The sequence below is a fragment of the Papaver somniferum genome, chromosome 7 (assembly GCF_003573695.1).
Source record: "Papaver somniferum cultivar HN1 chromosome 7, ASM357369v1, whole genome shotgun sequence".
NCBI lineage: Eukaryota > Viridiplantae > Streptophyta > Magnoliopsida > Ranunculales > Papaveraceae > Papaver > Papaver somniferum.
Window position 1 is genome coordinate 101,763,157 of NC_039364.1, and position 72,089 is coordinate 101,835,245.

Genomic DNA, 72,089 nt, shown 5'->3' on the forward strand with positions numbered 1-72,089 from the left:
ATAATTTAATCACAACTAATGTATCTCTCCAAAGCATTAACAGTCTGGTTTATCATGAGTTGCAGAACAATCAACAGTGGTATTCTAACTACAATGAATACGTGGCATACACTGTGAGAGAAAAATGTTGAAGTACTAAGATTAATTCTATCCTAAACAATTTAAGCATTCAAGAACAACACTACTATAATGAGTAACATGGTAGTAGGCTAGGGCTTCATCTAAAACCTATCAGATGAATTTAGAACATGATGAAGATGATTAAAACACTTTGATATTATGAAAACTAGTTGATCCAGATAGAATTGGATGATTTTGTTACACAATAGTAGTTTCTATTTATACACCAATTTCCTCTCAATCACTATAATTCGAAAATTAGAGAACACCCACTCACCCATAACAAGTTTTATGACAAACCCCTTCCGCAATTCAACTCTACAACTCCTTGATTTGAATTTTCCAGCTGTGAAGATAACTCTAGTCTTACCTCTCTCAATCCCAGCTTCTAGGTTTACTTTTTGGGGGAAGAAGCTAAGATGGAGATAGATAGATACTAGGAGGTTGACTGATGGCTATTGAGAAGGTGCATGATAGGGTGGCTGTGCTCAGAGCTGGTCGGGATGGAAGTGATGAAGGGAGGTGAACTGTAAGTTTTGCAGATCTTGAGGAGAAGATGAAAATGACATGAAGGAGTTGTTTGGTTTCTACTCGAGTAAGGGAAGAATGGTAAGTGCTAGGGTGTTGGGCAAGTGGAGCAGAATTTGATGCACAGTGTGGAGATGTCGTTGGATACTTAACAACTTCATCAAATTTGATGGTTCAAATGGAAACGGATTTGGGTTTTATCTCTTGGAAGATCTTCTTCTAGGCCCAAATTTTCTTCAAAGCTAGTATCTCAAGCCCACTTCTAGTTTTGATTCTTGCAAACAACATTCTTCACTTGCGGATGAGGTGCAAAGAATATTCTTCACTGCTTTCTAGTGAGAGCTTTGTTGTCTCTCTTCCGTTGTCTCCAATTTTCTTCTCTTTTGGCTTCTCTATTCATCCAAGCTTTGTTTAATACCTAAAAACACAAAGTTAATCATTAAAATTATTTATTCTTGAAAACAATGAAAATACAACATTTTGGGTAATATATGACTTTAAAGCGCAAAATATGAGATAATTGCCAATAAAAAGGTACAAAAATATGCAATATTTGACACTCATCAACGGTTGCATTTGCTTTAGAATGTTCGAAGCATCTGGTACCCGTGTAAGTGCCATGTTGTGGTTAAAAAACTTTTTTTTCCTATTGTGAAAGAAACTATAAACAATCAGTGGAAACCAAAGGAGAATTATCAATAACTATTCATGGAGAGAAGACATTCTTGTTTAACTTTACTTAAGAAGAAGATATAATGATGGTTCTATAATAGTGCATGTTCACTTTGCAAATAAACTCTTCCTGATTCGTCCATGGACGCCATTCATCGAGCAACAAACTGACCCTAACAAATATGTTCATACTTAGATGATAATTAGGGATGTGCCTCTTCACTTACGGAATACAATTAGTTTTCTAGGATTGCAAGTCTTGTTGGATTACCAATAATGACTGATTATCGAACCACATTAAAAACTAACATGGCATATGCAAGAGTATGTGTGGAAATTGATGCCATTGTACATTTTTTGACGATCTCCGTTCCAGGTTTATAATGAGAAGTATAAGGTAAGGGTAAAATATCCTTCGGAAGCCCACCTTTTTCTCCCGCTGTGAGAGTTCTAGACATTCTAATGCTAAGTGCATCTCAAACCTGTTAGAGCAATGCTCGGTTAAACCCACAAGTTTTGTTATCTCAAGCTTGTTGTTAATGTTAGATGAACAAAAGTCTATCTTGATTTTTAGTCTACTAAGTCAAGTCTGAGACTAGGTTAGAATTTGGTAGTTGAGTATCATGCATCACCTTCAAAGGTTGACGATCGACGAAGACTTTAGGATAATTTCATCGACAAGTTATGTGAAGATTGAACCATTCTATTTTACTCACTATCTTACCATTATATCTTATGAGACTATGTCGTATAACTTCTAGTAGATTAATTGCAAAGAAGAAATTTCATATCAAGCTTGTCTTGTTAAACATCTCGAAATATGATTCAAGCATTGGGTTTTCAAAGGTCCTTAACAATATTAGTTCAAAACAATTTATTTTTCAAGAATTAATTTGTGGATCAATTGAAAATTTCCCAAGCAATGGTTTTATCATTTGGGAATGTTTCAAAAATCAAAAGAAAGAGATTCAGAACTTCTGTAATTTCGACTTAGGGTAGGTAAGAGAACTACCTGTCAAACCATAGATATCTGAATATCTGAAATACAGGGAAGATTGCTGAACTAGTTCTCAAATTGCAAATTCATAACGGGACAGCTCACGAACCCGGTTCACGAGCCTTGGTGATTTGCATTTTTAAGATTGGTGTAAAAGGTCAACAGTTGGCGAACCCGGTTCACGAACCGTGTCCATATGAGTTCCCGAGCCGAGTAGGGTTGGCGAACCCGGTTCACGAACCGTAGCACCCTGACTCATGAACTTGCCTTACGATTCACGAACCGTTTCACCAATGGTCCCAGTAAAATTTTAAAATATGCTTAAAGACTTATTCTTTAAATATTTTAGCATTGTTATGACTATCATCGATCACTAAAACACTTGTGTATATGCATCATGATTAAATTCTTAAGTGTTTAAATGATCAAATTGCTTATAGTTCATAAGGCATATTTGCCAGAATAATCACCACTGTATATATTCTTCTATGTGATTTCAAGAATAATTCTCACATGCTTACTTGAAACCCTAATTAGAGTTTTATCTAAACAGAGAAACTGTTAGCTTGATTCTCAAGTTATCTTAGCTTGAATTGTAACCGACCCTCAGTCTTGAACATCTAAAAATAGAGATGCTCTTTCAACTGGGAAATTCAATCCATGATATTTTGTATCATATTTGATAGCTAGAGTCGTCCTTCTTTTTACCTAGGTTTTCTCTGAGAAACATACTTAGGTCTACGACTAAAATACTTTGATTTGGGGATTCGTGAAATCAGGTACGACTATCTTTTTCCTTGATAGTTCGTGTATCCTGATCTTGTTTTTCTGTTATCGAGTTTCTCGTAATCTCTTTCGGTCATTGGTATTTTAGTTTTCAATTATTGATTTGATTGACTAACGCTTTATTAACTCTTGATTGCACCTAGTTTGATTATTCTTAAGAGCCTTCTCTTCTGACATAAGGTCACTCAAACTAGATCAAGATATTAGTGGTAGTTCATATATGATTTTAGATATGACATTGACTTGTGATCATCCATTGTTAACAGACTCTGTTCTATATGTGATAGATCATAAGTCGGATATAGTTTATTATTGTGCAGGCATAAAAGACTATGGAAGATTTGAAGATTTTTCTTACTGGTTTCGTATCTTTGTTATTTGCTTCGTGGACAAACTTGATCAGTTGGTATCCGACTAGATCTGGTTTATCTTTGAGATACTTATTAATGCTATTCGTATATTGGATATGTATCACTTTATAGTTTCTGTTTGAGATCTATTCAGATTGATTACCAATATCTATCTGATTATTTTGGTAATCTAGATCTTGATTGATCTAAGCCGACAAAGGAGTTTCACTGAAGCAACTTAAGATAATGGACTCTATCTTAGGATTCACATGCGTTGGACAGATTGGTTGTAGGCGCATCAATACCGAGGAAACTAGATAACTGGGGGTAGTTTACTAGGTCTCAACTATACGAAGTTGGTAGTGTCTTTGTATAACGGCTTAATTCTGTGAGTATTCAAAACTTGACTAGGTCCCATGGCTTTTTTGCATTTGCGCTCATTAACAAAATATTGCCGTGTATTTAATTTTACTTTCCGCAATTATAATTATTGTTGTTATTATAATTAAAAGTAAATACATTGTATGTTAATCCCAAACACTTGGATTGATCCCTATTGTTTAAGGTTCGGTTTTGAACTTAAAACTATATATGTACCAAGTGTATGCTTAATAGTTGCTAACTTCTTGACATTCCTTATCTATATTAGATCACGTGGGGTATCGTACTTATAGGTTGATATCGAAAAGTTTTTGGTGTACTTGGCACCCTCGTAATTTCGTTACCTTTTTAGAGGAAAATTGGTATCAAAAGTCTTTACTAACTCTTAGGATGTAAAGGACGTCATCTAAGCGAATCAATTGCGGAGAGCCTTGCGAGGTTCAAGAGACATAAGAGAGCGACATGTAACTGGACCGCTTGGAGGATGGATTCAGTCTCAACTAATTTTCTTCTGAAGTCTGATAGTAGGCTAGTGTCTGTAGCGGATTAATAAAGTTTGGTGTTCAAATCTGGACGAGGTCCCGGGGTTTTTCTGCTATTGCGGTTTCCTTGTTAGCAAAAATTCTGGTGTCTTGTGTTTTTCCTTTTCCTTATTATATTGTTTATATTCATAATAGGGTTGACACAAGTCTAGTGTGTATTCAACTCTGGTAGATAAGTCCATTTAAGCAAGATCGATTACTAAACTTGTTTCTTGTAGAAATTATATCTTAAAGTATAGATAATAAGTTTCATACTTGGAAGAATTTGGATCTGAATATTTGGATGGAACTAGATTGATCTTGGATATTGATTTTTGAGATCTTCCAAGTACTCTTATTAACAATCAGGTTCACGGACTCCATTCTCTAGACTTTATGATTAAGAAGAGATAGAGATATAAACCCTATATACATATTGTCAAGGATCATTAAGTTGGACTACTTGTAGTTGTATTAGGTTTTTTACATACAGGTTTCCGAACAAAAAAATTGGTGAGTGACTTGGTACCCTCTCCCTTTCAAATTTGTAAAACGACATAATTATGAGAGTATTCAAAATTGGACCAGGTCCGAGGATTTTTCTTCCAGATGGTTTTCCTCGTTAACAAAATCTTGTGTGTTGTATAATTTACTTTGCTTTTGTATTATGTTGTTTGTTTTTATAATTATGGTAAATATATTTTTACATTGATCAACTTGGTTATGATCTCATAGTTAGTTCGTCTCGAACTTTGAATATTATGAAGTACATCTTGGTGAAATTATCTTTTGGCTGTTATTATTTCGGTAAGGTTATACAAGGTGTGTCTGCATAGGTTCATATCGAAAAGATTATTGTGTACTTGGTACCCTCTTTATTTCAGCTATAAACGTATTTTATCGATAATGGGTGGAATCTAATTTTATTTTATCGTGAACAATTTATTTTTTTTGGATATTTGGAAAATGACGATTGTATTACCACTTTCTCCCAGGATTACACGGTTGGACATAAATTTTTAAAACTTTTTAAAGTTAAGGAATATGTGACTACAAATTAGAAAAAAATGTATTTGATAAAAATCCACATAAGAAATACGTTGAGGATCCGTTAGATATCCTCTAAGGTATTCAGTACAAACAACCAAAAATTGAAAAAAATAAAATGAAAACATATGGAAGTATAATAAAGTGATTAAACGACTGAAACTGGTGGATTCACAACACTATAAAAACATTGAGAGCGTGCTTCATGGTGGTTCAGACGGATAGAAACTGGTGACTCAGCGTACGTTATGACCAGTGTTATAAAAAATTTTGGGGATAGCTAAGTGTATATGTTATTCTATGGTTGGTGATATTCTATGGTTAAAAAAATAATACAAGTATAATAACGTGATGAAGTTTTAGTAACGAAAAAGGATTTCTCGATCGTTTATCTCCCTATTGCTACAACTTAACTTTCATTTGCTTTCTTTAAAATATATATATACTACAAGGCCCCTCTTTGTGATATTTTTGACAACTAAAAGTTTTTGCTCATCATGTGAACGAACGAACTTAGCTTCTACTATATTACTTGTTATTTTAGCAGAAATAAGATAATTAATTTATTGCACCTGCGACATGCAACAAAAACTAATACTTGTCTTTCTTCCATATTCTAATTTTTACTTTCTTCTTAGCATTCTCTGATATATCAGTTCAAATCGTAATGGTAAATGAGTAGAATTTCTCAGCTTCAATCTATGAGTTAAGAAGAATAATCAACTTGGTTTCCCGTAAGAAATCCTCAAGAGTTATTCGTACTCAAGTTTCGTCTGATAAAGATATTGAGTTAGGTGTTAACTCTTAATAATTGTATGGAAATTTCTAGATACCTTTTTTTGTCTGTTTAGACGAGATGGAAATAGATGTTTCTCGTTCCTGGAGAAGTGCTAACGAAGTTGAGACAAAACAAATGGATAAAAAATATTTTTCTTCAAGTTTCAGAATGTCATAGACAAAAAAAATTTATCTTCAATCATGCTTCATGGAAGATTCATGGTTTATTAATGAAGACTCTTCATTATAATCTGAGAATTGAACTCCACGAATTTGATTTCACTCAAATCTTTATGGTTTCTATGTTTATTCTCCAACCTGACCACTTGAACCGTACATATTTTTAAAAAGATTGCGAAATACTTAGGAAGATTTATTAAGCTAGCTACAAATAATGCTAACCGGAAAAGCGAAAAGAATGGTTAAAGTTGATCCTCATCATTCTCTAAGGTTTGAGATATGGGTTAACATATCAACTAAAGATATTATCTAGGTGAGGCTTATTTTTGATAGAATGCCTGCAAGATACTGCAGAAATTCTTGTGTTTTTGATCATTCAAGAGAGTTATGTGAAGAAGTGATACTTTAATTAGAATTGATAGGTTTACTGAGGAAAAAAATGGAAAAAAAATCAATGCGGTGAAGATGGTGATCTACATGTGGATCAAGAAGAATATAATCCTGACATCACGCCATGATGAAAAAAAACCTAAAGAAGATCGTAATAGGATCTAAGCCGGGAATAACTTATAATATTAATATTGAATTCCTAGAAATAGAAATTTGGTAGAACCGGATATTCCAAGAGGAATTAAAAAGTGTCTGATAAGTGCATTATTTGCACCAGTTTGAGATCTTAATTCATGGATTTATTGTTATTATGCTTTGATTTTTGTTTATTTTTGAGTTTCTTTGGTATTTGGGGTTATCTTAACCAAAAATAAGTGGAACTCATTCAAATCAAGGATTTTTTTTCATTGTATTGAAGAGGACTAAAAAACGAAGCCAATGGCGAAAGAATCAGGTCATTTCAACTCCCTATGAAGAAGTTGTGAGTTAGATAATAGACTAAGCTTATGATAAAAACATTTTTGTGTCTGGTTTGTCTCAATTCTCCGTATTGTTAGTGTTCAATTTTGTACTTATTATGGTATTTTATGTGTTTTTAGGTGTTTTTTGGAAATAAACTTTTGCGGAAAAATCGGCTCGAAAAAAGTATTAAAGGCACCCCAGGACATTTGCTAAAAGGACCCCTACTCTGGATAGGGACACTCCACCTTCATATTTGAAAGAATTTTTTTGGCAGGGAAATTTTTTCTTCACTTGGGTAACTTGTTGTATAAATTTTGGGAGAGTTTTATTCGGATTTGGTTGTAGACTTGGATTGGGATTGAGTTGTTGGAATTAAACAGGAAAAGTAAGTGAGGTGGATTTAAAAAAAATTAGTTTATCATCAATTCTCGACAATACAGAGAGAGAGGATATTTCGAGAGTAGTTGATTTATTTTTGGAAGTTGTGTGGGAGAAAAGGAGAAAATATCTCATGGTATATCTAATTTCATCTTTGAGAGAGTTTGGGAAGTTGTGACAACTCAGAAGACGCGTGAATAAAAGTATAAGAAAAAATCCCGAGAGTTGATTTTCCGTGAAGAAGAAGAAAAAAATATTTGGAAAGATACTCGATCTGGAAGGATATATTTTGGGTATGTGGTGTATATATAAGTTGTTGGGGAGTCAGGGAAATTTTATGGAGACTTTTGGGGAATTTACAGAGCAAACAAAAGAAATTGCAGAGCGAATCATCACCAGAAGGAAGAAGAGGAAGAACATGAAGGAATACACCAAAATACAATCGTTTATCAATTGTTTCCTTTCCTTTCAAAGTGGAACTGTCGTTCTTGACAGTTATTTTATCCATTCTCTGTAACACTAATCTGCAACAGTCTTTGCAAGCTCTGTGTCATTATATTTTCCTTTTTTCAAACACTTTTGAGCTATGAGCACATATTTTAAGCAAATGATTAATATGAGGAGTTAAATCCCACTGATGAGGCGACGGAGGAAGCCATTTTTCGAATACTTGTGTGGTAATTTCTATTTAATTAATTTTTGCAATTCTTTTTATGATTATTTGCATTGAATCAAAAATTGACATAATGATTTTACTCACTATTTATATTTTCTCTTGATGGTGCATGCTTAGCTTAGGGCTCTTGATGTTCCATACTTGTGATTTACAACTGATATTTTGAAAATCTATCTATTCGCAATATTTTAGAATCAAATTGAATATATGAGTTGCATGATAATTGTTAAATTGAATGCCTTAATAATTGATAAATGGTGGAATTTTTAGCCTCAGTGTTCTTCAAAACTGATATCATCTTTTTCAATTAAGTTTGTTATTTTTAGTGTTAGAATTTAAGTCTAAAATAATTCAATCTTCATAAGTCTGAGTGAACGTATATTATTATCACTTTCTACAATTACATCACCTTACATGAAAGGGTCATCAAGGAATTTCCAGAGTTTTTTATTTAAGCTTACTAAAGACTAATGGCATGACTTAATCCATAAAAATGATGTTAATGTTATTAGTCTATATGAGACTAAGATTTCATAAGTGAATATTAAAAAATTTCTTAAGCTTTAAAATTTTTTCAATAATACTTTTGATAAGAGTGATTTACGCTTTGGTTAAGAATAATACCTTTAAGTCATAAAGGTTACTATTTTGTCTGTTATAGTACACCAAATAACAAAAGAAATAAAAATTAAGCATAATTATATCAAGGACTTAGGAGTTGTTGTAATACAACTATGGTTTGTTATTGGTGATTGGATATCACCCTTGACTCTGAAGATACTACTTCTAATATTAATCCTCCAAGAGCTTCTGATATATTTATTCAACGCAATAAGTTGGCTTGTCAGAACTGCAGTTTATGGGTCAAATATTTACTTGGTCTAGCAACAAAGTGGGAACTGGAAAATTAATATCACGATTGGATTGATTATGCAATTTTGTAATTCTAAGGTTATTCATCCACCTCATATAGGGCCAGATATATTCCAATTCTTATATACTTCTTATAATGGTGTGTATAGGTGTAGAGGATTCTCGAAATATTACTTCCGTAGCCTAAATGGTAAGGTATATAAAGAACACGTTACTAATTCATGGCAATCTGAGTGACAAAGTCTTCTACCTATAAAATGATTAAAAAAAGTCTAAAGAATACAAAATCTAAGTTGGCTACTGAAACAAAAAAAAAAGTTTGGTAACATCCACCAGAATATAAATGATTTGCAAGATCAGTTAAGCTTCATTCAACCGAATGATCATAGTGGTATTCAGGTAAAACAAATTTTGACTTATATTGAGGACATGACACAGAATTAAGGAAGATTTTTATAAACAGAAATAATTTTACTTTAAGGAGGGGACAAAAATATCGGTGATGCCATGAGTAAGCAGACAAAATGAAATAAAGAAAGAAGATTGATGTTTTATAGAAACCAAATAGAGAATGTCATAGAAGTCGAGTTGTATTGGAAGCTTTGCTGACTTATCATTATAACAACATCAGTGTATAACAAATTAAGATAATGGGAAATTGCTTCTGCCTCCATATATAAATGAGATATGAGACACTTTCAAAAAAAGTATGAATCCATAGAAGGCTCTTGGCTGATGGATTTTCACCTGAATTGTATCAAGCCCATTGAAGCATAGTTGGAGATGATGTAGTCTGTACGGTTCTCTCTTTCCTTTTTGAAGGCTTTATGCTTAAGCAACTTACTAATTTACTTTTAAAAGGTTAAAAATCCTCAAACTCCTTCCAAATTTGGGCTTATTGCTTTATGCAATACTACTTACAAGATGATTTCCAAGCTAATAGCTACTAGGACGAATACTCTAATGGAAAGGTTATTTCCTCTATCCAAGCAGCTTATTTGAAAACATAATTTTGGTGCATGAGATAATGCACAAAATGAAATCAAAAAAGGGAATGATGGTTTGTTGGCTTTGTAGTTTGGCATGTCTAGAACCTTTGACAAGCTAGAATGGACTTTCATCACTGATGTTATAGAATAATGCACTTTAGTTATGCAATGCTTGAATATTTCTATAATTTTTGTCCTTCTTAATGGATCTCGCTTTGTATTTCTTTTTTACCTTCTAGAGGTATAAGGCAAGGAGTTCCAATATCTCAATACTATTTATTATAGCTATGAAGGTTTTCTCAAGAACTCCCTTACGTGCAGATAATGTAAATTTAATTTTTTTGAGCTAAAATTGCATGAAATGCTCCCAAAGTCTCTCATTTATTCTTTGCACAGTTTTGTCAGTTTTTTACTAAAGTAGACCTGCATAATACCAACAAATTACTTCAGATTGTTAAGGAATTCGGTGAAGCTTGAGGGAAAATTGTGAATTTTCAAAAACCAGGTGTGGTATTTAGTTTTTAGAATTATTACTAGAAGATTAAGAGCGAGAAAAATGGACTCTAGAAATTAGGTATTTGGGAATTCTCTTCTTTTTGGGTAAGTCAAAAACTACTTATTTTTTTAGTATCCTTGAAAACATGTAGACAAAACTCTCAACATAGAGCAGAAAAAATATTTCTCAATATGGAAGGATTTGTGGTGAAGATTGTCATAATTTTTTTACCTATGCATGATATGAGTTGTTTATAAATACCCGACACCACAATTGGTAAGTTGAATACTTCCCAGAGAAAATTTTTGTATCGGAAATGATGCCAGACGTTTAAACCTGATCACTTGGTCTAGAATTTGTATACCAAAATTTTTGTGTGCCTTAGCTTTTGGAGACTTGAATTGCCCGAATCAAGCACTTTTAATAAGAGATACATGGAGTGTTCTAAATAAACTGGAAAATAGGGTATGTGCTCTGCAAGAAAAATATTTCAAGAGTAGGTAATATGCTTCAAGTTCGTAAAAAATCTAATGTTTCGTGGTCTTGAAAGAGGGTGAATAATAATATTTCTTTTCTGACAGAGTATACTGTTTGAAGAAGATTGGATATGACACTTCAAAAAAATTGTAACATAAATGAGTGATGTGTTTTTCTAAGCCACCTATTCATTATGTTTAAGCTGATGATTAGGATGATTATGTGGTTGTTAAGGATCATTTGCAGACGAATGTTAGAACTTAGAATAACCAACTAATTATAAGGTTATTTGACAGTGCTACTATGGGTAGGGATGCACATGGTTCGGTTTGGTATGGTTATTGAGGAAAAAAAAACAAAACCGAAGTACTCGATATTTCAGCTTTGAAAACCGATGAAACTATTTAGCTTATTTGGTTCGGTGCGGTTTCATACCAACTCGGTTCGGTTCTGAACCAAACGCTTTTTGGTTTTCTCCTTTTTGACAGGCAATATTTAAAAAAGTGAGGGTACAACAACCACACCCAATATTTCGCTTAGCAATCTGTATGGACAAACTCCAATATACTTTCTAGACAATCAACTAGACAGTCAGACTCAATCTAGATAAAAAGTATATCAAAGAGTTTATATCTCAATCTCTCGATTTGATATATACTCAAGCAAATAGAAATCTGCGAGTCTTTATCAAATACTAGAGAGATAACTTGGATGGTACCAAAGAACAATATCCAAGTATCAATCAATTTAAATCAACAACCAAAAGGTCAGATATTCTAATTGATTGAACAACGCACAACCTGTGATATTTCAATTATATACAAAATATAATGCGGAAAAGAAATAACACAGACACCAGAATTTTGATAACGAGTAAACCGAAAATGCAGAAAACCCCGGGACCTAGTCCAGATTGAATATACACTGTGTTAAGCCGCTACAGACACTAGCCTACTCCAAACTAACTTCGGTCTGGACTGTAGTTGAACCCCAATCAATCTCACACTGATCCAAGGTACAGTTATGCTCCTACGCCTCTGATCCCAGCAGGATGCTACATACTTGATCCCTTAGCTGATCTCACCCACAACTAAGAGTTGTTACAACCCAAAATCGAAGACTTTAATAAACAAATCTGTATCACACATAAAAGTCTACGGTGATAGATAAATCCGTCTCCCACGAATATACCTATGAGTTTTGTTTCGTCTTTTGATAAATCAAGGTGAACAGGAACCAATTGATAAACCGGACTTATATTCCCGAAGAACAGCCTAGTATTATCAATCACCTCACAATAATTCTAATCGACGCAGCGAAAAAAGATATTGTGGAATCACAAACGATGAGATGAAGTGTTTGTGATTACTTTTCTATCTTGCCTATCAGAGATATAAATCTCGAGCCAATTATTACAATTGTACTCGTAACGATAGAAGATGCAAGATCAGATCACACAACTACAAGAAAAGTAGTATCGGTCTGGCTTCACAATCCCAATGAAGTCTTTAAGTCGTTAACCTGGTTTTAGAAGAAGAAACCAAAGGTTAAAGGAGAATCGACTCTAGCTATGCAACTAGTATCACATGTAAGGTGTGGGTATTAGGTTTCCCAGTTGCTAGAGTTCTCCTTTATATAGTCTTTCAAATCAGGGTATGCAATCAATGTTAGCTTGGTAACAAAGCATTCAATATTCACCGTTAGATGAAAACCTGATTAGATTCAAGCTAATATTTCTCAATCGTTGGATCGAAAACTTAGCTTGTTACACACAAATGAAATGTCCAATCTTGGGTTTACGAACCGTTCCCAAACATTAACATTTGTTGGTTCAACAATAGTTAACCAAATGGTTAGCCATATGATCACTTTCATATCCACCATATTCTTCTTCACCATAACTAGTTCAAATGACTCAAATGAACTAGTTAGAGAGTTTTTCAATTGCTTAGATCTTGTGTAACTACACAAGACACAATCGAAGCAAAAACGGTTTAATTCACTCGAATCGGTTCATGAACTTTATAGCCATGGTTTGCAAAAGCATTCCTTAGTTTAAATAAACATGAGCTCAAGAACAACCGATTTTAGATATAACCTGCTCAAGTTCACGGACTGGGTTCGCAGACTTAAGCTCACGGAAGGAGTTCACAAAATCAAGCAGAAATTCTCGGGTCGAGAACTTCCGCCAGTTCGCGGACTTGGCTCACGCCACATTTTGTTTCTCTTGATCAACAAAGTTCGCAAACTTTGGTTCAAGAAATAAGGACTTATACATATATGTGTTTCCACAACAATGCTTATATCCTACCAATGGTTATATAATCTAAACTCTCATTTCAATCATTGAAACATTCTCAGAGGACGTTATATAGCCGTTATTCACAGACTATTTTTCGTCAGAGCAATTTCCAAAGTGATTGAAACATAACATGACATTCTTCACTAGGTAAAGATGAATTTGGCTAAAGAGAAACCTTACCAACACATATTTCGACAAATAGACAGGCGAGTTAAACTCGGCTCGAAATAGTAAATATGTATAATGAAAGTCTATACGTCGGCACGACTTTTGTCTCAAGAGTAGGAGATAGAATAGATAGACTTTTGAGTGACAGATAAGTTCAAGTCTCCATATAACTTTTGGTCGATGAAGATCCACCAGTTCCTTGAGTAGTCCTTCGTCTTGTATGATGATTTCCATGAAGTCTTGAGCTCAACTATACTTTCTATCCTAGTCCGAGACCTTTATCTATGTAGGTTAGAAATCAAGACTTATAGTTTTGATCACTAACATTGACAAACATGCTTGAGATAGCAATACATGCGAGTTCGACAGAGCAATGCTCTAACAATATTTTTTACAATGAAATAAGTTGTCAGTCCCATATAACTGACATTAGAAAACTTGTTAGAAAACCAATTTATGCTTAATATTTCAAATACATCTTCTAATATACACGGAGTAGTTTCCGCCTAATTATAAAAATGAAATTCAAACCTGCACTTCCGACAAAATCATCAATCAAAACCCCATAATCCAAAATAGATCCAATTACTTATTTCTCCAAAATTGTTATCTGATCACTATCTAAAATTTAAAATATAAATAAATAAATTTGTCTTCTTCTCTTTGTTCTTCTAAGCTTCTTCAAGCTCAGCAATTTCTACTCAAATCAATCAGAGCTCTTTTAACATTCAATAATCAAAAACAAAATAATCAATTAAAATCCCTAAAAAATCAGACACACCCATGTCCCAATACTCATATATTTGAGATTTCTAACATTATTAAAAAAAACAATTTAATATGAACCCTAATTTCAATTTCGTTACATCAACGTAAGGAATCATGAAATCTTGGAATTACAACATACACATGTTATGAGTTGAAGTAAGAAGATCATAAAAAACAACTTAAATCACATCAATAAGCTATTGAATATGGCAGAATCAAGTTTGCAACTAAAACCCATAAGGAAAATCTCCTAACTCTTGTTGTCGCTCCAGCGATGATTCATAGCACACATATTGATAAATTTTCAAGCTCTTAGAGAATCCAAGGAAGTAAAGAAGAGAACAAGAAAGAAAAAAAAAAGAAAAAAAACAATAAGGAGGTAGTGCAGAAGTGCGTTGCTGCTCAACGAAGAGAAAATGAAAAGAAACTATACGTATATACCTAAAATCAACGGCTAACATTTAACCTAACTAATCAACGATTGAAATTTATTTGCACTCGGTTTCTCGGTTAATTTGGTTCGGTTAGGTGTGGGAACTGAAACCAAACCTAAGTGAATACGCAGGGTACCAAGTACACACCCAACTTTTTCGTTCTGCAACATGTATGGACAAAACATAATACAATTGTAAGTAGACCAACTGAATTATCCTTGACAGTATGTATACAAAGATTATATCTCTAACCTCTACTCAATCAGTATGTATATAGACACAAAGTCTGTGAACCTGATTGTTAAGCAGAGTACTTGGACGATCTCAGAAATCAATATCCAAGATCAATCTAGTCGTATCCAAATAATCCAATCGGAACTCTTCCAAGTAATTAAACTTGTTATCTATCTTTCAAGATACGAATTCTACAAGAAACTAGTCTCGTATCAATTACAATCAAGCAGACCTATCTATTTAGATTGAATACGTACAAACCTGTGTAAATCCAATTATAAATATAAATAATATGATGCGGAAAAGGAAAAACACAAGACACCAGAACTTTTGTTAACGAGGAAACCGCAATAGCAGAAAAACCTCGGGACCTCGTCCAGATTTGAATACCAAACTGTATTAAGCCGCTACAGACAATAGAGTACTATCATATTTCGGACTGGAATGTAGTTAAGACCACATCCACCCTCCAGGCGATTCAGTTACAGTCGCGCTCCTTACATCTCTTGAACCTCGCAAGGCTCTACGCAATTGATTACCTTAGCTGACATCCTTTACATCCTAAAAGTTGCTTCAACCTAAGTGAAGACTTTTGATACCAATCTTCCTCTAACAAATAAGCCTATTTTATTTCCGTTTAGATCAAAGATCAAGGTGAGGAAATCTGTTTGTAATAAGCGAAACTAGAAAACCTCAAAAATCCGGAACTTACGACTCCCGAAGAGCATCCTAGATTCTTAACCACCTCTCAAGAACAATCTTCAAAAGATCAATTAAGTTCAGTTTTCAAATATCTATCTTGAAGAATCACAAAGTCGGAGAGGAATAGAACTTTGCGATTACTATCTATCTTGCCTGAAAGAGATTACGAAAACCTCGATAACAAAAAACCAAGATCAGGATACACGAGCTATCAAGGTAAAGATAGTCGAACCTGGATTCCCCCAAAGCTAAGTCTTTCAGTCGTGGACGTAATTATGTTTCTCAGAGGAAACCTAGTTTGTAGAGGACGACTCTAGAATCAACTAGGACCAAAGTGGCATGGAGTGAATTTCCCAGTTGAAAAATCATCTTTATTTATAGATTTTCAAGGACCAGGGGTTGCTTAGATTTGAGGATAAGATAACTTGAAAATCAAGCAAACACTTTAGGTCTTGAAAGTACAATAGAAGAATACACATTCGGAACCGGTTCTGGAATCGTGTATAATGATTGTTCGGTTTGGAAAGTATGCCAAAGAACTAAAGAAATTTAATGTACATTTAAACACCTAAGAATTTAATCATGACACGAGATCAATGAAGTCTTATAAGTGTTTGAGAGAGTTCTAGTAATACTAAACATTTTTTTTTAAAATAAGTCTTTGAGCATATACTAAAAACTTAAACTGGGAAGTTAGTACACGAGTCAGGGTGCAACGGTTCGTGAATCGGGTTCGCCAACCCTACAAGACTACCGAACTCATTTGACCACGGTTCGTGAACCGGGTTCATAAACTGCTAGCTTTTAATTCCAACTTTCAAATTTTATTTCACAACGGTTCTTGAACAGCCCCCAACTGAATTTGCGGTTTGCGAACTAGTTCGCCAACCCTCCTGTATTTCTGAAACTCAGATATCGATGGCTTGCAAACTGGTTCGCCAATCTACACTGAGTAGAAATATCAAAAAGTTCAATATTTCTCTCTTGTGATGTTTGAAATATTCCCCCATGATGAAATCATGTGCATGGGAATTTTTCAATTGATCTAGAAATGGATTCACATAATAAATTGTTTAGAACTAATATTGTTAAGGATCCATGAACATCTTTACTTAAAATCATATTTCGAGATTTTTAACAAGACAAGCTTGACTCAAAATTTCTTGTTTGTAAATCTACTAGAAATCATACGACATCATCTCAAAAAGATAAAATGGTAAGATAGTGAGTAAAATAGAACGGTTCAGTCTTCACATACCTGATACAGAAGTTTTCCAAATATCTTCGTCGATCTTCAGTCTTCAAGGGTTATGTCTGATACTCAACAATCAAATTCTAACCTAGTCTGAGACTTGACTTAGTAGACTAGAAATCAAGATATAGTTTTGATCATCTAACATTGATGACAAGCTTGAGATAGCAAAACTTGTGGGTTCAACCGAGCAATGCTCTAAGTATGTCATTTTCCAAAATTGACAATCGTAGTTACACTTCGCTTCGCTTGGGTTCGCTTTGCTTCGGTTTTAAGAAGCTCGGTTCCTGTTCACGGTTTAGGTTCGATTTTGTACATCCCTAACTATGCGCTTATTTTATCAATGATAATGTACCATATCTGTAATGCTATGATTGTGTGGACCTCTTCTATAAATTGAGAATAATACGTATAACAAGCTTTGTGGAATCAAAACAAGAGTTTCATCTATTACTAGTAGTAATAAAATTTGGAAAACCTTGTCTGGAATAGATACTTGGTCTGCAATTAAACTTTTTTTTTCTTTTTCTGAAGCACAATTAATTAAACTTTTTATATGGATGTGTATGCATAATATTGTTCCTAAAAGGAAGAGACTGGTTGGGTTCATTAAAGGAAATTTCGCATGGTATTGCAAGGGGAAGCGGAGTCTTAAACTCAGCTCAATGGATTGAACGAGATAATCAAAAAGATGATGTTGAATGTCAATTGATGAAGTCTTCCTTTAACAACCATTTGGTCCATATGGAGAGGGAGATGTGACATAATTTTTCAACAAAGGAAACCTTCGCATTTTATTTACATAATTATCAGTTAAGCTTTGAGTAATAATTATACGTACTCATAACACAAACCACATTGGGTTTTGTAGTGGCATAAAACCACACACTACATCCAACGGTATAGAAGATGAATTAAAACTAAGTAAAGATGCGAAACAAACATAGACACAAAGATATACGTGGTTCGGTATGATTACCTACGTCCACAGGGTGAAAGGATGAATGTTATTATTTCTTTTCTTTGATTACAAGGTGTTCTCTCCTTCTCAAATGGTGTAACTCTCAAACTCTCAAATGTAGTGTCTTGTTTCTCTCTCTTTCAACCTGCCTCTCTCTCTCGACCAGCCCTTGTATTTATAGGCCAAGGTCGACATACAACAGAATTACAATGTTGGTCACATTACATCAATTTTAGCTGTTCCCTATCGGACCTGCACTGCTCGCCCGACTTTCTGGTTTGACCGATAGAGTCTTGGTTTTTGATAGTTCTTCACCCGAGGCCGAGTCTTGATCGTCTGGTTAACACGATGTCGCCCTTCTTTCTTCTTGTTCCTTTGTTTGACCATCTTCCTTCGTCTGACCGAGTGCTTTCTGATCGTTCGCCCGACCTGTCAGGAGATAAAGGTCACGTCACATCCGACAACTGTTGGGCCATCACGTCCGACCCACGTGATACCTCGTTCTTTGCGTTGTTCGGTTCTATCATGTGCTTCGCCGCTCTTTTTTCTTTGGTGTATCGTAGCTTAGGATCTTGCCACCTATCCCTGTGGATTATCTACACCTACATTTATGCCCCTTCTTTCGCTCGTGTGCTTGGCACGAAGGAAAGAAAATCGTTCCACCTTCTCATGTCCTCGAGCATGCCGAGAATTCCGTCATGCAGTCTCCCACTAATTCTCCCTTTATGACTTGTAACCATTGCTATTGGTAGAGGCGCTGCATCCTATAAATATCTTCCTTTATGTCCTCTTTCCTTCGTTCGCCATTTTCAGAGAAACCAAGCGTTATATCCGTCGGATATTTGGATATCCGATATCCGATAATGTTCTCCCTTCTTCTTTTCCTTCCTTCTTTGCCGACACCATTAATTCCGGTGACCCTTTTATCTTCTCAGTCTTCCTCTTTGCTGTTTCTGTTGGTGAGGTTTGCGATAGTCGTGGTTGGTTCTTCTTTTTACTTCTCTCCATCAAAGTTCATATCTCTCCGTTCGCTTTCTGACATGGCTACTTCTTCTCCGTCAATGACTGAAAAAAGGTGCGTGAGTGATACCTTCTCCAAGGGCGATGTTGTTTCTCTTGATTCCTTGTTTTGGCTTGAGAGTCCTTCCAATCACGATTATCGTGCTATAAATTCCCCTTTCCCTGATGATTCTCCTTCTTTTTTATGTAGGGCTGATAAGAGGATCTCCAAAGACTTGTCTGATGATGAGTTCATTGAACAGTTGAAGGAAGAATTTGGTCTTTAAAACTATGAAGTGACCCTAGTCTCGGGCCAAACGGATGTGTTGAAGAAGTCCGATGTCGATAGGTATGAGCAGTCATCCGAGGCAGTCATCGTTACTTGTGGGCAATTAGAACTTGGTCTTCGCTTTCCTTTATACAACCCTGCTAGCCCTTTCTACTACGAGGTGCGCTTCGGGCCTTGACCCAGTGGAATGAAAACACTTTCCGCCTGATGAATGAGTGGAGGGACCAAGGCGAGGGTCATGGATCTACGACCGATTGGTCGACCTATAAGCCTGAAGATGCTCTTAATTATACTTATGCCAATTTCGTCGTGAACTATCTGAGCGGGACAACTACCAATGGCGACCTTGCTGGTTTTGCTGCTAGCCCTCATCGTCTGAAGTCTATGCCTGAGGGTGTTGAACGATTGATGTTAGATGTTGATCCCCTTGGTAAAGGCTCCAACAAGCGTGCTCGCCACACCAATGACCCATATTGGGACCGGGTTCCACTACTTGTTCGCGGCCAAATTTTGCATGGTAGCTTCCCTCCTCCTCAATTTCCTACGGAGCCTTATCCATTCTGGGTGATTAACGATGATAGGGTATGTTGCTTTCTTTCCACTTTCTTTGATTCCTGCTGTATCGGCTTGGGGTACTGATTACTTTCTTGTCGTAGGTTAAGCCTCAGGGCGAGTCTACCAAATCATCTTCTATTTCCAAGAAGAGGAGTGCTGGCACAAGGGTCGAGGAGGATCAGGAGAAGGTAACAAACATATAACTTTTATTCTAAGTACATGTACTTGCCTCTGTTTTTTGCCTCGTGTTCTGACGCTGAACCTTGTGCAGAAATTCCCTAGGCGCGAGGATGAAGATGTTGGAGGGTCCGATACTCGTGGTAGTGAAAGTTTGGTTCCAAGGCGTAATCCTCCTCGGGAGAAGGTGGCGGCAAAGGGCGTGATGTTGAAAATCTCGGACGTCGTGATCGATATCCCCGATCAATATGATGAGGACGATATATTCGGGGACGATCAGCTGTTTGATGAGGATGCTGGTGGCCAGAAAGAAGTGAAGGTTTATGTGGAGACTGCTGTTGTGACTCCTGTCGTGCAGTCTGGTGATCAGGGGACGACCCAAACATCACTCCAAAAGTTTCCCCATAAGGATGTTGGGTCTCCCTCGGGTGTTCAGACGTCCTTTACCATATCGGTCCCTATTTGTGATTCATTTGGCGCATTGCATTCTGAGGAGTTCGGCTCCTATACTGATGAACAGATGATTGCTGTCGTGCCCCTGTATCGTGATATCACACCGGTCTTTGATAATTTGGTAAGTGATTTGTTTGCACTTTTCCTTTGGATGTCATCGGGCCCCACTAATCTCGTCTTGGGATGGAATTTGTAGGCGTTGAATCGGTCGAGGTTGAAGGCTGCTCTCCGTCGATAGGAGATTAGGAAGTTGGAGGCTTCTCTTCAGCAGGAGAAGGAACGATCTCGTGATCTGGAGATCAAACTCGCCGATGCGTAAGGTATATTGTTTGCAATAGTTGTGTTGATTGAGTTTTTCGTACCAATGTCCTGAGTCAATTATTATTCTTCTATCCGAAATATCTAGTATAGATCTAGACGCTTCTTCGGAGTATAGGCTTATGAAGAGAAAGTGGGATATCGAGAAAGATCTTGTGGAGAATCTTCGACAACGAATTTCCAATAAGGATGGGAAGATAGACCAACAGGAGGCCGAGATCCAGCAACTTCAAGAGGAATTGGACAAATATCACCTGTTTGAGTGTGTCCCCGAAGAGATAGATAACTTACGGGCCCGCTTGGGCATCTTTCAAAGACTTGCTGGTGATAAAACGTTACTAGCCGATAATCTAGAGAGTCAAAATGGTTCCCTTAGGATTCAAAATCGAGATCTTCATGAAAATCGGCGACGAATTTTGAGGGAAAAAGTTGTGGCCGAGCAGTCCAACCGAGATCTTCTTGAAAGGACCAAGGGTTTCGATAAGCTGTCCAGTGACCTAGAGTGGACCCAAGCCCGGTTATCGATGCTACAAGTGTCCTATAACCGTCAGAGGGCCGAGTGGAGTGATCACAAGAAATATTGCCCTTCGAATGAGTTCAATGAACAATACTATAATGAGTTAACCTTGAAGCTTTCTAAGGCCGAGGACGAGTTGGCCAAGTCCGTGGAGTCGTTAGAATCTGTATTGCCAATTCTGTCAGGTCTCTGGAGTGCATGTTGGGGCGATCTTAAGACCTAGTTAGTTTGTTATTTTTACTCCGTATTCTGCTATGTTCCGTGTTTAATATGCTTATAATGTTTTGTTGCAGCCGAGCAGGGCCATGTCAAGGATCTGGAGCGAGATGTGCAAAATCTCGAGCAGGAGGTGGAGCAGTGGAAGAAGGCCGAAGGTGAGGTGCAGGTTAAGCTCCATGCCACCGAGGCGAGGTCCGAGCAGCTTTCTCAGCAGATTGTGGACGAGAGAAATGCTCATCATAGCAAGCTTGCTGAGGCGATCAAGGCCGGTGTGAACGAGTACATCACGCAAAAGCGCCGCGAGGTTGCTCAGAGAAAGGGGGGAGTCGGTGTTGTTCCACCCAGGAGTTGATCATGTCTTTTGTAGTGCTGCGCCACTAATTTTCCCTTTGTCGCGGGTTGTAATTCGTTTGAACACTTGACCCGTGCTTCTTTGAACAACTTCTTTGAATGCGGTGCTGCGTCGCCAAGCTTGTTTTTCTTTTTTCTTTTCCTTGACAATTTCCTCCTTTATCATTGTGTTGACGCTGTTTAATTTTATGGTTGCTATCTTGTTGTTTGTGCTCCGTATCTGCATTTGATGTCACATGCATTAGTATTAGTGCCTTTTCTGTCAAACACACTTAAAAAGGAGGTTCATCGGGCCCGATGCCATGTCCCAGCCGAGGTATCTCATCACTATCTTTTAGATTCAGTGGAAGGGTTTTAGTCGTCCTAGTTCTAGGACCGATAATTCCGAGTGGTTATCGACCAACCAACTCGGGCAAGTGGTCACGGCCACCTGCGATGGGGGTAGCCTTTCAGATGTAAGTAGGTTACCTAGCTGAGAAGAAATCGTATCTTAACAACCTTTGGTATCTGGCTTCCAACCACCAGTACCCTTAGGCTACCTCGACATTTGCACACTGCCACTGCCCCGAGTATCGAATAGCCAGTCGACTGTAAGTCACCTCCGCACTTCTACACTGGCTTTGCCCCGAGTACGAATGAGCATTCGAGTGTAAGTCACCTCGGCACTTCCTCACTGGATTTTCCCCGAGTACGAATGACCATTGGTCGCTCATGTCATATTTCCTACCCCTCGCGGTTTTAAAGAAATGAATGACAAGTATGTTTACCTGTTTCTCTCGAACCCCTCATGGGTAATAGAGTTTCATATGTTGAGCGTTCCACGGTTTTAACTCGGGTTTGAGTAATCGATAAGCTCCCTCGCCAGCTTTAGACACAATTGTGTATGGTCCTCCCCACTTTGCCGCTAGTTTACCGCCCTTTTTGTCACGTTCCCAATCGACTAGATATTTCAACACTAACTGCCCCGGTTGAAACTCTCTTGGTCGAACTCGTTTGTTGTATTCTCGTTGTAGTCTCCTTTGGTAATTCTCCATTTTTTGCAATGCCATCTCCCTTGTTTCCTCCAAGTCATCGAGCTTGGCCAATATTAGATCTGCCGATATGTTTCGCCTCCAGGATTCAGTTCTTGTGGTGGGTATCATTGCTTCAGTTGGTAGTATCGCTTCGGTTCCATAGGTCAGCATGAAAAGTGATAGCCGTGTTGCTTCCCTTCGAGTGGTTCGATAGGCCCATAAAACATTGTAGAGTTCTTCGCACCAATCACCGTATTCTCCATCTAATTTTTTCTTCATATTGTCGGCGATAGTTTTGTTTGTGATATCGGCCTGCCCATTACTTTGAGGGTATATGGGGGTATCCTTGCTTTTTCTGATGTTGTAGGTGTTAAATAGTAGGTCGATGTTTTCTCCCTGGAGCTGTTTTCCATTATCTGATACGATGGCCGCCGGTACTCCGAAACGACATATGATGTGCTCTCAAATGAACCTGAAGACGTCCTTGTCACGGATATGTCTCAGTGGTGCCGCCTCCACCCATTTAGTGAAGTAATCCGTCGCTACTATTAAGTATTTTCTCTGCCCCGATCCCACATGTAATGGTCCCACGATATCGATCCCCCACTTTGCGAAGGGCCAGGGGCTTACTGCCGAGTTTAGAGTTACTGACGGTGCATGTATCTTCTCACCAAACCGCTGGCATTCTTCGCAAGCTTGCGCCATTTATTTGCATCATCGTTCATATACGACCAGAAATATCCCATCGTTTTCGCTCTCGCTGACAGAATTCGTCCCGAGCTGTGATTTTCGGCTTCTCCATAGTGTAGTTCATTTAAGATTGTCTGGACTTCTTCCTTACTTAAGCATCTTAAGAGTGGTCTCAGGTATGATTTCCTGTATAGGATTCCGTCTCTTAGCTCGTAAACGGCCGATTTGCTTTTCACTTTGTTGATCTCGGGTTGCCCCTTGGGAAACTCGCCTGTCTCCAAGTACGAATGAATCAGCTTTCTCCAATCTCCATCCGGTTATCTATCGGCCGTGTTGATAGCCACGTCGACGTGCACCTCGGGTGTCTCTGGTATAGATGGGGCGAGGAGTCTCATGACACGAATACCCTCCACACTTGGGTCTGTGAGCTGGGATGCAATATATGCCAATGCGTCCGAGTGTCGATTATCTTTTCTGCATATGTGGCGAAATTTGATGCTGGGGATCTGGTCGATATAGAATTGGGCGATCTCCCAGTACTTCTGCAAAATCGGGTCGTGGATGGCGTATTTGCCTGTGATTTGTCGGATCACCAACTGCGAGTCGCTAGTTAGTCTTACATCTTGTAGGCCCATCTCGACGATTAATCTCAGGGCGTGAATCGCAGCTTCGTACTCGGTGACGTTGTTTGTCGCCTTAAATTCCAATCTAAACGAATGGACCATTTTTCGTCCCTTTGGTGTGGTAAAGACTATCCCAAGTCCCGATCCATCTTTGTTCGACGCTCCATCGACGAATACTTCCCAACGTGATGGGCTACTTGCTTCGAGTAAGTCGGCCGGGTCTTCTCGATCTTCTTCCATTCCGGGTATGTCCTCGACCTCATCTTCGTCGCTTAGTGGAAAATCTGCCAAGAAATCTGCCACTACTTGTGCCTTCACTGTGTCCTCATTTCGTAGAAAACATTGAACTGTTTAATTTGCGCCCCCATTTGGAGATCCTTCCAGATCGGCCTGCATTGTCCAGTACCGTCTCAATAGGTGATTTTGTGAGCACGCGGATCCGATGGGCTTGGAAATACGTCCTTAGCTTCAGGGTGGCGAAAGCTAGCGCTAGAATCATCTGTTCCATCCTTGTATAATTTTTCTCCCGGACTTAATGTTTTGCTGATGAAGTAAACAGGTTTTCCTCTCTCCCTTCATTTCGAACTAAGACTGCACTGATAGCATATGAAGTTGCTCCGAGGTATAATGTGAGGACCTCCGATGGCTCGGGTCTTTGTAATACTGGAAGACTTGCAAGATGTAGCTTAATATTCTGAAACGCCTCCTCACAGGCGTCCGTCCATTTGAATTTCTCTCCCTTTTTAAGAGTGCTAAAGAAATCCTTGCATTTGTCGGACGACCGAGATATGAATCGCCCCAATGCTGCTATACTTCCGTTCAGCTTTTGTACGTCTTTTATTGTGGCTGGTGACGGCATCTCGAGGATGGCTCTGACTTTCTCGGGATCTGCTTCTATCCCCTTTGGAGTGATGTTATATCCCAATTTGCCCGATGTGACCCAAAAATGCATTTGGTCGGGTTAACTTTCATTTTATATTCTCTCATCGTCCGGAAAATTTCCCGCAGGTCTCGGATGTGATTCTTGGCTAGGCGACTTTTTACTAGCATATCGTCGACATAGACCTCGATGGTGTTGTGGATCTGGTCTTCAAACATGTCGCCCACCAACCTTTGATATGTGGCGCCTGCATTCTTCAGCCCAAACGGCATCTTGGTGTAGCAGTATAGGCCCCTTGGTATGAAGAAGGAGGTGTGTTCTTGATCCTCGGGAGCCAGCGGGATCTGGTTATACCCCGCGTATCCGTCCATCAACGTTAGTGCCTCGTACCCCACTATAGATTCCACCAGTTGATCGATACTTGGGAGAGAGAAACTGTCCTTCGGACAAGCTTTGTTCAGGTCGCTGAAGTCGATGCAGATTCTGACTCCTCCGTTTCTCTTTGGTACCACGACCATGTTAGATATCCACTGTGGGTAGTGCGATTTCCTAATTATTCCCGATTCCTGTAACTTCTTTAGCTCCTTCTCGACGTTCGTCTGTAATTCTGGCGCGACTCGCCTCATCTTTTGTCGGAGCGGTTTGAAGCTTGGGTCGATCTTTAAATGGTGACAGCATACCTCCAGGTCTATGGCCTCCATATCATGCACGCTCCATGCGAACGCGTCCATGTTCTCCTTTAGCACCACCACGAGCTGGTTTATTTTCTCGTTTGATAGTAACGACCCGATCCTCACTATTCTTGGTTCTTCTACAGTTCCCAAATTAATCTCCCGAGTAGGTTCTACGGCCGACAAGTTTGGTTTTGGTTCCTTCATCGGTGTCGTATCCTTTAATTGCTATGAAGGTTCGCTTCCTTGTGTTTCGTATGCCATGACCTCCTGCGAAATAACTTTTTCCAAGTCCTCTGCCGCTTTGGCTTCTTTAGCCTTGTTCTTCTCTCTCCTTTGTCGTGCTCGCCGCTCCTCATTTATTTGGGCATCGACCTGCATGCACTGTCGGGCTGCCTGTGAATTGCCTACGACCTCGGCTATTCCCTTGTACGTTGGAAATCACAGCCTTTGATGACAGGATGAGGCCACTCCTTTGATTCCAGCGATCCACGGTCTCTCGATAATAGCTTCATAGGGCGAGGCGACATCGACCACAAAGAATGTAGTCAATGTTTCTAGGTAACCACCTCCGTCTGATACCCTTAGAGTTACTTCGCCCTTTGGGATGGTTATGGTCCCATTAAATCCGTAGATATGATATGTTGATGGGACGAGTATATCATCTGATATCTCCATCCTCTTGAACGTATCGTAGAAGAGTACTTCGACTGAGCTCCCACTATCTACCAGTATCCTTCTTACCCCTCATTCCTCAATCAGCAGAGTGATGACCAAGGGATCACTGTGAGCCTGGACGTTCACTGGGACATCCTGAGCCGAGAAAATGATAGGTTGCACCATCCAAGGTTCCATCGGCAAAGTCTTTGATACACTGAAAATTTCTTTCCCGTTATGGTCCCTTTTGTGAATTCTTGACATGATCCCAGGGTTCAGATTGTACTCTTGAGTGGCTGAATGCGAAATCGTGTTGACAAACTGAGTGGATCTGTCGATTCGGACCTGATGGACAGGTGCATCGGGCGTAGCGGTTGCCTGGGCTGGGTGTCAGACGAATTGTCTCAGGTAACCATCTCGAATAAGGTGTTGCACGATGTATTTTACTTCTCGGCAGTTATTTGTAGAGTGGCCTCGATACTGATGATAATGGAAATACTCCGGTGATCCTTGGTTTCCTCGAACTGTATCCCTCTTGATGCTGGGTATATGATGTCATTCCTTTTTTCGACCTCTTTGAAGATTTCTTCTAGTGGAGCATTCAAAGGAGTGTATGTTCTCGCCTCGTGCCTCGGCCCATTTCCTTTGGATACCCATTCCTTCTTCCCATTTCCTCATGTAGGTGGGCTCGGTCTCTTTTCGGGCCGTCTTTGTTAGTCGTCCGATATCGACTTGGGTGCTGCGCTAGCCTCTTTCACTCCCCTATCCCTTGATTCCTCCTGAATTTCTTCTAGGGAGATGAAATGCTCTTGCATTTTCCTCATTTCTTTCAATGTCTGTGGTTTTTCAGTAAACATGGCTATCCAGATGGGGTCCGACCTCCCTAATGCGTTTTCGAACCCGAATATGTGCTGGTTGACTGGTACTTTCCCAATTTTTGTGCACAAATTTCTCCATCGATCGGTCAACGACCTGAGTGGTTCTCCAAACCGTCGGGCCAAGGTGAATAACCTGTTGACCCTGGGCCGAGGTCTGTTGTTGTGCATGTAAGTTTCGAGGAAGGCTTCGACTAGAGTCTCATAACTGTCGATTGTTCCTGGTGGAAGATTGTAGAACCACTTCCTTGCCTCTCCCTACAGGCTTGCCGGGAAGAATTTACACATTACCACCTCATGGTTCTTCCATTGGATTAGGGACATAGTGTACATCTTCAAATGCTCGACTACGTCTCCCGTACCGTCGAACCTAGATGGAAATGTGGGGAGCGTGCACTTGGGTGGGAAGGCCCTTAGTTCTAGCTCTTGGGTGAAAGGGGTCCTCTCGGCCTCGCTTATGACCTCGGCTAGCTTATCTTCTTCGCCGCTTCCTGACAACTTCCTTATATTTTCTTCTAACTCCCTTAGCTTGGCTTCGGTTACATTGTCGGCCCTTGTGTCTCTCTGTTGATGATTCCTCTCGCGCCTTTCGTCTTCTGTTGATGAATCCTCGGGTGGACCGTACCCTCGGATAGGTGGTGTCGGGGGTTATCCTGATCGGCCGGAATTGCTCGGTCCTGTCGTTGGTGGTACTCGCCCGGCTCGGCCTTGGTGACCCGATGTCCCTCGGCTGGAAGACCCTCTCGACCTCGACCTCAAGTTCCGTAGCTGATAGTTCTCAAACTCTAAAGCTAGGTTCCTCTGTTGAAGATCCCTTAAAGCCGCCTCTTGCCTTCTTTGACTTTCTAGAATTGCGAGTAGCGTTGGATCCGTACTCTCATGGCTAGAGTGACCATTTGGATGGCCTAAATGAGCAGGGGGTGGGACCGTTATCATTGGTAGGGGAGGTGGTACTGTAGGGGGTATCTGGGTCGATGTCGCTGGATCGACTCCGATAGTTGTTTCTCGTCCTAACTGTACTCTCCTAAGTCGTTCTTGCTCTCGTCCGAGTGCTTCTTGATACTCAACTTGTCGCCTGGTGTTTCGTCTCTGGGCAAGCAGGATTAGCGCCTCCTCATCATCTTCTGTGTCTGATGCGGTGAGTCCATCTATTTGATCATCCCTCCTCTGAGTTGAGACGATTCTCTCCAGAGGCGAGGTTGTCTGAGGGGCTCAAAAAGGCTTAGCTGAGTGCTTCGTTTGTTGATAACCAAGGCAAGGCATGATAGATGCAACAGTGAATGATGGTCGCCTATGATTTTTTTTTTTTTAATTGAAAACAAATTCAGAAATAAGACTGGAATGATAGCATTGGCAGTAGCTCCAGTCTAACAACTCTAGAATGGAAAAAAAACTGATTGAAACAAGGAAGTTTGATTCTTGTTATCATAGCATTGTAGTCTAGCACTTATAGACGATATTTAAGGAGATAAAAGTGAACAAGGAAATTTGTTCAGAAATTTTGAGATATCCTAAATATGGAATGATACATTCGGTAATGAATGGATATCCGAAAATATTTTTGGATACCAAATAAAATATTCTAAATAATGATATCTCCGGAAAGCATGAGTTTATCAAAAATGGTAAAAAAAATAAATCAATTGCCGGATTTTGGCAAGAATTTCGAAGATGGAGATATTTTCGGGATTGAATTTTTCTTGGCAAAGAAAAACCATGAAAAAATAAATAAATTACAGGGGATGTATACTTGATCATCCACAATGTGTTTGATTGAGATACCCATAGTTACCATAAAAGATTTAAGGTATAGAGTATTAATTGATATTGATATTAAGAGAAATGTTTTGCCGTGAACAATGGCAAAATATTGATAGAATATCATGTGCACTGTATCGACATGACATACCGAAGAATAGATTAGGAATAGTTATTTGATGAAACACAAAATTTAAATCATCTGGACTAATATTGAAGACCAGCCAGATAAAGATTTTTTTTTTTGAAGGTAGAAGCAATCTGAGCGGATCTCGCCGCTCTGATACCATAATAAATTATGGGTATCGAGACGGATCATTGATTAAACGGAAAGCAAATCAAACAGAAATAAAGAAGGCGAAGTCATTAACGTGGTTCGGCACTAACGCTTACATCCATGGAGAAAACCAATAGAATGAAATAGATTATGATCTCCAGAGAGTTTGATCATTCTGGATGATATTATAGTTACACGATGAGTCCTATTTATAGGACTATTGAATCAAAAGTAAACCTAGAGTAGAAAAATACATTGACTAGGTAAACTAACTTATCCAGCTAGAATAACAGAGTTACTAGCCAGAATACGTAATCTTATGCATGACTTGATCTTGTAATTATCTTCTCCACACGTCCGTTGAATGCACCATAAGCTAACTAACCACCTCGAACACCTCGGTGGCTAATATGTGTACCATATAATCCAACATACAAAGTTGTCATATTTGTGTTTGCGAATTGATTATACTTTTTAATTTGCTTTACAAGAGGTGTTATATTTTCCAGAAATACCCTCCCTAAATACCCTCACTCTTTTAGCTTAATTGCTTGTGGTGCGTTGATGAAGTAGCGGTGGTGGAAACTTAAGAAGCTTCGCTAAACCCCATAAGGGGAAGCGGTGAACCTTCTAGATGAATGCCATATAACGATCCTGAATGCCATGTGACGATCCTGAACATGGTTGAAGTACCGTTGTGACATGTAAGCGGCGGCACCATCACTATCAAATAAAACTACCGTCGCAAAGCACCACCAACGGCAAAATAATCCGTTACGTTTTTATGGGATAAATGGGTAATTTAACCCCCACTATTTAACCGTGAGTCGCAACTTCACTCTTATCATATTGGTCGGATGACTATTGTGAAAAGAGTTTGTGGCACCATACTCACTTTGTAAATTGGGTCTTAATAATGGAATTATTTCTCATATTCTCCCTGTTATGTCTACATTGTTGGGCGAAAAACTTTCGGAAAATGGGCCATTTGTCCAAATATTTTCAAAACATGGTTCTAATGGACGAGTACAAATTAATATGGGTGAAATGGACACAAAAAAAATAGTAAGAATGAAACTGGATTCATCCTGACTTAAACTTAAAAAAGAACGAGGGTGAAACTGGATGCATCCTGGTGTAAATTAAAAATAAGAAAAAATATTTAAAAATGGGTATGATGAAACTGTTTACATCCTGCCTATTTTTACATTCTCGTCCATTTAAACAGTATCAAATTTTACATGTCTTTTTCACCCAGGAATTATTGATTTTGGTCTTTTTAACCAATTTTGTGACAAACATTCGTGTCAGGAAGAACGGAGCCAGCCCTAAGGCATGGGTTGACAGTTTCGCATGCCAGCCCAACCGGCTCCCAAACCTTTTTTCTTTGTTTTGTTTTTCCTGACTTCACACACACATAACAGTAATTTAGCAAGATTTTTGGCTAACCACACCTAGTTACTTACGATCCTAGCTGAGCCCTTGCTTCACGTACCTGTTTCAAGATTTAAGAAAAATCTATCGAAAACAAAATAAAAAATCCCAAATTAGAACATGATTTGAAGTTTGAACAGATAAACTCTAGAATCTTAATCGAGGAATGTACACTAATTTAAACTTACCAAGATAGTAAAACTTACCCAGATAGAATGGTCAAATTTTAACGGTAATCACAGCTGGATACAACCAATTTCCCCACGTAATTATCTCATTTCAAAATTCAAATTTCAAAATCCGAAAAAAAGCAATTTATTGTTTCTAACCATTTCCTAGCGGTTATCGACCCTACTTTTTCATTCCCCATGCCTTTATATTTAACTGTTCAAGACTCCGCGATCCTCCACCAAACTCACCCATTTATCTTTCTTCTTTCTCTCTTCACCCTCTCTGGTCTTACCCTCTCAGATCCTCTCTTTTTCTCCATCGAAATACCCAAAAAATGAGGGAATGCATCTCAATCCACATTGGCCAAGCAGGGATTCAAGTTGGAAACGCCTGTTGGGAACTTTATTGCCTTGAACATGGCATACAGGTGAAATCCAAAAACCCTAGCATTTGTTTGTTTAATTTACTTATGTTTTTATCGTTCTCCGCAAATAAAATCTGATTGGTGTTGTTTAATTTGTGTAGCCTGATGGACAAATGCCGAGTGACAAAACTGTCGGCGGAGGAGATGATGCTTTCAATACGTTTTTCAGTGAAACGGGTGCAGGAAAACACGTACCTCGTGCCATTTTCGTAGATCTTGAACCTACTGTTATCGATGAAGTACGAACCGGTACTTATCGTCAATTGTTCCATCCTGAACAACTTATTAGCGGCAAAGAAGATGCAGCTAATAACTTTGCTAGAGGCCACTACACAAGTGAGGAAATAAGAAACTTTAAAACTCAAATCAACAGTTTTTAACATTCTTTTACTCAATTTATCATTCTAACATTTCGCTGCTGTTCTTTTGGTGAAAAGTTGGGAAGGAGATTGTGGATCTATGCCTTGATAGGATCAGAAAGCTTGCTGATAACTGCACTGGGCTGCAAGGGTTTTTGGTATTTCATGCTGTTGGTGGTGGTACAGGATCTGGTCTTGGATCTCTACTTCTTGAGAGACTCTCAGTTGATTATGGAAAGAAATCAAAATTGGGGTTTACTGTTTACCCGTCTCCACAGGTTTCAACTTCTGTGGTTGAACCTTACAACAGTGTTTTGTCTACTCATTCTCTTCTGGAACACACTGATGTGTCTGTACTACTTGATAATGAAGCTATTTATGATATCTGCCGTAGATCTTTGGACATTGAAAGACCTACCTACACAAACCTTAACAGGTTGATATCACAGGTAGAGATCTTACATGTTATTCACATAGTATGACTGATTTATCTGAAGGATATGGTTTCTACTGTAATGTAGTTATAACTGAAATTCAAACCTAATGTTTTTCAGGTTATATCATCATTGACTGCTTCACTCCGTTTTGATGGAGCTCTGAATGTGGATGTTACAGAATTCCAGACTAATCTGGTTCCTTACCCACGTATTCATTTTATGCTTTCTTCGTATGCCCCAGTGATATCCGCAGAGAAGGCTTATCATGAACAACTGTCAGTTGCAGAGATTACTAATACTGCATTCGAGCCCTCTTCGATGATGGCCAAGTGTGATCCTCGCCACGGGAAATACATGGCTTGCTGTTTAATGTACAGAGGTGATGTTGTACCGAAGGACGTCAATGCAGCTGTAGGAACAATCAAGACAAAGAGGACGATTCAGTTCGTTGATTGGTGTCCTACTGGATTCAAGTGCGGGATCAATTACGAACCACCTACAGTTGTTCCTGGTGGAGATTTAGCTAAGGTTCAGAGAGCAGTTTGCATGATTTCAAACTCAACTAGTGTTGCAGAGGTGTTCTCAAGGATCGATCATAAGTTTGATCTCATGTATGCTAAGCGTGCATTTGTGCACTGGTATGTTGGTGAAGGAATGGAGGAGGGTGAGTTTTCTGAAGCTCGTGAGGATTTAGCTGCTCTAGAGAAAGACTATGAGGAAGTTGGCTTAGAATCCGCTGAAGGAGAAGATGATGAAGGGGATGAGTACTAGAATCTAAGAAATATATAGGTCGCAAGGAAAACTAGGATTTGCTTAAATTAATAACCAAATGGACTCATTGGATGTTAGTTTTCCTTTTCGTTTTTTTCTTTTCTTTTTCTGTTAAGAGTTAAATTGAAGTGTTATGCTGAAAATTTCATATCATTAAAATTAGTCATCTTCAATACGAAGTACTACTTTTACAAATATGTTTTCTTCATGAATTTTCTGTCTGAAACGGTATTACAGGCAAAACTTACAGTGGCAGACAGCAATTCCTAACTCTCTTGGTTTCTTGGTTTGAAGCATTTTATTCTCTGCAAGAAATGATAATCCCAGTTGACGATGATTTAACTGCTTGGATCATGGTAAACATTTCATTCTCTGCAAAGAAGAAATGACGGTGCAGTTAGGATGGTCCTCTAAAAGTTTAAGCTGTAAATTTTGGGGTAAAACCACATAATCTATGGAGGGTACCTGTCTTTCAACTTCCATTGCTGTTGCAGCAAGCCTTCTTTTCAGGGTGGATATCTCTTGCTCACATGACTCAGCTTCAGTATCTGTTTTTGATAAACAGTATTAGATAATCCAACTACACAAGTATCTCAGAGGGAGAGGACAGACTGAGTGTTGTGGTGAAGGGACAAAGATAGGCGTATGAATAACTTTAGTAGAAAACATGTCACCCCATAAATTCCAATTAATTTACCAGCTAAACATGTATCTCAACTAGAAATATGGCATTGAGGTAGCCAAAATGTTTTTATGTAGCCACTCCATAAACTGGGAGAGAGCATGTTTTTATGTAGCCACTTCATAAACTGTGGGAGAGAGCATGGGAACATGTTCCCAACATCATCCACCAAAAGTGAGAATAGTCAGATGATTTGTGGAGATCCAGCTGAATGTGCCCCATAAGTTGACTCGGATGCTTTCAGTATAGCACTTTTGACAGGGTCTGATCCAACTGATTGATCACTACAGGTTCTCACATGCATTTGTTACAATGGTATGCACCCATAACTCCATACTACTTTTTTCATCTTTATGAAACCTAAACATCCTCGAGGCATGGAATACTAGAGAAACAAACAGAACTAGAATGTGGTGCTCACCATAATAGTAGGATGATAGGATGGTGATGCGCTCCTTTGGCTGAAAAGAAACGGTAATAACTTCAGTCGACATAATTTATAGTGTTAGCATGAAGCAATAACAACTACAAGAAAGCCGAATCTAGAAGGGTTGATATCATGAGTATGCACCAAAAATCATTCATAAGAAGGTAGAAATCACAAAGACGCCACATCCAATTCTAGGTTTCGTAAACATCACTGGAACTATGCGGCAAAAACCAAAAGTCTATTATAAAAAGATGTACAAAGATAGCAAAATAGGCCCGAATAAGGAATAATCTCCAACAATTCTGCCAAAAGTATGAAAGTCCAAAAATATTTATTCGTCATAAGTGAAGAGGAAGGCCTATTGTTGTAAGACTATTTCATTTCCAATGGCATAATCTCCGTAACTGGAGTTGGAAGGACAGAGGCATTCACATGTTTTACCAAATTACTGAAATAAAGACAAGTGGATTCAGATATTATACCATTACAAATATCCCCTCCCGGCGAGTTGGGAGTTCCTCGAGCTTTCTCAATGTCTCATCACCTTTAGTAACTTTACCAAATATTGCATACTGGCAATGCAAGTCGAAAATCATAAGTACCATGTCAAATGCGTAATTTGAGATATGAAATCAAGTATATTTATAATTGTAGCTGCAGGGGAACTACAACAGTACCTCGCCATCCAGGTGAGGAGCATCCCCAAGAAGCATTGAAAAAGAGGAGCCTCCGCTGTTTGGGTCAGAGTGCCTACAAAAACCACGAAAGTATGTATTACAAGACAAATTCAGCTCTTTAACTCAGTTAGATAAGTTCAGAAATGGGCAGTGTCAGTGTTCGTAACTAATATCTAGATGTGAAACAAACAAAAAAGCGAATGAGAACTTTGTAACTGGATACGCAGTTTAAAAGTTGGAATTCCAAAGGCATCGTGACTGTGTTCCAAGTAGGGATGCTGTCTGTCATCCAGAAGTATAGCTTAAACAGATGTTTCCAAAAAGCGTCCGTGCTTCATAGTCAACAAGAATAGTGTGAAAATGTGACAACTGACATATCCTTTACTCTACAGGCATTACTCGCAAGATAAAGTGCAATCCAAGCGGGAAGTCTTCAAAACGATTTTGGTATAGTAAACTCAGGAATTGAACTTTATTTTTATGTACAATAACTCTTGATTGGAAAAACTCTAAGTTCAAAGCAAATATGATTATACAAACTGTAAAGAGAAGAAGAGAGATATAAACATACACTGTACTTAAGAAGAAGATACTTTACCTTCCCATTGAAAGGATTCCCCTTACATGTTTGACCTTACTAAATTCACCGACTATTGTTTTTTCACCATGCTCCCTCTGCTTGTCATTCAGAGGAGCTGATCTTCCATAAACAACATCAGCCACTTGGGCAACAAATCCCTTATCAACCTGCATAACAATATCGATGGTCATTAAAATGAAAAAGCTACACCTATTGTAGTATTTGAAGAGGTCAAATTCCAGAGTTAGAAAGACTACCCGGAAAAAGTGATTGGTATTATAGCACCCCAAGCGAACAAGTCTGAAAATGTGTTCAACTGTTTTGGGAGCAACATCAGGATAAAATCCAAATTCAATGTCTCCATAGTTTGTCTGCAAGATAGCACATTAAAACCAGTTCCCATTACTCCATAAACAACAAAACAAGTACCCCTAATTGAAACAATTGTCCGTCTCATCAGCCTTATTACGCTATAATCCTCCTACTGATTGTAAACAACCCTGAGAAGGAAATGTGGTCAACTGGTGAAGTGAACTCTTATAATAATGTGATTTGCTCAAATAAGTACACCAGTATATATGAGTGGGAGAACAGTGGCAAAAACACCTCAACCAACATTCTGCGGCCTAATTTAATAAATAATCGAGAATCATCAGAACACACACAAAATGGTATATACCATTGCTCAGGGAAGATTGTGATATTTCAAATTTTAGGTCAATCATACCCTTAGGGTTAAAGAAAGTATCCTCAATTATTCATATTTCGAATCAGATTCAAATGAATCATACAAACAATAATGATACAAAAATCACTGCCTAACACATAGTATAAAATTCGGAAATAAAATAAAATTTCTGAAAAGAAATGAACCTGGAAAACAACACGAGCAGATCCAAGAAGGGGATCTTCATCACATGAGGCATGAAAAAACGAGAGAGAAAGACATGTGAGAATCGAAATCCAGCTTGAATATCTCCACATTTTTATAAAATTTGGCGCTGGAGAGATTGGGATCGAGAGGATTTAGGTATTCTCCGACTTGACTCCAGGAATCACTCCAGCTGCTTCTACTAAAAGGGTAAGAGACGACTTTCTTCCCGCGAAAAGTTTAGTAAAGAACAAATACCGTTGTCGTTTTGTTGCAGCGCCAAGTACGCTGGTCGTTTATGTTGGCCCAACAGCCTACTGGTACTTGGTTTGGCTGTCTAGGATACAGTACCATGGTTAAGATTCCATTATCACCACCATGGTTATTAACGTTTTTTTATTCACCCATTAAATACTACTATCTCCGTCCCTAATTAGGTGACCTATACCATAAATAAGTGGAGTAATAGATTAGTATTATTATAAGAAATAATACAAAGTTATTTATATTGATTAGGTAGATGTTTTAAAATGCTTTCCAATGATACAAAGTTTACGAAAATTCGTTGTATAGTTTGAGAGATAAGTCATTTCTAAATTTACTAGTAAATTTTAACTAGATCATCTAATTAGGGACGGAAGGAGTAGTAAAAAAATTTATCTCCGATAAAATAGTAATAAAGAAACTCATCACTGATATAATATTTCTGATTTTATCTAATATAATAATATTAGGAAATTTGCATATTATTATTTCAACTAAATTAATATCAATATTAGTGAACAAGGCAGATGTCATTGTGTTACAGTCTAAAGTCGTTGGGTGATGATACGAAGTATTTAAGTTCGAAACTCGTCATCAACGGGATGAGAGAGATTTTTCTTTTTCTTTTCCTAGCTACTTGGGCTTGTAGGTAGTAAACCTCTTTGAGGTTTAGTCTTTAATATAACCTTTGGGCCGAAATTGGAGAAATATTTCGAAAGTGGCTACCGACTTCTTCGAAAACACTGTGTTTAAGGGTCGTAAAGGGGATAAGGCGCGTCTTTGGGAGTATAAATGGTGTGCTCAAGGTACGTTATTCATGGCGTTTCCTATTTTTCGCTTTTTAGTTTGTTCGAACCAAATGAGTCTTGGTTTCTGTTTGAAGCTAGATATTGCGAGAAGCCGTCTGTACGACATTGAAATTTCTGAGCTTACTTCTTTACTGGACATTTTTAATAAAGTGGTGTTCATTCCTGAAGTCGCAGATGAGCTTGTGTGGGTAGGTGACAAACTCGATTAAATCTGCATATATTCTTGATCACAACTACGATACTTCAGTGGTGTTTCCTAGTAAGAGATTTTGGTCTTAATGTTGGCCACACAAAGTAAGCTTTTTTCTTTGGCAATTGGTTTAATGCAAACTTCCAACAGCAGGCAACTTGTTGAGGAGAAAATTCAACATTTCTTCGTTCGCATGTCTTAATGTTGGCCACACAAAGTAAGCTTTTTTCTTTGTCAATTAGTTTAATGCAAGCTTCCAACAGCAGACAACTTGTTGAGGAGAAAATTCAACATTTCTTCGTTCGCATGTCATCTTTCCCCTTCATTATGCTCTTTATGTAATCAAGTGGATGAGTCGTGCGACCAATTATTATGGAATTGTATCTATACACAACAAATATGGGTTTATTTTTGCACCCAAGCTAATATCCGTCTGCCCACCTTCTCTAATCTGCGTAGCTCAACCTTAAACAGTTTATAACTTCAAGATGTTATTGTAAATCGGAAACCGTTGTTGTTTGACCTCCTTAGTGGTGGTGTATTTTTTAGGTTTTTTTTTCCTTGTGTGTTCCCTTTTTCACTTTGCTCGGTGGTTTCGTATATGTTATCTTTGTAATTAGCCTTCTTTCTTAATATATTTTTCCTATTTACCGAGTAAAAAAAAATATATAACTTTTGGACTTTAACCCAAATTTTAAAAAACATTAGTGAACAAGACGAGCACAACGGAAAGAAATAACTATTAATTCAGCTGATGGGATGCTCAACGGATTCTTAACTCCACACTCGCATCCTTCAGTAGTTTATCAATAGACATCCACTAGCAACGACAGAACCGGGAGATTGCGTATGGATAGGCTTAAAAAATCCATGAATACTCAATTACGATAATCATAGGTGCAAGAAATTCAGAAAGGTACCTAAAGTCGGGATTAAAGCCAAACATTTTAGTGGGCGCAAATTTTAATGACTAAAGCTTTGTATAACTAATATTTTTAGGTGGTCGTATGTCGCTTCAAAATTTTCCGAGCAAAATGGCATTATGATACTTAAAAATACATCTAGCACTATCCTAATATGTTATGTTACGACATACTAATATGTCACTGATTTCAATAATTATCAAAACAAAAGAGGGACAATTTAAAAATAAAATTAGGACGTCCTTTAGAAAATAGCTGGGACTAGTTTCCAAGCCTAAATAAGAAAGTAAACACTTGTAAACAGTTAGTGCTGGAGAATGGAGAACTTGTCATAGCCACAAAAGCTTTAATCTTTCCTTTTGTTTTGGAGTGGTGCCTTGATCGAATGATTCTAGGAAATATGGAAGAAGAAAAAATCGAATTTTGTATACTACACTTGAGCCATTTGAACGAGGTTTTCTTTTCATTACTAAGGTCAATCTAAATTCACAGGTAGGCTATATATGATTTACGTAATAATTAAAAGATCCCAAAAGAGATTTCAAAATTTTTGGGGACGGCCGTCTTCTACCTTCGTCGCCGCCTACCCGCAAAAAGATGGATGGAACTGTTCGGATTTGCGAAATCGATATCAAATGACATAGAGTAAAAAAAGAGCATTTAATATTTTTTGAGTGAAATTTCTGGTCTTGATGAGTTATTTTAACTAAGAAAGTGAGACAAAGAAATATTTTGGGTCTGAGAAATGAATATATCATCTTTCCCTTTAAATTACCTCATTATAGGGGGGGGGGGGGGTATCTTATTTATTACTAAGCCCATAGATTAAGTATGTGGTAAGTGGATAACCTAAATCCATATATAACATTACTCTAGTACTTATGTAACTTAGTTAGAATACTCCCATGAGAAGCACTGGATCATATAAGAGTATCTCTTGATACCTATATGTGGAGAACCTTAACCTCCAAGTTAAGGATACTCAATTAGTCTCATCTTTTAGTATCTCATGTTCAATGAGGAGAAAATTCTTTTTGTTATGTCTTTTGTGTTTTAGCTTATTAACACCAATTAGTGGTTCACTATTAAGGTTTGTTATCTTGTATTTTTTAACAACTATATTTTGGAGTCAACCTGAGGGATTCCGATCCACCCTATATAATCGGGAAGAAGCTATTTAGTTTACAATGGGAAATAATTGTTTTTCTTTAAGTTTTTTTTTACTTATCTTCAGCTTTTTACTTTCAGTTTAAATTTTCTTAAAACTTCCATGTTTCCAATTTACTCTACTTCAGCACTTGCAAGTTTTCATATCATTTAGTTTTCATGGTTTACTTCGAATTAGTACTTCATTTTTTCAAGCAAGATCATGACAAGAGATATTGTTTGTGAGTTCTCTGCTTGAAAAATACATACATGAAAATTTACCGAAAATGTCACATTCAAAGCCTTCATTATCACCTTTGTCAAGTTTTCAGACAAAAAACTACCAACTGTTTTGTTACAATTTATTGAATGGAAAAAAAGGTGTTTACAAAACTGATCATTTATTAATTTTGCAAATAGGAAGTAACACTTGAAATGCACGCAAGTATGCTTTTTAAGCATGTCTTCGTGAGTATTAACTTGGTATAACCTTGAAAATCCGAGATTAACTCGTGTGCCCTCAATTTTATTTTTTTCCGAAAGTAGTTTCTCTTCTGAAAATTAATTTTTCTTTAGATACTAATTGTGGTATGTAATTTTTTTTTGCACGTACGCTCTTATTTTTATTATCTAAGTCTATATATCCATTTGACCAATAAAGAGACCCCCTTTTTCATCATTCAAATGCGCTCAAAACCTTCACAATATATGTGGAGGAGAAGAAAATAAAGAGTACGACAGACAAGACAGACGGCGGAGCAGCAAACATTACATTTTGTCTATTTTAAATATACTCGGGACATAGACCTAGCATTGAGATTATGGATTTCAAGAAGATTGATATTATGCAGGTCGCAGTTCTAGAAAGAGACTTTACAGAAGAGGATTACGATGTTGCAAGTTTTAGGTCATGATCGCTCTCCAGGTCCCGACGGGCTCTAGGTCCACGTCATTTTTATATGTGGGTACTTTATGCGAGGTGATATAATGAGAGTTTTCAAAGTTTTCAACAGATGGAAAACCCTTAACCGGAGGCTGAAAGCTTCCTTCTTGTCTCTAACTCCAAAAAAAAAAAAAACATCGAAAAAGTGAAGTAATTTAGGCTCATTTCCCTAATGAGAAGTGTGTACAAAATGATTTCCAAGGTGATGGTAGAGAGATTCAAGACCTTGCTGACTTCTTTATTGTCCACTTACCAGTCAGGTTTCATTAAAGGAAGACAGATCCTAGATTGTTCCCTCATTGCCAATGAATGTATAGATTTAAGAATTAAGAGTCAAGTTCCAGGAATTATTTGTAAAATCGACTTCGAAAAAGCGTTTGATCATGTTTTTTAAGATTTTGTTTACGAAGTTTTGCAAAACATGGGGTTTCAAGTTATGTGGAAAAATTGGTACAAGGATTCGTCCACAACACTCCCCTTTTTAATTTTATTAATAGATCAAATCACACCAAGTTCATCTCTGGTAAAATTTTAAGATAGGGAGACCCTCTGTCTCCATTCTTTTTTTTTTGTCATTTCTAAAGATCTAAATTTAATGTTCTAGAAAGCTATGGAGTTGGGTTGGATTGGTGGATTTCAACTTGGTGAGAATGGTATTAAAATGGGATGTCTGCAATTCGCAGACGATACTCTTGTCTTCCTTGATGATTATAGGGATTAAGACAATGCACTTAGATACTTCTTACATCTGTTTGAAATGTGTTCTAGTCTCCGCATTACAACTATATGTTTAGGATAGCTGGCGCCACAAGCATTTCAAGCCTCGTAGAGATGATGGTTGCAAGTGTGAATGGATGCCAAAAGTAGGAATTACCGGTTAGTCCAGTTTTTCATGACCCAGTTAATGGCTAGTCCACTCGTGAAACAAATTTACTCGCTAGTCCAAAAACATGTTTTTGGACCAGATTATTTACTCGTTGGTCCGAAAACTTTGTGGAGATTATAAAGTGTGTTTTTTAAATGCCTAAAAGACCCTTCCATATTTGATTAGTATCGATACATAACATATGTAGTATCTGTAAGAGCACTGCTCGGTCAAACTCGCAAGCATTGCTATCTCAAGCTTGTTGTCAAGTTTAATTGCCAAACTATAAGTCTTGATTTCTAGTCTACTTATAGCTAAGTCTCGGACTAGGATAGAAAGTGTAGTTCAGCTCTAGACTCCATGGTGATCATCATACAAAGACGAAGAACTACTCAAGGAACTGGTGGAACTTCATCGACTAAAAGGTATGTGGAGACTTGAACTTATCTATCACTCAAAAGTCTATCTACTCTATCTCCTGTCTTGAGACAAAAGTGGTATTGCTATATAGACTTTGATTATACACATTTGCTATTTCGAGCCGAGTTTATCTCGCTTATCTATTTCTCGAAATATGTGTTGGTAAGCTTTCGCTTTGGCCAAGTTCATCTTTATTAGTGACGAAAGTCATATTAGTTTCAATTACTTGAATATCGCTTTGACGAAAAATAGCTTGTGAACAACAACTATATAACGTCCTCTAAGAATGTTTCAATGATTGAAATGAGAGTTTAGAATATATAACCTTGAATGGATATAAATATTGTGTGATAACTCATACGTGTGTAAGTCCTTATTCCTTGAACCAAAGTATGCGTACTTTGCTGCTCTGGTAAACCGTAACTGAAGTCCGCGTACCAGTACGCGCACTGTCGGAAGTTCACGTCCCGTGAATTTCTGCTGGAGTTTGTGAACTGAAAACAAACTCAATCCGGGTACTTAAGTCCGCGTACCAATATGCGTACTTAAGTGGGTTATTTTCTAAAAACGATTATTCGTGAACTTAAACTTATATAAACTAAGGAATGCATATTTGCAAACCGTGGCTATAACGTTCATGAATTGATTCGAGTGAATCAAATCGTTTTTGCTTTAATTGTGTATTATATACTTCTATGAGATCTAAGCAATTGAACAACTCTCTAACTAGTTCTCTTGAATCATTTGAACTAGTTATGGTGAAGATGAATATGGTTGATATGAAAGTGCTCATATGGCTAACCATTTGGTTAACTACTGTTGAACCAACTAAGTGTACATGTTTAGGTACGGTTACACAAACCTAAATAAAAGTGCATTTCATTTGTATGTAATAAGCTAAGATCGATCTAACGGTTGAAATATATTAGCTTGAATCTAATCAGGTAACTTAGATTGCAAACCTAAATAAACGTGCATTTCATTTGTATGGTGAATATTGAATGCTTTGTTACCAAGGTAACTTAGATTGCAAACCTTGATTTGAAAGACTATATAAAGGAGAACTCTAGCAACTGGGAAACCTAATCCCCACACCTTCTGTGTGATACTAGTTGTATTAGCTAGAGCCGATTCTCCTTTAAACTTGGGTTTCTATTGAGACCATGTAGGTTAACGACTTGAAGACTTCATTGGGATTGTGAAGCCAGACCCAACTATTTTCTTTATAGTTGTGTGATCTGATCTTAATGTTTCTATCGTATTAAGTACAATCGTAAGATTGGCTTGAGATTGATTTCTCCGATAGCCAAGATATAAAAGAAGTCACAAACATCTTCGTCTCATCGTTTGTGATTCCGCAATATCTTCTTTCGCTAGTCGATTAAGATTATTGTGAGGTAATTGATAATTCTAGGTTGTGCTTCAGGAATATAAGTCCGGGTTATCAATTGGTTCCTGTTCACCTTGATTTATCAAAAGACGGAACAAAAACGTGTAGGTATTTCTGTGGGAGACATATTTATCTATTACTGTAGACTTTTATGAATGATACAAATTTGTTTATTAAAGTCTTCGACTTTGGGTCATAGCAACTCTTAGTTGTGGGTGAGATCAGCTAAGGGAATCAAGTGCGCAATATCTTGCTGGGATCAGAGACGTAAGGAGCGCAACTGTACCATGGATCAGTGTGAGATTGGTTGGGGTTCAACTACATTCCAGACCGAAGTTAGTTTGTAGTAGGCTAGTGTCTGTAGCGGCTTAATATAGTGTGTGTTCAATCTGGACTAGGTCCCGGGGTTTTTCTGCATTTGCGGTTTCCTCGTTAACAAAACTTCTGGTGTCTGTGTTATTTCTTTTTCGCATTATATTTTGTTATATAATTAAAATATCACAGGTTGTGCGTTGAATCGACCAATTGGGAAATCCAACCTTTGGTCGTTGATTGAAATTGATTGATCCTTGAACATTGGTCTTTGGTACCGTTCAAGTGATTTCTCTTGTATTCAATTAGACTCGCAAATTTCTATTTGCTTGAGTAAGTATTGAATCGAGAAAGTGAGATATAACTCTTTGATATACTTTTATTAAGGTTGAGTCTCACTGTCTAGTTGATTCTCTTAAAAGTATATTTGAGTTTGGCCATATAGATTGCTAAGCAAAATATTGGGTGTGGTTGTTAGACCCCCGCTTTTCAGTATCATATTAGTATTGATACTTAATACTATCAATACTTAACAGTATCAATACATATGGTAATATGTATACTAGTAACATATGTTGTATCAATACATAACAATTTTTTGATATGTGGTATCAATACATAACAGTATCAATACATAACATATTAATATGTAGTAACATATTGACACTACATGTTAATATGTAGTATCAATACATAACATAACAGTATTGATGTGTAGTATCAATATATAACATAACAGTATTGATATGTAGTAACATACTACTAGTAACATATGTTAGGGTTAGTAGAGTAATTTTACTTTTTTCAAACCTTTTTTGGACTAGAGAGTAAATAAGTTTTCCAGCTGGACTAGCCATTAACCCGGGTCGGGTTTAGTGGACTAAACAACAAAGTTCCCATGCCAAAAACATATTTAGGTTTACCTCCTGGAGAGGTTACTGACAACATTGCAAATTGAGATCTTCCAATTATAGAGAAATGTAAAATCCTAAGTCATATGAGCCTCCATGTCGCGCGTTAGGAATACCTCGTTCCTCATTCAACGGTGACCACCACCCACTCTTAAAATTGCTCCCTTCCACTTTTGGTTAAAGGAGAGAAAAAAACGGTCTGTTCTCGCAAAATTTTCGAACTTCTCAAATTTTTCGGGGAAATAAAAAAAGAAAATTGTTTCCGGGAAATTCTGTTAAACCTAAAATAAAATCTGGAGAATGGATTTTTTTCATTATTCTCTGCCAGTGCCTCCATCTCTCGCCTCTTTCCATTTCTTGTTCTCCTTCAATCTCTTTATATCTCACTCGGTTTCTGATTTTTACTTTTCCTTTCACTAAAGAGGTATAAGCTGCACTACAAATTCCTAACCTTATTTCCATTTTTACTGTCTCTTTTTTTTTCCCCTTTTTCATTCACTCGATTTCTTCCATGATTTCATTATGTTTATTGATTGATTTTATCTTATTTTTCAGAGATGATTTTTTTCTTCCATTGATTTTCAAGGGAAAGATTACATTCCTGGATGAGATCAAGCCTATCGAAAGCCAGCAATCTCACTCTTGTAAAGAATGTGCTTTCTCCTGTCCCTATTTATATGGTTTTATTCTTTTTGCTGCACCGATGAAAGTTATTGAAGCTTTAGAGAAAAAAATTCGAGATTTTCTTTGGGACGATAGTGAAGAAAAAGATAACCATTGTCTAGTTGTTAGAGAGATCGTGCGTACCCCGTTCAAGAATGGTGGATTAGGGGTTAAGTCTCTTTGAAGCATGGACAGAGCTCTTGTCTCCAAATGGTTGTGGAGATTCAATAATGAAAAAGATGTCCTCTAGAGAAAATCGGTAGCTTCAAAATATAGGTCGATAAATTTGGATAGAGAAACCGAGGCTCCAAAAGGTGCAGGTGGTTACGGGGTCTAGAAGGGCATTTACAAGCATCTTGAATTCTTCAAAGGAAACTGTACTCTACAAGTGGGAGAAAGAAATTCAATTATGTTTTAGGAGGATCATTGGGCATGTACTGCTCCATTCTCTTCTTCTTTTCCTAATATTTATGCCATTGCCACTACAAAGCATTTGACAAATGCTAGATGCGCTCATAGGCTTCATCAAGGAGGGGATGGAATTTTTGGATTGGAAAGACGGTTATCTCAACTTCGGATTGCTAAGATAGGTTCTCCCACGTACTACAACTATCGAAGGACTTCAATTAGGTCCGGGACCAAATTACATCAAATGAAGCTCAATATTTTCTCGGTTAACTATTTATATGCCAAACTACAAAACGAAGCTGATTTACCCAATTTACATCTCAGTATCTAGTCTAGGTCGTGGCCTCAAAAGATATGGTTCTTTTTTTGCTTGTACTCCACAAGAGATTAGCTACTATGGACACTCTACACATATAAAAGGAAAATTAGTCGTAAATGGGTGCTTGTTGTGTCGTAAAGCTGGAGAATCATTGGAGCACCTAACGATTTCCTTGTAGTTTTTCTTTTGAAATTTAGAGGCACTTCGTGAATGTTGTAGGTTTCATTGGTCCAATACCTAACTATATTTATTAAATAATCGAAGACTGGATAACTCGTATGCCACATCCGTTAGCAAAAGTGTTGTTGCCAGTCATTCCTGCCTCCATATGCTGGTCAATTTGGAAGTGTCTTCATAATATTGTTTTTGAACATGGTACTTCGAACACTCAATGGGTAATTCAATAAGTCAAAGTTCAAGCTTATACTTGAAGCAGAAATGAATGGAGGTAATGATATTATCTTACTGAGAATAGAGTTTGACTCTGGCCGGGAGACGTTGACCTCTGGCTTTTGGCGATTAGGGTAGCCGAATATAGGAGAGTGATGCGTCTTCACTCCAGTATCCATGGATACTGGTCCGCCTCCTGATCTTGGTATTATTTTTTCTGCTTCTTCTTTTCCTCCTCTCCCTGTCCAGAATATCTCTACTGAAGGTTCTATTTTTCTTGGCTCTTCAAACCCTTGGAGGGGTGAGTCTCCCTATTCAAATTGGAATAACGTAGTTAGTAGATCTAATCCAATTCTTCCTAATTCTTATGAGAATTTAGTTTATGTTCCCCCATCAATGGTAGATGGCAAACTCTCTGCATTCATGAATAAGGATGATTTTAGGGATTTGGTTAATGATTATACATGGCTTGTTGTATGAGGTTTTGTTAGTTGTAGTTTTCCTTATTCTATGGTCAAAAGGGTTGTTGAGAAAGCATGGAGGATCAAGGGGAACCTTGAAATGATATTACACGGGGAAAGAGCTTATATCTTGAAATTTTATCCTGAGGAAGATATAATCACTGCACTTGAGCATGGTCTAGTATTCAAGTCGGATGTCCCCTTGTTTGTTAGGGGTAGGGAACCATATGTTGAGCAAGGACTGGAAAATATCCAGGCGGTGCCTGTTTGGATGATTCTGAGAGGAGTACTTGTTCACTACTTCAATCCAAAAGGGTTGAGCATCATTATGAGCGTGATAGGTAAGCCACTCCTACTTGATGGCCCGACTACATCAAAATCTCGTATGGCCTATGCGCGTGTATGTGTAGAAGCTAACCCAAAGTCTTATTTGAAAAATACAATTCCTTGGTAACAGATGAAGGTAGAAAAATTAGTGTTGGAATTAAGTATGTTTAGAAATCCCCACAGTGCTATAAGTATTCGACCTTTTGTCGTAATGAAGCTAAGTTCCTATTACCTCCAAATAGGCAGAAGAGATAATTAATGTATATGGATCAAACAACCCCCTTGTGTGAATTGAAGAGATGGGGGGTGCAAAACCCAACAACTGAAAGTGAATGGATTCTTGTATATCACAAAAAGAATATGAGATTGAGCAATGAGCCGTTAAGCATGGAGACTACTACGCCGTTGCGCATGCTGGTGGATAACTCTGACCCTGAAATACCCCTTGGGTTTGAATCTCCCGATGATTGTCGTAAGTGTAATCATATTAATAATCTTATTTCCACATAATTAACTGGTAATATAATGGAAGCAAGGATCGTTCCCACAGAGAGCAGTGAGTTTTGGTTGTCAAGGTGTCACAAAGGGGGTTTTGTTTTAGATTTTAAACAAAATAAATAATCAAAGAAAATAAAGTTGAATTGTAATCAATAAATAGAAATATGATCGAGGAATCCTTCTTCTTTAATAAACCGTCAATGAGTTATTATAGTTTCCTACTCGTCGTTAATCATAGATTATCACCAACCGTGGAATAACAGCTAGATCGGTGTTATCCCCTAAATTCCTTATATCACTGGACACAGAAGTTCTCTTTTACTAGAGATCACTCAAGGTGTAATTTGGTCGAATGCTTTATCTTTTTTGAATTTATAGGTTGATCCCACTAGTTAGACTCTTAGATCAAGGTCCACTTTTTATTGTTGTTTATACACACAATCGCTCCACAAAATCCTCTTGTAAGGTCTCGTGTTCTGTACTTGTGTACAAGTTATTCGACGATTACTTATCTCCTAACTCAATACTAGCAATAGATTTTAAATCAACAAATCAATTTAGTTGGCCACATAAACAATCCATCAATCAATCATAAATATTCATAATTGTATAAACAAATGATATATAATAACTCAAATCTTGTTTACAACTTAGAATTCATCCTTAATAAATAGGTATTTAGCTACTCATGGATGTAGAAATATCCATGTTATACATATAAGAAAAGTTTAGAGATATCATTACGATTGAGGAACCGCTCTGAAACCCTAGCTTTCGATCCGTGTGATGTTTCTCCTCTCCAAGACTTACAATTTCGTGACATTTTGATATATATCATTCATGACCTAATACCTCCTTTAATAGGTTCATATTTCTTGGCCTTCAAGTATCTAGTTCGGTTCAAGAATCCGACCCGAACATATGAAATAAAGACCCTAATTGTGAGTTTTGGCCTTCAAAAGTATGCATACCTGTTTGCATACTTAAATTTCAGTTAAATCCATGGGAAATAAGTATGCATACCCGTTTTCATACTGAAAATCCATTTGCATACCCATTTGCATACATGCTTGTCTTCGGTATTCGATCAAAAGCTTGTTTTGCCCACAACTTCTTCGTCCGAACACGGAATGACCTCATTCTTTTTGAATTATTTTCCTATTTCAATTAATTTCAAGATGGTGACGAGAAATCCTTAATTTGAATGAGTGAAGCTTGGTATTTGGCCTGTCTCTTGATTTTGAGCGTTTTGCTCATTTTCGTCGCACTTCTTCCACTACTCTTGGACTTGGGCACTTGGATACTTGGAATACTTCTATTATTAGCTCTTTTCAGCACTTTGTAGCTCCTTTTTGGATGATTCACCTAATAAAGGCAAATAAGAGAAAACAAGAGTAATAATACGAAAACATGCAAGAATAATAGCTTAAACAAGTATGGAATGGATACTAAAATCATAGTATGAATTATGCACTTATCAAATTCCCCCACACTTAACTTTTGCTAGTCCTCGAGCAAACTCAATAAAACTATTCCTAAATACAACAGTTCTCTTTCATTGAGAAACAGTTACACTTAACATGTATAACAAGCCTTTAAACCCCTAGGTGTCCCTAATGGACGAGTTATAGTCTCGTGAGGGTTTACAAGAGGTATACCCACAAAGCCTACTCCAATTTCTCGCCTTGGAATAACCCCAAGGGATAGACACAAAGTAGAAAGCCAAATAATTAGCCTGCATAAGTTCTTTAGCTGCAAACATCCCACATACATTCCAATCATCACACACAAGCACTTACTTATGTGTGACATTCAAAATGATTGCAAAACTCTACTAAGATAGTCATCGTACTTGTTGCGACGTTTGCCATAACACTCGCATACTTAAATCACATGGATAGATAAGAAAATGGAAATAGAAAAGTGAAGTGTGCAAATGTTGACTAAAGTGAAAGATGTTACCCACAATACTTGTATGAATGTCGTCAAAGGATTCTTATTTATAGCGCAACAGTTGAGATAAGCACCCATTTAAGTCGACCACATGATTAGATACTCTAAGCGCATGTTCCTTTTCAGCAAGTATGTGATAGTTGCCTTGGATCCTACATTCCATGCTTGTTTAGGCGACGGAGACAGAGACAACGTTTCACACATATCACAAGCAACAATTTGTGAACTATCTTAATTAAAGAAGCACCAAAGACGATTGAATCATATATGAACCTACATTTTACAAGAAAAGGAAGTATTACATCCTAACATTTACATTGCAATGATTCATTAAAACATCTGGGAGTCTGAGACGGCTAGACAAGATTCAACATTATCGGTTGCGCAAAACTGACAGTGCAAAATGAGTTCCTCTTTTCAAGCCGTTGATGAAGGGGAGAGTCGTAACGTATCTAAAATGTTTGCAAAGTACCACATCTTTCTCCTTACAATACTTTCCCATTTTAATTTCTTGAACCCTGTTTACTCTCAGTTCACAAACGAAACCCCATTTTGTAACCCTCCGGAAAAATGAGCGATCGATGTCGTACCATATCTGAATCATCCCGTGTTGTATTATCTCGATGTCAAGCGCTTTCTGAAGATGTTCAGGATGAGATATTTTGGAAGCTAATGTTAGGGTCTGAAACCTTTACACTGGATTTAAACTGCAAAAGAACTCAAAAAAAGGGATAAAACCCTTTGATCTGGGGCGAGCAGCCTCTGCCTTTGAGAATTAACGTAACAACTTCTTAATATTGATGATAACTGCCGAGTTACAAGTTTAGACTTGAGCTATATAGCTGAAATAACTTGATAAGCAAGCAACTAACTAAAGAAACTTGTAAAACTAGGAAACTGAATGCTAAATACGTAAGGAAAACAAATACTAAGCAAATAAGATAATTGTAATAAAGGAAGTAGGAGTTGGCATCGCAACATCCCACCCTGCCTAAAACAAGGCTTGTCCTCAAGCTTCTAATTGTGGAAAGCGTGCAATAAGATCATAAGCATCTTCCCAAGTTGCATCATCTTTAGAGTGACCCTTCCATTTGATCAACCATTTTGTAGCAGCTCCGTTTCCCTTCTTATACATCTTCATGTCCAAGATTTCTTATGGCTCCCATTTATCATAATCAATAATAGCATGCAATGTGGCTTCAACAGCAGCAGTAGGGCCTAACTTCAATTTTAACTGTGATACATGAAAGACTGGATATATTCTACTAGTGCTAGGCAAGTCCAGTTTATATGCCACAGTTCCAATTCTCTCGAGAACTTTAAAGGGACCATAAAAACGAGGTGATAGCTTTGAAAAAGACTGATTAGCAACTGTTATCTGCCTGTAAGGTTGGAGACGGAGATAAGCAAAGGCATTAACTGAAAACTGGCGTTCAGTTCTATGAGAATCAGTGTATTTCTTCATTCGATCCTGCACATCAGATAAGTTATACTTAAGCAGCTTGAGTGTGTGATCTCTGGCACGTAAGTTTAAATCCACATCATTCACAGGGGTGGATCCCGGCAAATACGCCAAAATTGCTGGTGGAGGACGGCTGTAAAGAGCTTCATATGGTGTCATCTTAATGGCAGAGTGGTAGCTAGTGTTATACCACCATTCAGCCCATGTTAACCACTTAAACCAATCTTTTGGTTTCATTCCTACAAAACATCGAAGATAACATTCGAGTGTACGATTTGTGACTTCTGTTTGACCATCACTTTGCGGATGATAAGCTGAGCTCTTGCATAGTTGTGTTTCTTTCATTGCAAAATAGGCTTCCCAAAAATTGCTCATGAAGACAGGATCTCTATCACTTGTGATGGTCTTTGGCATTCCATGAAGTCTTACTACTTCTTTCACAAGGCAACAAAGTGTGCATATTTTGTCAGACGATCAACAATTACCAAGATTGAACTCTTACCATTAGAAAGTGGAAACCCGTCGATGAAATCCATAGAAATGTCGATCCAAATATCTGAAGTTATGGGTAGTGGACTCAACAGACCAGGAGGAGCCACAGCTTCAGTTTTATTGCATTGGCAAACCTCACATTGTTGAATAAATTCTTTAATGTAATTCTTCATGCCAGACCAGTGAAAACTTTGCTGTAATCTTTTAAGAGTTCGCAAATAACCAGAATGTCCACCCAACGGAGTAGAGTGAAAATCATGAAGAAGTTTTTGATACCATTCCGAAGAAGAAACAACCACTATTCTTCCCTCATAACGCAACACTCCATTGACGTATGAATAATGATGTTTACTATTAGGGTCTAGATGCAACTAATCAATTAATGCACGTAGATTCGGATCATTATGACATTCTGTAATGATGTCATGAACACCAGTAAAAATTGGTGCACTTAATGCCAATAATTGAGGGTTAACAAGTCGAGACAAAGCATCTGCAGCCTTGTTTGACGAGCCACTGCGATAAATGATTTCATAATCATAACCTAATAATTTGGAAACCCACTTATGCTGCTCAATCGAAGAAATACGTTGCTCTAAAAAATACTTCAAACTTCTATGATCTGTATAAATCTTGAAATGTCGACCAAGCAAATAGGGTCTCCATTTGTTTACTGCAGATACAATGGCAAGCATTTCTTTGTCATAAACAGATAAGTTGAGATTCTTACCAGATAATGGCTTACTGTAAAAAGTTATAGGTCTTGCAGATTGCATTAATACAGCACCAATACCACCACCAGAAGCATCACACTCTAAATAGAACTCTTTTGAAAAATCAGGTAGTATAAGAACAGGTGTAGTAGTTAGAGCATGTTGTAGTGATTTGAAAGCAACAGTTGCTTCTTCTGTCCAAATTAAATGCATACTTCTTTAATAGTTGAGTTAAAGGAGAACTAATTTTTCCAAAATCCTTCACAAATTTTCTATAATAGGCGGCTAAGCCCAAAAAACCTCGAAGTTCTTTAACTGAAGAAGGGATCTTCCATGAAAGAATGCATTGTATCTTCTCTGGCTCCACAGAAACTCCATCGGATGAAATCAAATGTCCAAGGTGACCAATAGATTGTTGTGCAAAAGTACATTTAGATTCCTTAACAAACAGTTTATGAGTCCGCAGTAAATCAAAAACCAATTCCAGATGCTTGAGATGATCATCAAGAGTCTCACTGTAAAGCTGAATATCATCGAAGAAAACTAGTAAAAACTTGCGTAAGTAAGGCCTGAATATATGATTCATTAAACCCTAGAATGTTGCGGGAGCATTGGACAATCCAAAAGGCATGACCAAAAACTCGTAGTGGCCATCATGAGTGCGGAAAGCTGTCTTTGGAATGTCAGCTTCATGTACACGAATCTGGTGATAACCATAGCGTAAATCTAACTTGGTAAAGACTTTCTTACCATATAATTCATCCAAAAATTCATCCACTACCGGAATTGGATAACGATCTTTTATGGTTATCTTTTTAAGAGCACGGTAGTCAATACACATACACCACGAGCCATCCTTCTTTCGAACCAAAAGAATAGGTGAAGAAAAAGGGCTAGAAATAGGCCTTATGAACCCAGCTTGTTGCAGTTCACCCACGATCTTCTCAATTTCATCTTTTTGAAAATGTGGGTATCTATAAGGGCATACATTCACAGGTCCAGCTTCAGGCAATAAGGAAATTTTATGATCTTGTAATCTTGCTGGAGGCAATGTTGTTGGAGTGGAAAAAATATCACTGAATTTTGAAAGAAGTTGTTGAATTCCAGGTGACAATGATTGTTTGGCGGCAGAAGTATTTAATGCAACTAATTCCAACAGAATTCCATAATTTTCTGCAAATAATAAACGTTGCATGGGAGATACGTTCATAATCATTACAGTTGATGATTGGTTACCAGTTAATGTAACGGCTGTGTCATTCATACTAAACTGCATAGTCAACTTTTCAAAATCCCAAATAATTTCTCCCAACGTGCGCATCCATTGAATTCCCAAGACTGCATCACAACCACTAATGTCCAGCAAATAAAAATCAACAGAGAAAATTGTACCTTATAAATGAATAGGGATAGTGCAAAATCCTTTAGTGTTTAATTGACCACCATTACCCACAGTTACACGTAAAATAGCATCAGATGACGAAACTGCAAAACCACATTGCTTGGCTACTGGGATGCAAGAAATTATGTGTAGACTCTGAATCTATGAGAAGTGTGAGAGGTCTAGCCTTGGCATAAACAGTGATACGCATAGTATTAGGAAATGTAGAACCCAAAAGTGAGTTAAGAGAGATAGTTGGAGTAGATTCCACAACAACAAGATCGTCACTTACTTGGTGATCTTCAGTGGTATGCTCAATTTCAGTGATGTCTTCAGAAGAGGTAGGATCCATCTCTAAAAGCAAGAATCCTGGCTTATTAGGACAAATATGTCCAGATTTAAACGGTGCATCACAATTGAAACAAATACCTTTCTCGCGTTTTTCTTTCATCTCTTCCCAGGACAACTTCTTATAACCCGTAGGAAGTGTAAGCTTCTTAATTGGAGTAGTAGAAGTTGATGCTTCACCTCGAAGTGGATGGGGACGATAAGGTTGGCGTGCAGGAAGCTTATGAACTGTTGCATAAGCTTCTTCTTGGTGAATTGCCTTTGTAAAAGCTTCATTCAAAGTTTGTGGTGCAAGTAGTTTAACCACACTACCAATATGAGGTTTAAGAGAACGAACGAAGCAGCTGATCAAGTAGTCATCTGGAAAATCCACAAAATTCAATAATTTTTCAAAAGCAGGTATGTGTTCTCTGACTGTACTAACCTGATTAATTGTATTAATGGCCAGACGAGCATCAACAAATTTCTCAGGTGAAAAGCGCGCACGAACATGAGCACAGAACTCCAACCAAGTCACAATTGTGACCTTAGTTTGGTACCGCTTAGTTTGTTTCCAGCGGTACCAAACATTAGAATCCCCTTTTAAACTAGAAGCAGCAATGGTTATTTTAAGAGCATCTTCGGCTTGATGTACACTGAAGTACTGATCAGCATTAAAAATCCACCCATCATGATCCTCTCCATCAAAGGTAGGAAATTTAAGATTGATTGCATTGGCTCTGGCAGCAGGTGGCGTTGGGGGTAGAGGTGGAGGAGGCGGATGAGGACCATTGCCATTACCATTATTAGTGTTCACCTGAGGAAGATATTCAGCAAAAACAGCATGAAGTGAAGCTGTTAATTGAGTGTTGATAGATGTTGTAGTTCGTGTAAGCTGAGGGTTGAGAGCTGTCGTTAAAGCCGTAGTCATGCTAGTGGTGATAGCATCTGTTAAAGTTGTGTTGTTCACAGTTATTTCTTGCTGATGAGCAACTCGTTCTTCTTCCCGTTGTTGACGTTTTTCAACAACTTTGGTCTTGTTCTTCTCTTCTTCCTCAAGGTGTTGTTTTTCCAAAGCAGTAACTAGGGTATCAATGCTTTTAGACATATTAGTAAGGCCATCGTTTACTAGTTTCAGATTCTCTGTATAATTCTGACCCATAACTATTATTATTTTTGATGAATTTAGGGTTTGATCTAAACCTCCTCTGATCCAAGTGTTAGGGTCCTAAACCTTTACACTGGATTTAAACTGCAAAAGAACTCAAAAACAGGGATAAAGCCATTTGATCTGGGGCGAGCAGCCTCCGCCTTTGAGAATTAACGTAACAACTTCTTAATATTGATGATAACTGCCGAGTTACAAGTTTAGACTTGAGCTATATAGATGAAATAACTTGATAAGCAAGCAACTAACTAAAGAAACTTGTAAAACTAGGAAACTGAATGCTAAATACGTAAGGAAAACAAATACTAAGCAAATAAGATAATTGTAATAAAGTAAGTAGGAGTTGGCATCGCAACAGCTACCAACAAAAGCCGCCTCGTTATCTAGGTGTGTATGCAATCTTTTTCGTAAGATAATTTCTAAACCTAGTTTTATCAAGATTCATGTTAATAGATCTATTCAAAGCAACAGAAGCAACCCTAAACTCTTGTTTAGTCATCGCTGGGTACTCTATTCCCCTAAGATTTACTCTGTACCTGTAGATGATGCTTCAATTTCAGTGGCATCATCATCTTTTTTAAGTGTTGTATATGAAGGAGCAGTTCTGATGAATTACCCATTTGAATCTAACAAAATGTATCATCACCAATTCTTGGGTTCATTAGGCTTGATTTGCTTCAAGCTTCGTGTTATTGACTGAGGAGCTGATTATCGAAGGAGACTTGAGGAGGAGACTAAATATAGTGTTTTGAACCCATTAACACGACAATTTAAGGAATTTATTATGTAAATAGTGGATAGAATTGGTAATGGCATAGCCTATTGATTTGATTATGACAGCACAATTGATGATTACAAACTAGTATCAATATCAAATAATGGTGATTCCTCCAATATTGAAGTTTATAAAGTGAGATCAAATTCACAGACTAGTATTCGGGGCACCCCCAAATACTGGTTTTATTGTGGCAAAAGATCTTGTGGTGTGTTTTTAAATGGTTGTCTTCATTGGTTGGGATGTATTTCCCCCTACGCCGTATCTATATTGTGTTTTGATATCAGCAATGAGATAATGCTTAGTATCCCATTACTTGAAATGATTATCCCCTCTATAGCTTCTCCCGGAGAAGTTCATAAAAGTGTGGGAGTGTTGGGAGACCGCATTTGTGTAGATTTTTGGGATTCTGTTAGACTTGATGTATGGGTGATGCAGGAGTACAGAGTAAAGGAATTTTGGAGAAATTTATTTAGCACAAGCCAAGTACCCATCTCGAATCAAATGCCATCTTGGAAGCCACTATTGTGCTTTGAGGACGGGAAAATTCTTGTGGAGTATGAATTTGAGGACTTGTTTATATTGGATCCAACAACTAAAGCAGCTAGATTAGTGGGGGTCCGTGATATCCCTATGGGCGATAATTGAGAGAGTTATGTGGAGACAATAGCCTCACTTGGCTCTAATACTTATATGGAAAGGCGGATTACAGATGGGACCGTGAAGAATCCCAAGCAACGACGATTGAGGTAAAAATATCACATGGTATGAAGTTTTTCAAAATTTCAGTCGTTATATGTTTTGAGTCTGCAACTATAACATTAGTTAATAGTGGTATTTCTCGTGGACATGTGATTAATAACCCTAACTAAGTATCAGAGCTTAGTGGTTCTGCTCTAGTGCAACTTGATCTGCGAACAATTGCTTATATCAGTTTTAAGGTGGGTTTAGTTATCTATTGGTGCTTATTTTTTTGATGTCATTAACGGTGAAGCTAGTCAACATTTTATTTATATGTTGCTGCTATGGCCTTTTTGGGTTTTCTATAGCAAGGTTTAGTTCATATGAGGTTGTTTAGTTGATATTAGAAGGTCAAGACTGGATTGATAACTGAATTTGTTGGAGCTATTTTTCTATCAATATTCTTGAGTTTGATGTAGAATCTGTAGGTGTTTGATGCTATAAAACAAGAGCTTTGTAAGTAGAACTAACTGAGAATTATCCGGATTTAGTGAGAGCCCAATGAAGAGTATCATCGGTATGTTGAAATTCGAGTGATTTGTTTAATCTGAGAAGAGCTAAAACTTTTTTGTAGCTTGGGAAGGTCCCATTGAGTGTTATTTTCATGAATAAAATGCGACATAGGCAACTGGGCGAACAAACTTCTGAGTTAGGAGGTTACCATAGTAAAATTGTTTAACGATTTGTAGACCCTGTAAAATAGTCCTCCAGTTCCATATAACCGATGGTTAGAAAGATTCTGTAGGTAGAACTTTTTTATAAAAATATCTTACTCTCGTGACTTGTACCCATATTGCATTGGGTCCTGTTAGCAATCTCCAGGCTAGTTTGGAAAACTTGACAAGGTTAAAAAGATGGGTTTTTTGAAGCTTAATCCACCAAGTCGTTTAGGAAGGCAAAGAGAATTCCAAGTTGTAAAGTAGTCACCTTTTGAGTTTGCTTTGTTCCACCAGTACTGCCTCTGGATTTGATAAAAAAGTTGTATAGTGGTTTATAGCATATTGAATTAGTGCCATTAAATTTAGAACAGACTGAATTTGAGTTGACCTTCCTGTTTGGTTTAGTAGTTTACGTTGCTATCCTTGCAGCTTATGTTTTTCTGTGTGATTTGGTTTTGATTACTTTGACCATATATATTGCGGAACATTTTGGTGAAATTTTTTGCTTGTTCTGAATATCTCAATGACATGCATCTTTTACCATCCATACCTGCATATATAAACTCAATGTTGCGATTAGTTAGAAACTCTACATACACACTTTTGTCACTGGCATGGGCATTTAAATACACACTTCCATATGCTTTCATGGATGAATGAAATCTATCTAAAGAAGAAACCGTGTTATGCAATTTTTGAAAAGTTTAGGTATGAAACAAATTGTGAGTTTAGTAATTGAAACAAATTGTCACAGGTAAATGCAGTTTTAGGTAGCTGACATTCATCATATGCTAGATGAATGTGAGTTGAATCTCTTAGCCTTGTTAGTCGACCACTTAACTGTTTGCCTTTGCCATGTTTTATTTACTTGTCTTTGACAATGATACATAGCCATCTATGTAGGGATGTAGTTATGTTTCTCTATGTTCTCATTTTTTATTTAGATTTTCCGCAATTTCTCTTTTATTTGATTATTTCTGAATCGCAAAGGCAAGATATGGAAGAACAATGATCCATGTTTTACCTAATTAGTAGTGAATACACCGATGCAGAACTAATCAACTGAATAATCTTACTTCACTTGTGTTTAATTGCTTTATTATAAATTTTATTTCCTTGGTGAAAAAGCGGGGGTCTAACAACACCATCCAATATTTCGCTTAGCAATCTGTATGGACTAACTCTGAAATAATTTGCTAGAGAATCAACTAGACAGTCAGACTCAGTCTAGATAAAAGTATCTCAAGGATTTAATATCTCTCTCTTGATTTGATTTTTACTCAAGCTAAAACAATAGCGAGTCTTTATCAAATAGAAGGAATAACTTGGACGGTACCAAAGACCAATGTCCAAGTGTTAATCAATGAAATCAACAACCACAAGGTTGGATCTCTAATCAATTAAACTTTAATGCACAACCTGTATTATTTCAATTATAAAGATAAACAATATAATACGGAAAATGAAATAACACAGACACCGGAAATTTTGTTAACGAGGAAACCACAAATGCAGAAAAACCCCGGGACCTAGTACAGATTGAATACACACTGTATTAAGCCGCTACAGACACTAGCCTACTACAATCTAACTTCGGACTGGACTATAGTTGAACCCCAATCAGTCTCCCACCGATCCAAGGTACAGTTGTACTCCTACGCCTCTGATCCCAGCAGGATACTGCGCACTTGATTCCCTTAGCTGATCTCACCCACAACTAAGAGTTGCTGCAACCCAAAATCGCAGACTTGATAATAAACAAATCTGTCTCACATAGAAAAGTCTATCAAAGGATAAATCTGTATCCCACAGAAAAACCCTAGGTTTTGTCCCGTCTTAAGATATAAAATCAAGGTGAACAGGAACCAATTGATAATCCGGTCTTATATTCCCGAAGAACATCCTAGATTAATTAATCACCTCTCAACAATCCTTCTTGACTACACAAGCAGTTTGTCGAGGAATCACAAACAGTGAGACGAAGATGTATGTGACTTCTTTATCTTTCCTATCGGAGAACTCTCACGATCTCGATCCAATCAATAAGATTGTACTCATATGATAGAAGATGCAAGATCAGATCACACAACTACGATAAAAGTAGTATCGGTCTGGCTTCACAATCCCAATGAAGTCTTTAAGTCGTTAACCTGGTTTTAGAGAAGAAAACCAAAGGTTAGAGGAGAATCGACTCTAGCGAGCGCACTAGTATCACACAGACGTGTGGGGATAAGTTTTGACCAATGCTAGATGTCTCATTTATATAGCCTTCAAATCAGGGTTTTGCCTTAGTTACAAAGCAATCCATATTCACCGTCAGATGAAAACCTGATTTAGATTCAAGATAATATTTCTCAACCGTTAGATCGAAAACTTAGTTTGTCACACACACTTGGGTAGACATTTACTGGGTTTGTGAAAACCATACCCAAACGTGTACATGTATGTTGGTTCAACATAGTAATCCAAAAGGTTAACCATATGAGCATTTCATATTAACCTAGTTCTTCTTCACCATAACTAGTTCAATTGACTCAAATGAACTAGTTAGAGAGTTGTTCAATTGCTTTGAGATCTTATGTAACTACACAAGACACAATTGAAACAAAGATGATTCGATTCGATGAATCGGCTCACGAACTTTATAGCCACGGTTTGCATAAAGCATTCCTTAGTAATTTAAGCATTCCTAAATTTCATGCACATATTTAGATCATAACCACTTAAGCTCACAAACAAGTTCGCGGGACTTAAGGCAACCGACAGAGTTTTCCAAACTCAGGAGAAAATCTCGGCAAAGAGACTTCCGCCAGTTCGCTGACTAGGTTCGCGGACTGAGTTCGCGGACTAAACACGGAAACGAGTTTTTGGAAAATCCCAGCAGAAATTCTCGGTAAGAGAACTTCCGTCAGTTCGCGGACTTGGCAAAGCCAATTCCTCCGGTTTCTCTCAATCAACAAAGTTCGAAAACTTCAGATTAAGGAATACATGGTTATGTAATCTAAACTCTCATTCTAATCATTGAGTCATTCTCAGAGGACGTTATATAGCCGTTATTGACAGACCGTTTCACGTCAGAGCAATTCTCAAAGTAATTGAAACTTTTCATGACTTTCGTCACTAGGTAAAGATAAACTTGATCAAAACGAAAAGCTTTACGAACACACGATTTCGAGAAAAAGATAAGTAGTGAATACTCAGCTCGAAATGTCAAATGTGTATGATCCAGTCTATATAGCATACGACTTTTTGTCTCATAAGAAGTAGGAGATAGAATAGATAGACTTTTGAGTGATAGATAAGTTCAAGTCTCCACATAATTTTTTGTTGATGAAGTTCCATGGTTCCTTGGGTAGATCTTCGTCGTTGTATGATGAATCACCATGAAGTCCTTGAGATTAACTACACTTTTCTATCCTAGTCCGAGACTTAGCTATGTAGACTAGAAATCAAGACTCATAGTTTTGATCACTAACATTGACAAACATGCTTGATATAGAAACGCATGCGAGGTCGACCGAGCTATGCTCTAACAATCTCCCCCTTTGTCAATTTTAGTGACAAAACTATTAATACATATGGAATACAAAAAAGATAAACTTTAGTGGCTCCTATTCCATAGTCTAATCTTCAACGTTCCTTGAAATCTTCGTCCTTCCAAGTACTCCAATGATCCCAAATGTTGTAAGTTTAGCACCACCGTCGTTGAAGATCTGTAGCTATAACAATGAGAGAAATCGATATTCTTGATCATTATTATACAGTGTCATAGTATCATTATGTAACATCAAAGTCCAATTGCATCACGACTTTAACAACAATACTATGATTATATGTATCACTCCCCCTTAGTCAATACTCCATCTCGATCATGGAAACCACCCCCCCTTACACAATGATCCGAAAACCATATGTATTTGTAGTGTGAACTACATTATTTCTCCCCCTTTTGGTCAATAAAATTGGCAAAGGTAAAATAACGGGATCATAATGAAATTTCCACAAGAGACATTTCATAGACTAAAATAAAAATACATACCAACTTAATTTAGATGCAATCATAAAGCCGAAGCTAAATGCATTCATCAAGGAGTTTTAATATACAAGATAACCCCTATAAAATTCCACAGCCGCACACCCTGCAAGATATTACCATTAAGCACAAGTTCAAAAGAACTCTCCCCCATTTGATGTCATTCCCGAGAGAACAACAAGAGCGACCTTAATTTCGAAAGAAAAGAAGGATTTTTAATTGGACACCAAAAACCATAGGAAAATGATTTTCAATATCCAAAACTCAATCAAATTAATCACAAGTAAATTCATGATTAATTTAATTGGAATACGCAACTAAATCAAACCACAAAAGTGATCAATTTAATTGATTGTGCTCAACATAAGTAAACTTACGGAGCTACGACTAAGGTAATCATACGAAGATGACTAACTTAATCGTTCACATACTCAACATAAGGAAAACCTTACAGAATATACGACTACATCAACCAATAGAACATAGTTAGTATAGCCGTTCAAATACTCAACACAAGAACTTGTGGAATATATGAAAACTCAACTAGACTAATTACAAGAGAACCCATAATTAATCTATTTGGAATACAAACAACCTAACTAATCACGAAGATAATCAATTTAATTGTCAAAAGTTTTGCTCGACAAAAGAAGACTTTCGGAGCAAATAACTAAATAACCAACCAAGATGATTAATTTAGTTCATAATGCTCAACATATAGCATCTTATGGAACAACCAACAAATCCAATAAGAATTATCGACTTAGTTGTATCATACTCAACATAAGACACACAATAGAGCCTTAACGGTAATACAAAAAGAATGGATCAATGAATATCAATACCGTGGAATACATACAAGGATCTATTCTATCTTTCCATCACTATATGCATAATGACATAATAGACTTTATCCTTGTCACACAAAAGATTTTATCCTATTTTCCATCAAATAAATGACTGCATAGGCATAACTTTTGTATTTATCAAAGGTCCATTCGTCCTTTCATCAATGTGAATACCAATTTATGATCGACTTTACTTTTGACAACATATGGGACCTTCAAGTTCACGGACGCAAACAATACATATCCCATAAAAATATTGCAATACTTCAAAATCAAACAGATTAATACTACAATAACAATCTTTGCCCTTAGAAGGTAGAATCAATCTTTTCCGCACGGATTTATACCAAGAGTGGTTACCAAAGGCGTATAAAAATATTTCCTTAACAAAGAAAAACATACAAAGTCATTGACGACTATGCACCATAATTCACATAAGATGATTGTGAACACTCAAAAATATATAGCAATGTGAACTACTACCCGTTCTCGCACTTCCTTCTTTTTGATTCACCAACATCACTCTTGTAACAGCCACAAAATAGCTTAGAATAGGATTTCTCCAAGAATCCCAGTGCCCAAGTCCAAGATAATAGAACAAGTGCAACGAAATGGAGCAAACACTAAAAAACAAGAGACATGACAAAGACCAATATTAACTCATCCAAATTCAACAATTCTCATCTCCATTTTTAAGGGAATTCAATAAGGAAGATAATGCAAAAAGAATGAGGTAAATCCGAGTTCGGACGAAGAAGTTACGGCCAATATCGACTTCAAGTACGCATACGAGTTTGCGAACTTAAACCCCTAGATTTTGATTTTAAATGCTGTTATGCATACTTGGTATGTGTACCATGTAGTCCAAACATCCTGAACTATTATTTTCAAACCTAAACATTTAAGAACCTTAAACACATATCAAGTTAGGTAGAAATGAACGATAGCAAGATTATTATAAGTATTCTAAGCAAATAAAAGTACAAATTTTGCTCAAGTTTATAGACATACCTTTTTAGATGACTCCAATCGAATTCTACCGCCTTACCGAACATAATCTGTGTTCCCCAATGCTTGTGCTTCCCTCACCGTATACAAAGTAGGGCATTCCTTGGTGAGGATGCACTTCCAACACAATCAAGTTGCGTTGGGGTGAACAAAGTCTTGCTCACCACAAGTGACCTTTGGATTACCATGAAAGAGATCACTTTTATAAACTTTCACATCTAATTCCATTTTTCCAAAAAACTTGTTAAGTTCCAACATCATGGATACTACCTTTTCCATAGTCATGGAGTTTTCTGGAAGATCATTCCTTTTCACACTCAAAACATAATTGTCTTTCTTCGGTATCCACTTCTGAGTGCGTTTAGGAACAGTCGGAACCTTCTTCCCATAACTCTCTTCTAGAATTCTTGGAAGAGAATTGGACTGAGTATTCTTTTGCAAGTTAGTATTTCTCCAATTGGGAGCATCGGATCTTGTCTTCGTCTTTACGAAGTTATCCTTTTGATAACCATTACGATTATGAAAAGGATGCGTACGACGTTTATAGGCAAATCTAGGTTTATCATAGCACTGATTCCTTTGCCTAAAGGTTGGACAATTACAACTTGTAACATTAAGAGGATCAGTCTTAACGTATGATCTTGGCTTCACAACTTCTTGTGATGCCCAAACAAGAATATCATGAAGTTTCTCATTCCTTATACGGAAACGACATCTCCTTTCTAGGTTGCCTTTATTTCCGCAATAATGGCAAACATAAGGAATGTTCTTAACTCGATCCGTGTGTGCTAACTTTGGAGGTTGATAAACTTTGCTCTTTTGAACGTTAACTTCCAGTGAAGGTATTTCACTTTTTCCATCAGTAGAAACCTTTTGTTGAGAAGAATCACTAGCCTTGACAAATTTTACCTCTTTACTGGTACTTGGAGCATCTATTCCCTTATAGCCCAATCCTCGTGTATCACGATGATTTTTACTTGCTCCTAGCATAATGGTTAATTTGCTTGAACTAGTATTGAACTTTTTCAAGTCATCTTCCAACATCTTGATTTTATCAAGAGCAACAGCTAAATCAGCCTCAAGGCGTTTTTCTTGAGCGCTTTCTCTGTCATCAAAACTTGTTTGCTGGGAGTTAAACCTTGCTTCAGATTCTGCAAATTTCTCTTCCAACAAAAAGTACTTTTGATAAAAATTATCACATTCAAGTGACTTCATACGTAGGTTTTCCTCGGAATCCTTGAGGATCGATTCGCAAGAACAATTCGAAAAATAAACACCTGCATAACATCTTCTCAATTTCTTGTTTTCTCGACAGAGAGGAATCAGAAGAGGTGAGATATGAGAAGTTGTAATCTTCTTCATTTTCTATGAATCCAAAAACTTAACATACTCTGAGACTTCCTCATCAACATCTCTATCAATATCTGAATCACCTTCATCAGAAAGTTCATCCAACTTTTCTTCTAAGAGAGTTTCCCAATCAACAGTTTTTACATCAAGAGAATGTTTAGATATTGACTTAGATGTGACAGTTCCCTCAGGTGAATCCAAGCTTTTAGAATCATCTGGTAATTTTTGAACTGGTACGTTATTAGAGATAGACTCGTCCATAATCAGATCGCTACAAACACAGACTTATAAGGTCTTTAACGTGTTTGCCTTCTCTGATACCAATTGAAAAAGCGGAGGTCTAACAACACCACCCAATATTTCGCTTAGCAATCTGTACGGACTAACTCCAAAATACTTTGCTAGAGAATCAACTAGACAGTCAGACTCAATCTAGATAAAAGTATCTCAAGGAGTTAATATCTCCCTCTTGATTTGATTTTTACTCAAGCTAAAACAATAGCGAGTCTTTATCAAATACAAGGAATAACTTGGACGGTACCAAAGACCAATATCCAAGTGTTAATCAATGAAATCAACAACCACAAGGTTGGATCTCTAATCGATTAAACTTTAACGCACAACCCGTATTATTTCAATTATAAAGATAAAGAATCTAATGCGGAAAATGAAATAACACAGACACCAGAAATTTTTTTAACGAGGAAACCGCAATTGAAAAAAACCCCGGGACCTAGTCCAGATTGAATACACACTGTATTAAGTCGCTACAAACACTAGCCTACTACAAGCTAACTTCGGACTGGACTATAGTTGAACCCCAATTAGTCTCCCACCGATCCAAGGTACAGTTGTACTCCTACGCCTCTGATCCCAGCAGGATACTGCGCACTTGATTCCCTTAGTTGATCTCACCCACAACTAAGAGTTGCTGCAACCCAAAATCGCAGACTTGATAATAAACAAATTTGTCTCACACAGAAAAGTCTATCAAAGGATAAATCTGTCTCCCACAGAAAAACCCTAGGTTTTGTTCCGTCTTAAGATATAAAATCAAGGTGAACAGGAACCAATTGATAATCTGGTCTTATGTTCCCGAAGAACAGTCTAGATTAATCAATCACCTCTCAACAATCCTTCTTGACTACACAAGCGGTTTGTCGAGGAATCACAAACAGTGAGACGAAGATGTTTGTGACTTCTTTATCTTGCCTATCGGAGAACTCTCCACGATCTCAAGCCAATCAATAAGATTGTACTCGTACGATAGAAGATGCAAGATCAGATCACACAACTACGATAAAAGTAGTATCGGTCTGGCTTCACAATCCCAATGAAGTCTTTAAGTCGTTAACCTGGTTTTAGAGAAGAAAACCAAAGGTTAGAGGAGAATCGACTCTAGCGAGCGCACTAGTATCACACAGACGTGTGGGGATAAGTTTTGCCCAATGCTAGATGTCTCCTTTATATAGCCTTCAAATCAGGGTTTTGCCTTAGTTACAAAGCAATCCATATTCACCGTTAGATGAAAACCTGATTTAGATTCAAGCTAATATTTCTCAACCATTAGATCGAAAACTTAGTTTGTCGCACACACTTGGGTAGACATTTACTGGGTTTGTGAAAACCATACCCAAACGTGTACGTGTATGTTGGTTCAACATAGTAACCCAAAAGGTTAACCATATGAGCATTTCATATTAACCTAGTTCTTCTTCACCATAACTAGTTCAATTGACTCAAATGAACTAGTTAGAGAGTTGTTCAATTGCTATGAGATCTCATGAACTCTATAGCCACGGTTTGCATAAAGCATTCTTTAGTAATTTAAGTTTCATGTTCAGAGCACATCTTTAGATCACAACCACTTAAGATCACAAACAAGTTCACGGACTTAAGGCAACCGGCAGAGTTCTCCAAACTCAGCAGAAATTCTCGGCAAAGAGACTTCCGCCAGTTCGCAGACTATGTTCGCGGACTGAGTTCGGGGACTAAACACGCAAACGAGTTTTTGGAAAATCCCAGCAGAAATTCTCGGTAAGAGAACTTCCGTCAGTTCGCGGACTGAGTTCGCGGACTTGGCAAAGCCAATTCCTCCGATTTCTCTCAATCAACAAAGTTCGAAACTTCGGATTAAGGAATACATGGTTATGTAATCTAAACTCTCATTCCAATCATTGAGAAATTCTCATAGGACGTTATATGGCCGTTATTCACAGACCGTTTCACGTCAGAGCAATTCTCAAAGTAATTGAAACTTTTCATGACTTTCATCACTAGGTGAAGATAAACTTGATCAAAGCGAAACGCTTTACCAACACACGATTTCGAGAAAAAGATAAGTAGTGAATTCTCAGCTCGAAATGTCAAATGTGTATGATCCAGTCTATATAGCACGACTTTTTGTCTCATAAGAAGTAGGAGATAAAATAGATAGACTTTTGAGTGATAGATAAGTTCAAGTCTCCACATACCTTTTTGTTGATGAAGTTCCACGGTTCCTTGAGTAGATCTTCGTCGTTGTATGATGAATTTCCATGAAGTCCTTGAGCTCAACTACACTTTTCTATCCTAGTCCGAGACTTAGCTATGTAGACTAGAAATCAAGACTCATAGTTTTGATCACCAACATTGACAAACATGCTTGATATATCAACGCATGCGAGGTCGACCGAGCTATTCTCTAACACTTGGAACTTTTGATTTTCATGTGTCAGCTCAAGAATACTCTGTAGAATAAACCAAACTCTGGTATATGTGAACTTTAGATATAAAACGTACTGAATGCAAACTGACAAATCTCTGGTTTGCATACAGGGGTGTAAGACATCAAGCAACTTGATTTACAAAGCGAAGGCGGCTATTTCATTCTTGCTAGGGAATATAGCCAAGGGTCTGATATGGGCAACAACTGAGGACTTGGCAAGGAATAGAGGACAAGTCCTTTCTCTGTATCGTCAGATATTTAGAAGCCTCAATTTCCCAAAACTTCCCCTGAACTTAGCAGCAATATTGGCCAAGAAAGCAGAGGCTTGTGTTATCTTCATGCTGGGCGCAGAAGATTGATCCCTTCACAACATTGAGGACCTTATTTTCTATACATAGTTTGCTAGTTTTTTTATAGATTTTACACTGTCCTTCAGATTTTATTTGTTTATGTCAAATGTTGTACAAGAAAAACAGGAGGGAAAAAAATGTAGCTTTTAGTTGCTGACTTCGAAATAGTACTGGAAGAACCTATCGAAAATTTTCAGGTCCTAAAACTACACTTGACTACTTGTTTTCAACTATAGAGACTGTGATTTAATATTCACAATAATCTGTTGATGTGATTTCAATTAGAAACTTACAAAACATCTTATTCTTTTTTTCTTTTTTGAGAATAAATCAATTTATATTAATAAATCCGTCTAAGTGGCTTGAACTAGAACATTAAAGGTTGGCCTAGGCAGGGATATGCCTTCAATATGAGCCCAAGCCTCCAGCTTCATAAGAAATACATAAGAAAGAAATTTTAAAAGTTGAAAAAAATTAGGACTCGGTTTTGTTGCCTCATTAAAAACCTTGTCAAGGAAAACTCATGGTGGTAAACCCTTGACTAAGGAAAAGAGTGCAACGCGAAAGGCCCATGAAGCTGTAATGAAATTAAAACTATTCAAAAAGATAAAATTACATTTATAATTCTTCAAATTCTTTGAAATTTTCTGCTCTCCATCGGTACCCAATGAGTTGTCTTCTAATGATAGCACTATGTATGTCGCCACAAGCGAGTTGCGGAAGTTGAGCGTCTTCACTCGTAATAAAACTATCAATATATGGTCCTGAGCCATTCTATCAATAGCAAGACTAATAGAAGTGTCACGATGGCTTGTACAGGATAGGAAATTCGTCCTCTTGGAGATTGAGAATGCTTTTTTAGCCTTTTCTGCAATCAAGAACTTATAAAATGAGAAATGTATCTCCAAAGAAATACAAGTAGATGTGTCACGATTTGTAAAATCGGGACACGACAAAACATAGCTAACATTGATTTCAACATCATGTTGTTTCACATGAAACGTCATTTTTTCGTGAAAAGAAAAACTACACATGTGAACTAATCAGTAATGCTAATGAGCTAATCACTACTGCTAATTAAAGAGACTAAACAAGAAGAATTACTAAGAAAAGTTGGTGCAACCATTGCACTGAAGGATAAGCCTCTTATTTAAGACCCAATATTAAACTTCTAAACAGGCAACAAGCTAACTACTAGTCGGAATGTGCGCAGGAAGTAAACGTTTAATCTGAGAAAGTTATCCAAGCCTTAATGATATTTTAACTGCAACCCCCGTTCTTAAATTTAATCCTAGATTTATAAGTAAAAAGATAAAATACTATGAAGCTAAAGTATATAATGGATATTACAATTACAAAAACCAGTGAACCTGAATAATATGTATTGGAACCATACTATAGAAGAACCCTAATTTGTGGCATACAAAATAATTTGGGGGCATATGTAATAAGACAAAAATAGGGTGGCTAATAGTATTTTTAGGGTAGCCCTTATCCTCATCTTTTCAAAAATGCGAAAATACCCTTGATTGATTAGTTTTAAATTAGTGTTAATTTGATTGATTAGTTGTTAATGATTGTAGTTAGTTTAATGTTTATTTAGGATAATAATTGACTTTTTAATGAGAGTTGGTGAGTTTTTTTAGAAAAAGAAGAAGAAGAAGAGGAGGAAAAAAACCTCTTTTTTTCCTTTGAGATCTTTGTGATTGTTGAGAGATGTGTGATCCAAATTCGAGTGAGGAAGGTGAATCTTCATCACGTAAAGCTAAGAAAATACATATCAATTACGACGGAGATCCGGAAATGGCTTATTTGTTGGATTATGAAAATGATTTTACCCAAACTCAAATTTCTCAAGCTCAAAATGATGACTTTATGGAGCCAAATCCCGAAGATGAGTACATGGATGAGGAACCCAATGCTAATAATACACAGGTATGGTTGTAGACGTTGTTTAATGTCCGTTTTGTAGCTTGATTTCACCAAAAGTTATGATTTTTGCATATAGTTCGGCTCAACAAAGTTAGGTTCGGCAGGTATAATGTATGCCGAACCTTGTTAAATAAGAACAGTTCGGTTTGTGCGATTGAAATATTTATACGCCGAACTGTCATTCAATTATTTTGGCGCCAAATAGTTTTCATGGTTCAGCTTGAATATGATGTGTTAATATAAGCCGAACCTTAAAAAAAAATTATGCGTTACACTGTAATGTTCGACACACATGTGATCCAGCCGAACATATATTTTTGTTTTCATACATTTCAAGTATTATGGTTCGGATTATAATATTAGTGCCAAATTAGCCGAATCCATGTATGACCAATAGTTCGGCTTTATAAGTGAAACACGTATTAGCCAAACTTAGTAGCTCGACTTTCAGGTAGTACTACGATTAAGCCGAACCTAACTCAAAACCTCTGTGATATTGTTGTAGATTGTTCCGGAAATGGAAACTATGGAGGATCAACCACCGCCTGTTGATATCATTCATGAAGATACTAAATATCACTTCCAAACTGACTTGGTAGGTAACGTAATTTATGTTTTTATTAATTTTGAAGTATGTTGTATTCAAAATCATTGATAAAACTTAAATTTTGTACTTGTGGATATGTAGACGTGGAAAACTAAAGAAGAATCCGTTAAATGGGTTGAGGAACATGCTTGGAAAATCAATTGCGTCCTAGTTAAAGGTAGACAAAGCCGAAAGGAGAGGGTTGACCTTCCTCACCAACATCTTCATCATTGTATTCCTCTTGTTCTACAGGTAAAGAGCAAGTCGTGTCAGTTCTCCTTTTCCATGCATGTAAGTTCTTTGTGCCACCACCTCGAGGTTTGGGAGTTTTTGAGTTAGAAAGAGTCACTTCCATTGTTATCCTTTTAAGCTTGGCTTTCAATTTTCCCGGATGGGTGCTAAAACAAATGATAAACCTTAATTAATTTTCCAAATTAAATAAATATGATTCTACTACGCAATGTGATAAGTCACCTATAAGTGGACAAGTTTACAGTAAGCTATTGGCCATACACAGAGTTAAGTTCGGCACATTCGATATTTATCATTGTGAGCCGAACAATGTGCCCAACAGTTCGGCGCATTATCATACAAAAATATTATAAGCCGAACACAAAGGTTCGGCGCAATCGATTTTCAAAACATAAGCCGAACTGTTCTTCGCCTGTAAAAAAAATGAAGTTCGGCTGCTAAATTTCAGCCGAACACTACTCTGGAACTTCCAAAACCCAGAGGAATCATCGATTACATGTCACAAATCAACGAAATACGAAAAACCAAGCAATGGGTTTGTGGGAAATACCTTTCTATGTGCAATTTTAAAGAATCAGGCTCTATTTCTCGCTCTCCAACACCAATCAATCCACTATCCTCTTCATCACCATCTTTTCCAAAAACCCTAGATTGAGATGCTACAGAAGCAACACCAGGATTCGGCACCGTGTTTCTAGGGCATCGCTTAACACGAGGTGCCATCAATGTGTTTAATCGAGAACTTAATCGAACAAAGAAATTTTCAGAATTTTGTTTGTGTTTTTGGAGAAGAAGAGTGAGAGAGAAGGGTTAATTAGTAACGGTTAGTGAGTTAATTAGTGAGTGGTTAGTTAATTAGGGGATGGGTTAATTAGTGGGAGAGTTTTAGGATTAGAATTTAATTAAGTGGAAAGGTAGTAATGTAATTTAAACTATGCAGGGGTATTATATTAACTTAAACATCATTAGGACAACCCTTATAATTTTGCATTGGGTGCCATCATAAGTCTGTATGCCCCAAAATTATCATGTATGCCCCAAACTAGGATTCCTATAGAAAGGGAAATTAAAGGAATTTTTTAACAGTTAACAATTTAGAAGAAAATAGAGGAAGAACATGCCCATGTGTAGCCAAACCAAATCAATAGGCCCCTGTTTAGCCAAACTACAATTGTAGGAATTACTGGCTAGTCCAGTTCTAGCAGACCCAGTTAATGGCTAGTCCACCGGTGGAAAATATTTACTCTCTAGTCCAAAAACATGTTTTTGGACTAGATTATTTACTCTCTAGTCCAAAAACTTCGTGGAGACTATAAAGTGTATTTTATAAATTCCTAAAACACCCTTCCAGGTCTAATTAGTATCAACACATGTAAATGTTACTAGTAGTATGTTACTACATACTAGTAGTATCAATATGGTGATACTACATATTAATATGTAATGTACTAGTAGTAACAAAAATATCTTATTGTTACTAGTAAATTATGTAACTACTTTACTATACTAAACTAGTATACTAGTATACTACTATAGCATAGTATACTAGTAAACTAGTAGTAACTAGTAGTAACTAGTACTAGTAATAAAATATGTAGTATCAATACATAACATATTTTTTTTGATATGTAGTATCAATACATAACATACTACATATCAATATGTAGTATCAATATATAACATACTACATATCAAACATACTACATATCAATATATAACATACTACATGTCAATATGTAGTATCACTACATAACATATTACATATCAATATGTAGTATCAATATATAACATATTACTACTAGTATACTACATACTACATATGTTATTACTACATATTACATACTAGTTACTACTAGTATATTACATACTACATATGTTATTACTACATACTAGTTACTACTAATTACTACTAGTATACTACTAGTATACTAGTTACTACTAGTATATACTACTAGTATACTATACTACATATCAATATATAACATACTACATATGAATATATAACATACTACATATCAATACGTAGCATCAATA

At 37.2% G+C, this 72,089-nt stretch overlaps 3 protein-coding genes and 1 long non-coding RNA gene across 4 annotated transcripts; 2 read left to right on the forward strand and 2 right to left on the reverse strand.

Moving 5' to 3' along the window:
• Positions 1-31,076: 31,076 nt before the first annotated feature.
• On the forward strand, positions 31,077-33,034 carry LOC113297987 (tubulin alpha chain-like). Its single transcript, XM_026546612.1, has 4 exons — positions 31,077-31,275; positions 31,374-31,608; positions 31,710-32,080; positions 32,186-33,034. Exons 1-4 carry the CDS (start codon positions 31,183-31,185, stop codon positions 32,837-32,839), a joined length of 1,353 nt encoding a protein of 450 aa, XP_026402397.1. The 5' UTR covers positions 31,077-31,182; the 3' UTR covers positions 32,840-33,034.
• On the reverse strand, positions 32,963-36,447 carry LOC113297988 (peptidyl-prolyl cis-trans isomerase CYP23-like). Its single transcript, XM_026546614.1, has 8 exons — positions 36,082-36,447; positions 35,466-35,579; positions 35,227-35,375; positions 34,629-34,701; positions 34,434-34,523; positions 33,943-33,982; positions 33,305-33,387; positions 32,963-33,211 (listed from the first exon to the last, which is right to left on the reverse strand). The coding sequence occupies exons 1-8, from the start codon at positions 36,190-36,192 to the stop codon at positions 33,191-33,193; spliced, it is 681 nt and encodes a 226-aa protein (XP_026402399.1). The 5' UTR covers positions 36,193-36,447; the 3' UTR covers positions 32,963-33,190.
• Positions 36,448-44,582: 8,135 nt separating this feature from the next.
• On the forward strand, positions 44,583-45,853 carry LOC113297989. Its single transcript, XR_003333943.1, has 2 exons — positions 44,583-44,676; positions 44,808-45,853. It is a non-coding gene; the product is annotated as an uncharacterized LOC113297989 (long non-coding RNA).
• A 5,743-nt stretch (positions 45,854-51,596) lies between these two features.
• Positions 51,597-54,808, reverse strand: LOC113295004. The gene is made up of 5 exons (XM_026543366.1): positions 53,797-54,808; positions 53,433-53,688; positions 52,573-53,290; positions 52,239-52,461; positions 51,597-52,132 (listed from the first exon to the last, which is right to left on the reverse strand). Exons 1-5 carry the CDS (start codon positions 54,806-54,808, stop codon positions 51,597-51,599), a joined length of 2,745 nt encoding a protein of 914 aa, XP_026399151.1.
• Between the last annotated feature and the right edge of the window lie 17,281 nt (positions 54,809-72,089).

Excerpts from the sequence above, each read along its gene's own strand:
- LOC113295004 (XM_026543366.1), bottom strand. The coding sequence starts at position 54,808 with ATGGGTCAGAATTATACAGAGAATCTGAAACTAGTAAACGATGGCCTT. Across the intron at positions 53,689-53,796 it reads GAAGCTTACACTTCCTACGG|GATTCTTGCTTTTAGAGATG; the intron begins GTTATAAGAAGT and ends CTAATAAGCCAG. Across the intron at positions 52,133-52,238 it reads TTCAGTTAAAGAACTTCGAG|AAGAAGCAACTGTTGCTTTC; the intron begins GTTTTTTGGGCT and ends TAATTTGGACAG.
- LOC113297987 (XM_026546612.1), top strand. The coding sequence starts at position 31,183 with ATGAGGGAATGCATCTCAATCCACATTGGCCAAGCAGGGATTCAAGTT. Across the intron at positions 31,276-31,373 it reads GCCTTGAACATGGCATACAG|CCTGATGGACAAATGCCGAG; the intron begins GTGAAATCCAAA and ends TAATTTGTGTAG. Across the intron at positions 31,609-31,709 it reads TGCTAGAGGCCACTACACAA|TTGGGAAGGAGATTGTGGAT; the intron begins GTGAGGAAATAA and ends TTTGGTGAAAAG.
- LOC113297988 (XM_026546614.1), bottom strand. The coding sequence starts at position 36,192 with ATGTGGAGATATTCAAGCTGGATTTCGATTCTCACATGTCTTTCTCTC. Across the intron at positions 34,702-35,226 it reads GGAATCCTTTCAATGGGAAG|GCACTCTGACCCAAACAGCG; the intron begins GTAAAGTATCTT and ends TGGTTTTTGTAG. Across the intron at positions 33,388-33,942 it reads CCTATCATCCTACTATTATG|ATACTGAAGCTGAGTCATGT; the intron begins GTGAGCACCACA and ends TATCAAAAACAG.